A 55,333-nucleotide genomic window follows, 5' to 3' on the forward strand; every position below is an offset into this window, starting at 1 on the left:
GGCTGCACCCAGGGGCCCTTCACCCCTGCCCCTCCCAGGCCTCTCGGCGCCGTCCCGCCCGCCCCAGGCCGAGCCCGAGCGGGGCGGCGGCCGCGGCCTCGTCCCTCCGCTCCGCCAGGGGGCGGCGGCGGGCGGCGGGCGGGCGGAAGAGAGGCCGCGCTCCGCCGCTGCTGCCGCCGCCGCCGGCTGCTCGCCGCGCTCCGCCGCCGGCCGAGGGACGGGCGCCAGGGACGGGGCCGCTGCGGCGCAGCAGCACCGCGGGCCGGGGGGGGCGGGGGCCGGGCCGCGCCTCTGCCTGCAGCCGCCGGAGGAGCCGGAGCCGGAGCCGGGCGCTCGGGCCGCGCCAGGGGCAGAGGCAGGGGCAGGGGCAGGGGCAGGGGCAGGGGCAGGCCCCGCCGGACACGGACGCTTCGCCGAGGAGGCGCCAGGCCGCGGCCCAGGTACCGGGGCGGGGGGCGGCGGAGCGGGGCGGGGCGGGGCGAGGCGCGGCCGGCGCCGGCTGCCGCGGGGGGCTCGGTGGGGCCGCGGCCTCCCCCGCTGCCTGCGGGGCCCGGCCCGGCCCGGCCGCTCGGTGCTCCCAGCGCCGAGGCCTCTTCTGGGAACCCCCGCGCAGGGTCGTGGCCGTGCGGGACCCCCCCGCCGGCCGCTGACGCAGCGCGATCTCTATCTCCAGTGGCACAAAATGATAGTAATAATAAAAAAAAAGTGTTCCGTGCTTTCTGTCCCCTGCTGCTCTGTGACGTGCTGCTGGTCCTGAAACTAGGAAGCGTTCGGTGTTTCTGGTTTGTTTTCTTAAATATAACGTAAATTTTTTGGGGGAGCGGTCGCGCTAGGTGTGTGTGATGTGTTTCGAAGCTGTGTGCTGCCTGAGGAGAGCCTGGTGAGCCAAAGATTGAACGACGTGACCTGGGCGCCTTCGTTCCAGGGAGGCGAGTAACAGTGCTGGGAGAAGCAGTTTAAATGCAGATCAGAAATGACATTTGATTAGCATCGAGATACTGCGGAGCTTTTTTGTGCGTGCGGTTTTTTAACTCACCTATCGCAAGCTGCAAGGCCAGGCCCGGTGTTTTCCTTTCAGCGTGGCAGCGCATCGCCAGGAAACGCGTCTTCGTTTTGGCCCTAGGAGCTCCTGAAACCCTACAGTGACAGAGGAAGTGTCACATCCTGAGCTCGCACCTCTACATCTGCATACTTGTAAAGAGCAGATTTTGGCTCTGTCAGACACTGTGTGACTTTGGTTAATACCTACAACCTGATACCTCATGGCGTGGCACATGTATTGAGCTGGAGAGAAGAAAAAAGACCAAGAAATACCATGAGAATTACAGTAAGCATGGTGCCCGTTCTGGTGTCAGAAGTGACTTTTTTATTTGCCATGAGCAATGACGACAGCTTACCTGCTTCATAAGACTGGCCTGATGCACCGGGGCACATGTCTTGGTAGGATCCTGTCACTGACTCACAGCTGTAGGAAATTATATTTTATGACCAGCTTCGTGGCTGTCTTGTGACACGAGGGCCTCCTGAGTCAGCCAGGTAGCATGCACTCATCCTGATGGTAGTGCAGTGCAGGTGGAGGTGGCAAGGATTTTCTCCTCTCAGGCCAACCAGGTGCCTTTATGCAGGAGGAGGTTGTGTCTGGAGTTTGTGTGTGTGCAGAAACGTGCTTCTGGGTGTTTCTGAATGCTGAGAGTGATTATTTTTCAAGTTGGTTGCGTTCCCTCATGTTGAGTCCCAGCTCTGAAACTTTGATGCCTTCTGTAGGCTTTTAATGCACGGTTACAGAGTGTTGAAAAGCAGTGCTACAAAACACAATTCACGTTTACTGCGGATGTATGTATTTTTACAAATAAGGGAGACTAAGTAAAAGCACCAGTTAAGCAATACCTTGTGACAATATGTCTTGGAGAGATAATTCTGCTCGTTGGGTATTATCAAGCACAGGCAAATGTGTATTCCCAGGGGGGTGCGACAATATTAAGGTAACTCCACCTCTTCGAATTCCTTGATTGCCTTTACGAAACATTTATTCAGGAGGGAATGGCATCTGTTTTGCATTCTATCATGGAAGTTAGCGAGTTGCCTTCTTATTAATTAACCCATGGTAGTCAAATGAGACCTTACTATTGTGCTGCTTGCGCTGCACTTCCTAGTTTTTAAGGCGTTTTTATGAATGCTGGAATTACTGCCCAGCGTCCTCACTTCTGCATCAGTTCTGTGTTATTTGAATTTTTGCAGATTTTTTTTTTTTTAATGAGCTTCTTTGCGACCTGAATTTTTGTATTAAGTATTTCTCAAAGCTTTGATAGTACCTTTTATGTACTTAGAGGCTACAGACGTTAGGTAAAATGCTGTCTTGTTTTCTACCGCATGTGGAGTTTTGGAAGGGCACGCTAATGGTTGATGCTAGCTTGAAGCAGGGGGTAGGAAGGAGTCTGGATGACCTTCTGAATTCCCTTTTGGCCCCGCTTTTCTGTAATTCTGACGCTTTATGATACGGTTTAATTACAAGAGCAGCTATTAAAGTGTGATTACCTTTGTCTAATTGGAGGCATCTTGCAGCTTTCTATCAAAAATAAGATTTGAGTCATCTGCTCCTTCCAAATTAATAGTGCCACAACAGTGTGCAGCTCTTTTATGTGGATAATGTGCAAAGCAAAAATAGGAGTTGCAGTTCGAATAGCATATTTTCAAAGTTGTGTAATTGAAACCGTGTACATGTAAAAATTTCTGGTATGGAAATAGTCAGCTGTGTGCACTTTTACCACTTCTTTTTATCTGCAAATTGTAGCCAGGCATTAATTACATTGAACAAAAACCTCTCAGGTTGTTCAGTGATCTCCAGTCTCAGCATTCACTGTACCTGTAGGTTTTTGTAACTGTAGGTAAACCTCGAGCAAGATGAAAAATTCCTGCTGCTGTGAGCGCTTGAGGTTGCGCTGTTGCAGCAGGAGAGCTTTTGAAATGTCACATCGCTAATTTGTTCTCTAGTTTAGGGTGCTTATTAGGGCGAGTTGTTTGGCAGCTCCGCGTTCAGTCCCTTCTACCTGAGCCCCCCTGTCCCTGTGTGTCCGTTCGGGCAGCGTTGTGCTTCTCGCCCTGTGAGGTGCGGAGGTGTCGGCCGCAGGGACACAAGTGGCTTCTGCTGGGAGGTGAAACTTTAGGCTGAGATCCCTGCCTCTTCCCCCTCCCCCCCGGTTAAATTAGAAGATGATGATGTCTTGAATTATTTTAACGGACTTGATGTAGGCTTTTAAATGCATGCTTCAGTAGGACTTAAGGCTTAAACCGGTGTCATGTGAGTTTGGTCTTTCTTTAGCCTGAGCAGATTTACATGCTTTCGCTGTTCCACCTCACGGTGAAATGACACGTTCGCTTGTCCCCATTTTAAGTGCTCTTTGTGAAGGGTTGAATTCGGGTTTGAACCAAACTGGAAAGAGGCAAAAAACTGTGTTTCTACAGGAATAACTCTGGTTATTCCTCAGCAGCCCTCACGGCCTGCCTTTCTCAGATAACATTAATTTAGAGAGTAAATTTCTTAGGCTTAAATAAGCAACTGCAATTTGCTTTCTAACTCCTTTGTTTTGGGTATTCTAGCTAACGTTTCACAGTCAGAAGACACTATAAAAACTTCCTGACTGTGGATTTCAAATATGCTAAAAAGAAGCACGTCTGAAGTCCATCCACAAGGGCACAAAATGAGAGGGGACATTACTGAATGTTCTAACTAATCCTTCTCTTTATTACAAATCTACTCCTCCTGGTAAAATACCTAGCTGATTTTTAAAGATCCATTTCCTTTGCAGTTCTTCCCTTGCCTTCAAACGCTTAGAGAATTAATTACTGAAAAGTTAAATATGTCTTTGTAAAGAGAGCTCAAAAAAGGAGAGGTTGGAATTAGTACAGAGCTCCAGTAATACTGAAACTCAGTTTTCTAAGTTCAGAAATATCTTTTGATGAAGTTAGTTGCGAGTTACTGCTTGGACTTATTTTAAAATATTCAGGTATACTTTCAGTATCTCACCTAGAAAAATTAATTGCTTTTAACCTTACCCTGTTGTGTTTATTTTTCCTATCAGTTTATCTTGATACATTATTTCAGTAACAAGACGTAATTCGTTAACTGAAAGTTTGACCGAAACACTGCAAGATTGGGAACATGATGTTAATATAGCTAGGATATGACTTGGCTATATGTTAAATTGAATTAATGACAACTTTTCACAGAATTGAATATGTGCGATTGTAAAAGAATTACCTATATTCGGTTGTTGGAGCGTGTGAAATGTCTTACCTCCTGTGAGGGTAGCTGTAGTAAAACACAGGAGACTGCTGCTGCTTTCGCTATCGCTTTTCTCTTTGCTCCTCTGGCCAGTGGCTCGCCTAGAAAGCCTTATCGTGGTCGGGTACCTTTTTAACAGCTTTGTTCAGAAGTACTGAACTTCCTAGTGTATCTGCTGAGGGATTTGCTTTAAAAAAATCCGTAGGCATTGAAATAGCAGCAGCCTTCTGGGTGCTGCGGTGGGTCTGTGCTGCTCGTGCCTCAGAGCATCCTGCTGCAGGGGAGTCTGACCTCTTGCCCTGGGTAAGCAGCTTGGGGAGCTCTTGCTACAGTGGTAGAAATGAGGCAGAAGTCATTTATGTCATTGTATTTTATTTTGATTACTACACATAAAACATGCACATCACTGCTTTAGTAGGTCATACTTCTAATATATGTCAAAAGATCTTTTTTTGCCTGATGCTTTTTAACAGCTTTTTAAAATTAATTGGCGTAAAACATCACCTGTAGATCAGAACATCAACAGAAAAGCAGAAGAAAGGCTTGTTCGCAGAGAAATATGATTTTAGGAAAGAAAATCTGGGGGCTTTTCTTCTACCTTAGACCTTGGGGATACTGACGTGCAGTGAACATAACGTGGATGAGCGCTGGGAAGCCTCTCCCACACAGTTTATGAATGCATCGTTCCTCTAACCTGTAACACCTGCTAATCGAGTCCTACGTTTCTTCTGAGCAGAGATTGGCACTGATGGAGAAACTTCATGGGGAATTTAAAGAGAGATGGTAGTGGAGAGCTTAATGCACTTCTCGATAAAGGCTTTGTTCAACACATCACTAGAAATGCTGAGAAAGTAAAGTTAATCTCAAAAGTTGACTCTGAAATAACCAGAACATCAATTTCCTTCACTTACGCAGATGTGGTATAAAAAGTTTGTTTTCATTTTTTTTCCCAGCAGGACCAGTTGTTCAGGCAGTGCACAAGGGAATGCGCAGTGAATGGGCATCCTTTGCCCATTGTGACTTGTTCAGTCACGATGTAGTATTTGGTGTTTGCTTTATTGTGTCTTACTAGGACAGTTTTCTGAGGAAAGGAGGACTGAGGTCCCTCTTTTTTGCGGTTTCACAGATACTAATGAAAGCAAATTTCCTCCTGTTCTTCCCAGGGTGGTGATTCTCCCCCCTTTTCCAGGTGATGATGCTTAATCACGAGCAATTTTCTCCTGCGTTTGGGTGCCTGATGTTGAGTGTGTTATCTGGCCCTTGACAGCTGACGCTTTCCAAGCTTCATTTCCAGCAGCTTCCATTCACGGTGTGAGATTCGGTTCCCTAAATGTGGCTGTCTGTCTGGTGGTGTGTTAGGTGCTTTCAGGGGTGTGCCCAAGACAGGCAGGAGGCTTGCGAAGTTCTGGAGGGGCAGCTGGAAACCTCTTGGGCTGTTTTGATGCATTGGCTTTGGCCGTGGTATTAGCTGTTCTCTGTTTTGGGCTCCCAGGAGGGGGTGAATACTCGAGCACTGTTAGGCACTGGGGTAGTGTCAGTGTCTTGTCTAATGAGACAGCACTTGAGCTTGACTGAGGGACCTGTTTTTGCTGTCCTCTGCCTTGCTGTGCACTTATCAACTAAGAATCAAACTAGGAGAAGGTCTATGGAAAAACCTCTTTAGCAGCTAGTCTGTCAGTGCAATGAATGAAGGCTTCTCTTAGGAAAACACGATACAGGAAAACCGAGATAATAGAGGTAAATAGGGAAACTAAAATCTGTTAGTGTTGGGCTTGGGGACCTGGCTCCCTAAGCACTGGAGCTGCAGCCCCCGTTAAAACAGGGCCTGAGCAGCGCTGGGGCTGGTGGGCGAGGGGCAGCGGCCGCGCTCCTTCAGTGCCATCCTGGCAGCACCCTGTGGTACCTGGGCGAGTGCTGCTCTGGCCGTGGTGATTGAGATTTGTAATCTCTAAGAAAAGCAGCGTATTGACTCATCAGTATTGACTAATATGTTTCCGTTTTACATCCATAATTGAGGTTGAGCAATATTTAAACTCTGCTCGCTCTGTAACAGGGTGGAGCTGGAGTAAACAGTTTTCCTGTTGGAGCCGCGTCCATTCGCAGGGCACTAGGGCAGGGCTCTGGCCGAGCTGCGCCATCTGACCAGTGAGACTCTTACACCATGTGCTGCAGTCGACATCCCTGGAGCCAAGAAAGCCTCTTCGTTCCATGAACTTGAAACATTTTCCAAGAAAGGTCACAAAAACTTCACAGTGGTTGTACAGGATGCTACGGTTGGTAGGGTGACAGACCCATGGATGTGCCGAAGTGCTGGATTCTCTGAAAGGTGTTCTCAATTTTCTTTGTTCTTTGTACTTAGCTGAGGGATTGCGTGCTGTTTCGTTCTTCTTTCTACATGGTGGTTGTGCTTATTCCTTCCTGCCTGTGTGTATACATTTTTTATCTAGCTTAAAGGAAAATTAACTCTGTTTGCTGAGCTTTCACTGCTGGGAACCTTCACGTACATACGTGCATGTGTGTCTCTACATAAAAAACCCTAGAGCCACATAAGCATGGATTTATAATGTACCTCCAGCAGAAGATGGTTGATGCTTTTCCCTTGAGACTGACCGTGCAAGGCTTGTTGTGCTTCCCATAGGAACTGCACTGCATTGCTACCATCAAGTGGTAGGAGCAGACTGTGAAGAGCAGTTGTGTGCTCACCCTGGCACTGGCAGTCGCCCCTCGTGTATTTTTGCAGATAGGGAGTTTAATGGTATGAAATTGAGGAAGAAATGTCAAATCTGTGTCTCAGAATTAGCTGCTCTCGAGCACTTCAGTGAGCAAGGAGAAGGCTTGTTGGCCCCAAACACAGAATCTTCAGTCTGTAAATGCATTACTTGTAACTTTCAGAATGCCTTGCAAGCATTAAATGTCCTTGGTGAGGACAGAGGAAGTTTCTACAACTTGTCACTTCTGTTTATTATGGTACTCTTAACTTTGAGTGTTGGGGATTTGTGCCTCCAACATTTATATCAAAACTGAGAAAATCTGACTTTGCGCAAAGTCTGTAGATTAGATAACCAAAGCAAACTGCAGTTTGAGAACTTTGTGTTTCGTATTGAATGAGAAAATTAAAGATTATGTTTTAGGAGCTAAAAGGGAAATCGGGATAGCTTGACAAGCAACAAAATGCCCTGTCTTTCATTAAGTTTACTTAAAGTTTTTTGACTTAGTAGTAAAAATAAATAAAAGTAATAGGTATCTGAATTGTACGAAGTCCCCAGTTTTATTTCTGTCTCTCATGGGTAGTTGTTCTGATTCTGAAATTGTTACTGCACGCATCATATTCTTGTCATTTTCAGAAATTTTAAGCATACCATTACAGATTATCTTGTAGAATTTATAACCAATAGTCCATTTTGACTGCAGCCAGACATTAGGTTTTGGTCTTAAGCTAGTGTCCTAAAAGGAAGTCTTAGTTTTGGCATTTTCCTAGTACAGGAATTACTTTCATTGTTGAAAGCAGAACTAGAGTATAGAAAATGTTTTGGAGAGTGGTTTGTCTCAGCTTCATGATTACAAGCCTTTTAGCATAGAAAATATTTTTTGAGACAATTAAAGCTTTTGAATAACTTGACAGTTTACCAAGGTTGTGAGTTATGGTAGGTGCATTTCTTTTTTTTTTTATTTCTAGAGGTGCTGATTGTATTACCCGATTTCCTCGCATATACTTCTAGAGGTGATAATTTCTGCTGGTGTTCAAGTTTCTCTTGGTAGCTGTATACAGTAACCGCGTTAGAGGAAAGTTGGGAGCTCTTATTTTAGTATTGTGAAACAATTTGATAGTTCCTTTTTCCATTCCAGCTTTTCATAGCAGATCAGATAAAGGGAACTGTGTCCCTCAGAGACGCTTCATTTTTTCCAGTGCTAGTTGGCATAATATTAGTTGCTTCTTGTTTCAAGCCCCATTTCTTACCTGCTGTCTCTAGACTGGTAGCTCTCAAAGCATTTTTGTAGGAGAGATGCTGACTCCTGTACAGAAAGTACCAGCTGTTTGCAGCGCTGCTCTTAGTTATGTTTTGTGAACTAATGCCTGGTGAGTAATCGCAGTGGCTCATAATTGCGTTGGCATGGCAAGAGCTTGGACTCTTTTTTTGTGGGCAGTCTAGATCTTTCTCCCTGTTTCCTGTGCTACATAGCACTTAATAACATGGAGTGAGGGGTTAAAGTGAAATTTCCTTCCCTCTGCCCAAAATATTTGCTACGGAAGGACAATACAACGGCACGGTGTTAAAATTCTGGTGCTCACCTAATGTTTCCTGAAGGCTGGTGCTGTTGTTACGGCACATAGTTCTCCCAGCGCTAGCATGTATGGTCTTTGCCCTTAAATATATCTCTGTGCTCTGCCTTGCCCAAGAGGAACACACCTGTCTTGGCATTGTAGGCGTGATGTGGTTTAGGTAGCAGAAGTTGAATCCATTTGCGGCTTCACAGAGGTAGGCCAAATGTGTGAACTGGTGGTGGAAACAGCTGATTTGTGGGAACTGCATCAAGGAGACCTCCAGACAGCAGTTTAGGTGTATCATCGTCTTGAAATGACTTTGGTGGAGTTTCTGTATTGCTGGGGCTGGTTCTGTACTTGGGAGAAAGAAGAGAGTTATATTTAAAGTTCTTTCTTGTTTGATTTTTTTTTTTTTAAATCATGGCACATAGTTTAATCATCAATTCAATAATGAGTTCAAAACTTAGTCAAGAAGGGAGATGTTGTTAATGTATATTCTCTTTCCTGAACCCATGACAGTTTTATTCAGGTTAAATTTCAGCCAGCTGCTTTTCCTAAGTTCTTTTCTTGTAAGCACAAGGACATCTCGGTAGCAAGGAGGTGTACATCTGAATGCCACAGATGCGTTCAGGCCTATAACATGTCTTGATTTTTTTGCTGTTTCAAGTGATGCCATGTGAAAACTAATTCTTGATCTTGAGTATTTAGGGAAAAAGAGAGGTTTCTTCTGGCTAGCCTCAGATTTTGCTGATCTTAGCACTGTTCTCCCATCTGTCACATTGTCCTGTATACAGTGCTCTCAGGAAGAAGCAGGGGTTTTCATCTGAGGATAAGCTTGCTGGAAGATCCATACGAAAAACTATCTCCGCATCTGCCTTGGGCAAATTGGACACTGGATTTGTGGTGGCACCAGTGCTCGTTAGAAGTGTGAAGGAAAGAGCGCTCATTTATAATGTGCTTACACCAGGCAAGTCCTGTTATAACGGTCAGTGTTGTTTTTTTTAAACTCATATAAGCTGTATCTGTGCTACTAGGGTTTAGCAACACAGCAGTGTCAGTAAACTCTTTGTATTGTCATCAAAACCGTGTCTTGAGTGCCAGGGAAAAAAATAAAGGTTTGACAGAATGCAAGCTTGTCAGATGAATGGTGACCTTATGGAGCAGCTCAGATATTGCCTGTACATCAGCTCCCAGCACTAGATAAGAGATGATTGAAGGACAAAATCTACTGAGCAGCTTTTTCTCTTTACCGAATGAGGATGTAATGAACTAGAAGGAAAGGATTCACAAACACGGTGGGGTCGTGATTCTGACTTGTTTATTGATTACCCTCTCCCACTTCGTGACTCAGTGTGTAACTCCCATAGGTTATTTGTCAGGAACTCCCTTGCACAGAGGAGATACGTAATCATTGAATAAAGTGCCAAGTTCTTTCGGTTTTGTGTAGCAGGAGTCAGCTTGGATTCGTGAGAGTTGATCTCAGAATAATTTACTTGTTAATCTTCGTGTCGTGCCAACAAGATCTCTCAATCGAGTTAAAAATGGCAGAAACAAGGAGTCTCCTGTGGTTTCCGAGTCACCTCTCGGGGTTTGACCAATTGACTCGATATTTGTTTGTGGTGCAGCTTGTGGTGCGTGTTCTTACTGGGTTTCTGCCCTACTTATGTCAGGCTAACGCACAAAAGTAAGCCTAGAGACATTAAGCTGTGCTTGACTGCTTGTCATCTCAGCTAGTTTTTAGATGACTATTGGGATTGAGGAGAATTGTATGGTAGTCTAACAAAAATAGTCTTTAATTGTGAACTCCCAGATTCTTGCTTTTGGAAGGGAAGCCCTAACAGGCACGCCATGTCAAAGCAGGGAGGTGTAGCTCGTGTTCAGCCTCGGCCAGTGCCTGGTAGGAATCATTTAGGTAAAATAGACACTCCCCAAAATATCTTCCTAGTTCTTCACTGGGTGGTGTTAGGCTGATCCCGAGCTACGTCTGGATCGTTGTTTAATAGCCCATTAACTTAATGTCTGAAAGTTGTCGTTCCTTAAGTGATCTTGTTCCTGTGTAGGTTATATTTATTAATGATCCTGGTATTCTCCAGATAAATTACACGAAGAGCTGTGATGTGTTGAACTTGGGTGGACTCAGGTTGAGCATTAACCGTTTTCTAGCAGGCCACGAAACTTGGTCTCCAAAGGAAGTAAGGGAACTGTGGGCAAAATAGTGTTGATTTTCTTAACACTATTTCAAAAAGCAGTACTGTAACTACTTCTTACTGCACCTTACTGCTTGGGCAAATTTGTAATCTGTTCTGAAATTTATTTCCTGTCTTTGTTACTTGTACTTCTAATGAATGGTTTTACCGAGTATGATTTTTTTTTTTTTTGAGGGAATATTCTCTAAAGAAAATTGCACCACTCTGAGCAGCCACAGGATGGTTCTTGTAGCTCAGCTGTTTTCGGTTTCTCTTAAAAGGAAAACCTCCGAAAAGTGCACGTACATTTTACCTTCCTATCTTGTAATAATAATTATGTTTGGCGGCTTCTTTCCTTAAGTACTTAACTCATGTTTCAGGTAATCTGTTTTTCTTGTGTCCATTGCAACAGCTTTCTGTTTTAAGAATTAAACCCTGCTATTGTGGTGCTAGTGGGGTTTCTTGTGCTTTGGTTGTGCAGTTTTTGATATAAACTTCATACAATCCTATTAAGTGACTGGAACATGCACACTGTAGACCATATTGCAACATGTGAAGGCAGAGATTAAACTTGCAGTGTACTTTCTGCCTCCCTTTTTGCCAGTTCTTGCCTCCCAAAATTAACCCTTAAATGCATATAAAAAAAAAATTCTGATATGAAAGGCAAACCTCTAGGAAGGAACGAGAGCAATTCAGTGGAACAGAAATAGTTACAATGGAGACTAGCTTTACATTTTTGCTTCCAAGGGTGAGTAGAATGGCATGTACATAATTGCAGCGTTTTTTGTCATGTAACAAATATTCTGGGTTTTGTGATGATGTGGTAAAGGCATCTGAGCCATCAGGGGTTGACTGTAATGCCAGGTTATGAGAAATTTATCTGACCTTCAGCCTCACTAGAAGTGGGCATGACTGTCGTACAGCACTTCTGAAAGCTTGAAGTAAGTTCTTTCTTCTTGAACAGTTTGTTAGAGATACAAGTTACTTTCTGTGGTGGAATTATAAATATATACATATATTTAAGCTTACCGAGGAATGGGTGAGGCATTGTGAGGCTTGTCTGTATACCATATTGCAGTATAGCAGTAAGATTTGCGGGGAAATGAGTGGGTGGGGTGACTCTAAACAGCACACCAGGGAAAGAAGCTGAGTCATAAGATTTCCTTGAATATGGAGAAAGAACTAGGATTTCAGACACTAGGCATTAGTACTAACAAGCTTTTGTGCTTATGCTGGATCTCTGAAGCCCCTTAAGTACAGCAACCTTATGTAAAAACAATTTCTGCTCAGTTTCTGAAAAAGATCTGTAGCAGAGTGATAAAATGCAATGAATAAAGTAATGTACCAGTCTCAAAGTAGAGTGCAGTTTTAGGAGCTAGTAGAGACTAATGATAGCAGCTGCCCTCGTCTTCCCCAGCAGGATGCAGATGTCTACTAGAGAAGTAGGCTCTTGAAGAGGAAGAAGGATCAGTAAAGTAATTGAATGTCAAGAGAGAAGTCTGGTTAATGAAAAGGAATCAGCTGGCATTGGGTGCTAAAGAAACAAGCAGGGCTGTGAACTGCTGGGGACTTAATTTGTTAGAAATTTTCACAAAGGGAGAAGCTGTCTCATATAAACTATTTCCTTTTTAAGTAGACATTTATTTTCCAATTTTCTGTCTTTTCTGAATCTATTGAACTGATCTTTTCTGTTCTCTCAATTGTCCATTCTGTTACAGCAGAGAATTTTGTTTCGTTCAGCATTTTCATTTTTCTCTGAAATAAGTTACCATTCTTAAATAGAAGGTTTTTTCCCCCTATTTTCATCTTTAAATGGGTCAGACCACAAAGAATTCTGTAATGCAGAGTTGTGAAACCGCTGTTGAATCAGATTAAAGCTTTTTCATGCTGCAGACCTGATAGAATAAGTTGATAATGAATTTTAAAGAAGATGCTAGTGTTTAATGACATATTCCTCACAAAGTATTAAAACAGATCCAAATTGTTCTAATATTGGAATTGTTCAACAGATCCTGATGTTAGTACATGGCTAAAGCAATCAATGACGATATCGAGTATGTTACTTCATATATGTAAGACAGCTGATACAGTCCTTGTGTCCACATTAAAATGTGGACAAAATAAAATTATCTTGAAAGAAGTGCTGAAAAGAAGTGCAGAAGTACCTAAAGAATAGCAAAAATACCTTAGAGTCATACTGTACTCTTAATTTTTGCCAGCTGGTAGTGCCAGTAATTATTATTTACAATCATAGGCATTTTGTTAATGGCATGCTTATGCAAGTAAAGTCATGGTTATACTAAATAGCTTATTCTGAAGCTCTGAAATATTCTGAGGTGTGGCTTATCCTCTTTATCAGTCTCATTTCCTCCATGATATGAAGGTTTTGCATGTGTATTGTATTAATAAGTTATGCTATTTAGATGTGTTTGGGTATAAGACTCTCATGTACCAGTTTGTTTAGCTCATCAAAAAGGGAACTGAGAAATGATCTTGGTGCTGTGCCTAGGCTCTAGAAAATTGCATGATCTAGTGGAAAAACACATATCCAGAACCAGGGTACTGAAAGATGCAGTAGATGACAGCACGCGAGCAATGTGGAAGAATGTTTTAATGATGAATACAAGTACCCAGTTTAAGTTCACACTGAAGGAAATGATGGCTGCTGCCTTTGGTTAACTGCAGTTCTGCATTTAGGGGTGGTGAGGCCTTCCTGGAAGATGTGCTGTAACGAGCAATGAGTTGGCAGTGGGTTTTGGGTGCTCTGGGGAGGCAGCTGGGTGCCGTGCCGTGCCGCAGAGCTGAGCTGGGCAGCTGCCGTTCTTGGCAGTGACGGTACTGATGGAGAGGGCAGCCGGTGACTTCACCACGGCTAAACACCAAGAGGAGCAGTAAAATTCTGTCGTCTTCTGTAGGAGGGCTCAGTAGCTCATATGATGTCTGCTGCTGTCTTTGAAGTACTTGACGTTGTTTTTTTTTCCCAAAGAGTACAGTAGCTTGCATAAAAACTGGTTCTTGGATCAAAGGGGTAGCTGCCAGTCTTCCTTCCATTGCTGTGTGTGTCGTGAGTGAGGCAGTGCTTTTAAAAAATGCATGATTTCTTGAGCTATTTCTGTTTTTATTACTCCAACCAGCCTTCAGAGTGGTGAATTCTAGCTGGAATAACAGTAACACGAGATGAAACCTGATTTACGTTGTTATTGTTTTTAATATTGGCTTACTGATCCTCATGAATCCAAGAGGCATTCAGCAGAAGAATGGGTTCTTAAGATAAATCACTTCTCTTGGGACACACACTCTTGCTACACTAAATTGTTAGTATGAACATACCTCTCCTTAGTAAGATGCAGCAAGTTTTGTCAGGAAGAGATAAATTTTGGATCTTGGGTGCATGTTAACTGGATGTTGGGTGTATGCTTTCACTGGGCTTTATTTTAATGTGTGCAATTGTAACAGAAAGTGGCTGAAGGGTTTTTTTTTCCTCCCCCTCCTCCCTCATTAGGAGCTTAATAAAAGCAGTCACCATAAACTCCTCTCAAAGCAACAGGATCTAGCTGAAGGCTTAATATGGTGCAATTTATTTTAAGGGAAGCAAGAGAAATACCACATTAAACTGTGAGGCCTACAATAGAACAAGAAATTGAGATGATTGTACCTGGCTGTTTCATTAAACTGGGAATGAGACTTTTTTGTGCACCGTTCAAATACCATTTTGCATGGGCTGAAGAGCCAAGCAGACAAACTGCCTTTCAGGGTGCATTAAACACAGCACAGCCGGCTGGTCAGCAGAGGTGACTTTGCTGCTATATTTAGGATTGGTGCGGCCTCACTGTGAATCTCGTGGGCAGTTCTGGGCTCCACAACATCAAAAGGGTGTCGAGGCTCTTGAGAGCACCCAGAGGAGGGCAGCAGAGCTGGCAGGAGGGCGGGGGGACACGTCCTGTGAGGAGAGGCCGAGGGGCGGCCTCGCTGCTCCCTCAGCTCCCTGAGGAGGGGAGGCAGAGGCAGGCCCAGAGGATGGCCCAGAACTGCCCCGGGGAGGCTGGGCTGGACACTGGGGGAAATCCCTTCACCATGAGGGTGACCAGACACCGGGACAGGACAGGCTTCCCAGAGAGGTGCTTGGTGCCCCGGGCCTGTCGGTGTTGGAGAGGCACTGGGACGGTGCCGCACTGACAGGCGTCAGCTTCTGGGGAGCCCTGCGATGGTCAGGCAGGTGGCTGGAGGGCCCCTTCCAACCAAACTGTTCTAGTCTAAAAGCAGACTTTTATTCTTCTGAGCTGGAATAGTGTGAATATTTCGGTTCATTTGATGCTTTATTTATGCATTATACTTCCATGAGGGGGGAAAATATATAACTTCTTCATGATGTGACAATTCATGGTATGCGATAAGCGGAAGGGCTGAGTTTGCTTTTGTTTCCCAGCTTGTACTGCCAGTGTTCCTTCAGCTTCGTTACAGCTGTAGAAGCCTGCATCACTGAGACCTCAGTGCCTGTTACTCTGTCTGTGAGTAACTTTCCTCACGTCACTGCAGTCATCAGTATTACTCCGCTGTTTCTTGTACCGGGACATTGCTTGAAAACAGTCATGCAGGCACCTTACAATATGCTTTATTTAAAAGCAAAATCAAACCTTTCTGCTGTTAAGTAACCATGATTTATACCATAATGCTTATTTGTACCATTATATAGGCAGCACATTTCCTCACTGTTCAAAATAAAAGAAAGATTACAATGGAGAGAGAACATACTCCAGGCTACTGGTTCTATTTTTAGAGAATTAAAATATAAAAAAAGAGAGAAATTTGCGTATTTTGCTCTCATATCTGCTGTTGCAGCAATTTTAGGAACATGGTTGTTGGCACAGAGAAACAAACGCTTTTACGTGTTATCTGCTTAGTTATATGGAACATATTAAATTGGATTTTAATTGGTTATGTGGTCAATGCAGGCAATAAAAACATAAAAAGCCTTATATATAAAGCAAACTGTGTGGATACTGATGCGTAGTGTGGCTGGAAATCATATACTCCGTGAAACAGTGGGACTACTATTGTGTTATCACAAAAGCCCAAATGTCCCAGTGTGACTGAGCGTGTGTCAGGTGCTCTGTGTCAGTTGTACTTAAATCGCTGGATGTTTGGCTGCCTGCCGTATTTTTGTTTGACAGCCCGTTGGGATTTATAAAGTCATGTAAGATTTCTAAATTTGACCGTGACACCAGTACTTTGAGGACTCTAAGTATCGTTAGGTTTGACGTGCTTGAATATTGGTGAAATAAAATACATGCCTAAGAGATCCTGAGATTTTTGTAATATTGTCCAGGATTTCTTTTAACAAACAAATAAAAGTAGTGAGATTTCCCAGAAGGTAAGATGAAGCAAAGAAGCCCAGCAGAGCCCAGAGCCATCCATGTGCTCGTCTCGGTTTAACTCTTCAGGAGTCCTGTGGTTGCTTTTGAAAGCTACAATTAAAATTTTGCAATGAATTTGCAAGGAAACCAGATGCTAGTAATAAGAAACGATTATCATTTGACGTGATGTAAGCTATGTTCTTCAAATATTTACAGAAAATGTCATTTGGTGGTGTTTCCTTTTTTTCACTTTGCAGATGTGGCTCTTTGCAGTTCTTTCCGATCTCACACAGATGTTGTCATTGTCTATTGTTTGCCGAGCGCTTGTTGGTGTAGTTTGACTGGGCTAAAAAGGGAACCGTTTGTGTATGTTCTCATCGCTGCGTTAAGGGCGTCTCTGCGGGACGAAGGACTGTCCCTGCTCTTTCTGGCAGGATGTGGCACAGGTTCTTCGGTGCTACATTTTTGCTTCAGGGTTGGTAGGACCTTCAGTCCTAGGGCCTCAAATGATGTTCGTGACAGTGCCGCTGCATTCCCTCCAGCAGTGAAAGTGAAATAGCAGAAATGATATATTTATTCTGTTTTCTGTAATAAAACGTCTTGAAGCAAAATGCCACCTTCGGTAATCAAGCATGTGGATTGCCTTTGTACTGCGGCTGGCAGTTTGTTCCTGATTTTCTAAATTGCCTGTAAGAAATTCATATAGAAACTTACGCAACTTTTTTCACAAATCAGGTATAAATATATGTTAATGGATTGTTATTAATTAATTGTCTTCTAATAATGATTGTACTTGTAGATAAAGTTGTTTATGACTTGTGTATACATACATGTGTGTATGATTTATGCAAACCCATAATATTTAGTAAGTCAGTGCTAGACTATTGTTAATTCAAAGAAGCTGCTGAGGCTGCTTTAGTTGTTGAAGCACTGTCTGGAGGAAAGCCTAGTTCGGCAAGCCAAGATAGTGAGCAGAGCTTAAGAACAATTATTTGCTGCAATTCTTTGTATCTTATGTTATGCATGTGGTTGTTTAGGTTAGAAGTAACTTAGATGTGACCAAGAAATGAGTGTAGAGAAACGTTTCCTTGTCTGATACTTACTCTGTTTCTGTATTATAATAATACCGTAACTTTTTTTCTGTATTTTTATTCTCTCAAAAGAAATGTCTTAATTTCTACTCGATTTTATTCTGTTCTAACGTGTGATCCAGGGGGTTAGAACGTGCGGTTTTCTGAGCAAATCCTGCCATGTTATGTGGGCATAACCATCTTTCGGAATGGATGTACACGGTAGTTGTTAAGTCCTGTTATTATCAGATGTGATAGGCCTGAAAGAATCCAGCTTTGTTTTCAGGGCTCATCTTGTCTGGGCAGGGATGGAAATCAAAGGGATGGATAAAGGGAACATTTCAGATGTTTCTGGGATGCTAGAGTTATGTCATCTATGTTGTGGGGAAGTTGTGCTTCCCTCCTATCTCTTTACAGGAAAGAAAAATGTCGTAGTATGTGAAAATACCATAATTTCCATTAAAGGTTGTTTAAAATGGCATTGCATTTTCATAAAGTAGTAATAAGTAGTGCTTTTCTTAGGGTAGGTTTCTCTTCCATTCACATGTGACAAAGCTGAGGCATAAAATTCTTATGTCTGAGGATTGACCCGTGGTTGTTTCTTTATCCCTTAGGGAATCAGTCCTGTGTTTGTAACTTCAGTTTTACGACCTCTTCTTAGTGCGGATTAGTGCAGAGAGACTATTACATGTGGGCAGTTACACTGCAAAATAGAAACAACCAAGTTTTTGCGGCCTCTTAAAGAATGGGAATAGCTGATGGATGGGTCTTGTTGCTGCTTCATGCTGTTATTTCTTCCTTTTATCTGAAAGTAATCTGATGTAAAAACTGCCTAACTTATGCTTTTCATCAGGTGCGGTAGGTCAGCTGGAGACATGAAACAGTGAGGTGTTCATCTCTGTAGCTGGTTACCTGAAATATGTGTTTATGGACACTTTCCAGGCTAAAGATCTGGCTGCTTCTGATCATCTTTGTATTGTTGTCCTTGGAGCAGCCCAAATTATTAAAGAATCAAAATAACTCAAAAATAGCATAAAATCAATATTTTTTACTCTTGTGTAACATAATTGAATAAGACCAAGTTTATTGACGCTCAAGTGCTTGGTGTTAGATAACATATCCTAGTTGTGGTCGACTTGTTGCTAACATTACTGGTGTTGTGTGAGTGTAAAATTACCAGTTTTCAGGGTAATAGCCCTTCTTTGTAACGACACTGTAATCTGTGCTCTGTCAGCTTCTACTGTCCTGTGTCTAGCAGAAGTAGCGCTGTCACCATTTTTTAGGGAGGATTTCCTGTTCTATACCTAGATAAAAGTGCTAGATGTGTTTTATGGAATTCACTTGTAAGAATTTTTTATTGTTGTTAAAATGGGGGCATATGTAACAAAATAATAACAAAAGCTTTTGTATACTCATTTATGCCAGTAATACCTGTCTATTTTGTACACAGAAGTGAATGGTTATATGTATGTAAATATACAGAGGGATAAAGGTACTTGGTTTCAGGAGCCAAGTATTTCAGGGAAGAAACAATGCTCCCACAAGGCAAATTTAATTTCTTTGAAACAATGGGCCAGGTATTGGGTTTAATGTTTGCAAGTACCTTATTACTGGTGTCAAAGTTGGTTTCCCATGAAATGAGTCGGGGGCGGGGGGAGACTGTGTTTCAGTATGAAGTTACAGCAGTATTGGTACAAGAAAGGCAGGACATAGCAATTGCTATGACGTAGGCAATAAGCTGCTGTCTGCAGGCTCAGCTGTGTTACGCTTCTAGCTCCTGTGCAGAGCAGCAGGCTTTGCTGTCCACTTTGCATTTGTTATGGAGTGACTGTGGTAAAAGCATGTACCTGGACAGTCACTGCAGAGCAGCTGAGGCACGATGACTTGTGGCAAAGACCTAATATAAAATAAGTATTTTTCTTGACAACATTAATTGGGGTAATTTATCCATGTTAGTCTTCCCCATATGCGACATTCATACAGTATGTGCCTGTGGTTGCAATTAATGTTCTCTTTAATTTCTTCTTGAAACATAAGAGAGTGATCTTAATGTGAGTTCTTAGATGCAGTATTTTGTGTTTTAAAAGAATTAGAAACACAGGTAGCATTTAAGTTTGTGATGGCTGGAATGGTTATTTATTTTGTATTTATTTTATTTATAATGGTTATTCCACGTACGAATGCCTTTGCTGTACTCTATCTTCATGTGTTGTTATGCTTCTGGTTTTGACGTATTTGTTCTTTTCCTCTTTTCCAGGTGAAGCAGGAGCCCTAGAAGGAAGACCTTGTGGCTCGCAACCATGCCATTCCCTTTTGGCAAGTCGCACAAGTCTCCTGCAGACATAGTGAAGAACCTGAAGGAAAGTATGGCAGTTCTAGAAAAGCAAGATATCTCTGACAAAAAGGCAGAGAAGGTACGGTTGGGACTTCTCTTTTTTCCCATTCAGATACTGTTTAAAAACTGAAATGTGTAGCTGTTTACGCTGAGCCAATTAGGAATTATTTTTTATGCCACTCTGATAAAGGATAGGTTATTACGTACCTTCGAAATGGTGTGTTTCATGTTGTTCGGCTTTGCATTTTAATACCACTGGCAGATGATGTGATAATTAAAATAATTTGCTGATGGTCACAGAGCAGAGCGGGTCTGTTACTGAAACCAAGGAGCTTTGCATCTCCGTAGCTATCAGAGCATGTACTCTCACCCTCTCTTGCCTTTTCATCAGTCCACAGGAAGATGGTATGGTGTAAAGTTCCTGTGCTGCTGCAGTCCCATTTGGATGGGATGGTTTGCTTGTTCAGAATCTGTACCTGTCTTTCAGGATCTGTGCCTTGCAACAGTCATTTACTTCTCAACTGGTAGTCTTGATAGCTTCACTAAAAATTACCCTCAGATTCAGACTGTGTGCAGCAGCAACCTACCTATTGACTTGTCTGACAGGGTCATTTACTGTTTAGATGAAGTTTTTCCCGATAAACTCAGCAGCAGAGCATAGATGTTAACACTTGCAAAAAAACACCCTCAAACCAAACCAAAACAAGAAAATGAAACACTCCCTGTCTCCCAAGGCCCCCTGGTTTTGAAGCAGGCTATGATACCCTCTTCAGATCTTCTCCCAGGATTATTTAACTGTTTTGTGCCAGTCTTGGCATCCTTAAAGAGTCAAGCGTAGGAATTAGTCACAATCTTTTCTGTGCTCACCAGTCTTCTAAGCACAGTGTGGCCAGCCTCACTACATCCAGTTTCAGCCAGGTTTGGCACTTCTGTTTTAAAGTGTAGCAGAATCTGGGTCTTAACTGAATCACTGGCTTTACCTTGATGCTCTCTGGGACCAGCATTCTCTACTGCAGTGTCAGGATGTGTTATGTTCCAGGTCTCTTGCAGTGTGCCATACTATTTTTTTCCTCAATGCTTTTTCTGTCTTGCCTAGGACTAGGGCTGTGTGGTCCTGTGCAGAGTGCATGCTCTTGTCTCATTGCGATTTTTATCCTGGTTCATGACAGAGTGTTAGCATAAAAGCTGGGAGGATTTTCATTTGCTGCTTCTTTTCCTTCTTTCTCCCTTAACTGACTCCATAGGTGCATTCTGAAGAGTCTGAGATGAGACTTGGCACTGCTTCCTTCATATCAACCTCATTGTTAATTCCTGGAGACGTGGCTTAGTGTTGAAATCTGTGCTCTTTTGTCATCTTTTTCTTTTTGCATAGACCTCTAATAGGGAACAGGCCAGCTTCATTCCATTGTGCATAGCTGTGTGCGGCATCGCATTCCTTGTTCTTGATGCTGTAACTACAGATTATTACGTACAATTTGCTTCTTGCTGGCCTTTAATCCCACACCTCCATCTTCTTTAAAGACCTCATTTATGGGTCTGCTTTGACAAGAAGTAATGTACCAAGCCTGCAGAGTTGCATCCTGTGTCATATAGGAGACAATACATTCTGCTTGAAGGAGAAAAGGCCGGTCGTGTTCACTTGGTTAAATGTGAGGCGGGTTAAATACTGACATTCACGATACTGAGCTGGGTGGTGCTGGTCTCTGTCATCCTCATTGTTCACAAAGAGGACCAGCAGGTGAATCTGAACTTTCACAACTCCTGTCCCCATGTGTCCATGCACAGGTTCTTCAGGAAATAATTGGTTCATTGGCAAGCCAAGACCTCTGTGAAGGTGACTGTGGTTGAAGCAGTTTCTCTCAGGTTCAGTTTGGTTAAAAAGAAAGAGATCTTCAATATCCTACAGGCCAGTCGTCATTTCTTTGAAGGTCCAGCTGTGATTAAATACGATGAATTCATGCCCTTTTCCTGTCCAGTCTATTAGTTTGTTCCAGGGTGTGCTTTTGTAGCCTGTCAGATAACAACAGAATTGTCAAACCCAAGTAGCGTGGTTTGTATTCAGTGTTGATTACTTTTTGTATTAAGGAGACACCCTTTTGGGTGTTACTTCTTTTGTGTATGTTATTTGTCCTACTCTATTTCTTAAAGCAAAGTACACAGTTACATATTTTCTTTACTATTGAACATATGGTATTTGAAATGTGTAAATTAAGCTTAAAAAAACTTCAGCACATGTTGAAGTGAACTAAATATTTCAAATATTAATCATTGTTTTAAGTATTTCTTCTACAAAATTAAATTCGTTGTAAATGGCCTTTTGTTTTATACAGTATGTCTGGCTGAGGTTCCAAAGACAAACCAGTACTTTTCTACTGCAGTATGGCAGTGCTTTGTTTTCATATGTGTAGTTCAGAGTAGGTCTTACCAAGCAGTAGCAGCACAATGCTGTTAGGAAGGTATTTAGTCTTCCACTGTGCTTCTCATCAGTTTCCAAGCATGCTTGGAAATACAGAATTTGAAAAAGAGTTACATGAATGATTTTCTTTAAAAGTTAAAGTAGTAATTAATTATTGTTGCATGGATTCTTTGCTCAGATTCTTTGCAGCAAAAGATGTGAAACAACAGTAGTGGTCATGGTGCATTTTGTTCAGTTATGAAAAATTCTTCTCTGTAATACTGCACAATTTATTCTATGAACAAAAACCTGAAGCTTGAGAAGTGAATTCTAGTTGCATGTTACTTTTTTTTTTTTTTTTTTTTTTTTAACTGTGCAAATATGGGAGAAAATGTAAACAGGTAATTCTCCAGGTCATTTTGAAACATTGCTTAGGCTTGCAGTACATACTTAGGAAATGAGATCTGAAGTGCCTGTAGAAGCTGGACTGTGTCTCCCCGCCGCCAGTCTGCCTTCAGTACCACGACTCTGGGTGTGCTGAATGCAGCCTGTTGCTTAGGGTAGAGGCAATAGCTTACTCTCGTATTATTTTTGAAGAGTAATTTCGGAAACTTGAAATGAGAAGTGCTTTATAACTGAAAAAGTGTTCATTACATACACTGTTAGTTTTCCTTTCAGTGATTTTTTTTTTTTCTTTCAGAAAGAGGAGGAGGAAAGGAAAGTCCCTTCAGATAAATGGGACCTACCTCTGAGCTAGCACATTAGTTAGTATTTCATTCTCATCTCTTCCTCCTCTTTGACTTACCTCAGCATTTATTTTTATACTACCAGTTCATTTAGTTTGTAGCAGAAATTTACTGTCGTGAAGGTAAATATTTACTCATGTAATAGACTTGTTCTTCCCTACCCTCTGACCTTGGGTTAACCTGCTCATAACAGCTCCGGTTTGGGCTTCCTGATAATTGGCTCAGACACGTTGTTAACCTGTGCAGGTTCCCTATTGCCAAAAAAAAAAAAAAAAAGAAATACACCATAGATCTTAGGCAAACTGGATGTCTCCCCCTCCCTTTAAACAGTTCAATACTGTGGACTGCATGCTACATGGCATGGGAAAATGCAATATGCTATCTGATTTGATTCAGGTTTCAGTGCAATATTATGACATGGTCCCACAGACATACATCAGATTTCATTCAGTGAGTTAACAGGGAAATTTACAAAGCAGTGAAATTCTAAGTTTGTTATGCACATGTATGCAATTAATTCATAGTTGAGAGGAAGCTAAAGGTTAAGTGCTCTGCCCTGCCTACCGCGTGGGGCTGTTACCCAGAGGATAAAGTTGGGGACAAAGGTTTTTGTTTGCTTTTTTTTTTTTTTTTTTAGAAGGCTTCTCTTCTAATTGAACTTAGCTCTTTAATGTTATCTTCATGACAGATGTCTGCTGAAATCTGGTACAATCATTTTTAAACCTAATGCCTTTAAATTAGTGGCATTGATGTAGATAATCATATTTTACAGAAACTTTACATTTTTGTAGGAGTTTTAAAATCCAATCAATTTCAGTAGAACTATTAAAATTGTGTTAGTTGCCTATGGTAAATATAACTATAGACTAGACAAAATGGTAAATACAGGCTGAAAACTATAGATGGTTTCCATTTTTTATGAATGTTTTCATTAATGGTGCAATTTATGCAATTGCATTGTTGGCATGGACGGCTCCTAGCCGCAGGTCTAGAGCCTGCTGTGCTCTCCTGCTCTCTAAGTAAAGGCAATTGTTATTTGATAAAACTCGAGCACTAAAGATGTACAAATCTAAGTGAAGTATTTGGTATTTTGTGAGTATCTGTGAAATACCCTAAAGAATAGAATAAACCATACTGATTTGTAGATATAAAGACATGCAACAGATTCTGCTGTGACAATCACGTATGTGACTTCATGATGTCTTGTTTTGATATAATACCTTTCTATCACAGGAAAAAAAAAAACGAATTTAGTAATCTTTTTGCTTTCCTTACTTGAAGCTTTACTTTTAGAGTTTGACTTATCCTCAGACATTATTGATTATCTGGCACTATTGAATTTTAAATGTGACTTGTCACAGAACTTCTTTCGAAAACTGAAAAATTGTTCTTTCTCAGTATCGAGAATCTATATAATACACATGCATCCTGTATATATAAAATATACTCTGCTTGTATATTAAAAATATAATATATGCCGTGTCTGATTAGATCTCTGTATCTTAGGAAATCTTACAAGTAACACTAGTTAGCCTTTCCTTTTCTGTCTTGAATTTTTAACCGTTTTTTACTCTTGACTTGATATTTAATGTAGCATTATATTTTCAGGTGTAGCTATCTAAATTCCATTCTGCATCTTAAATGGTAAAAATAGCTCTGCATGTTGTGTATCTGTAATACATTAGAGAGCTCATGGAATAGAGGAGAATAGAGAGAGATTCTAGAAAAAGCTTGTAAGAGTTTTTCTAGTCCTTTTGATGTTGAGTTTTAGAGTAGAAGAGGAGAGAATATAGAAATATCATCTACGGATACATTATGCACCGAAAGACACGGGTTATTAATAAAATACTTTCAGAAAAACTCGTATTTGCATATTTGTGTGTATCCAAAAATTATAGTTTGGCCTAAGATGAGATGATACAAGCAAGTCTGCTTCGCGTTTTCATGATGAAAATGATGAGATATTGGCACAGGTTGCCCGGAGTGGTCATGGAGTGACCAGCCATGGAGCTGAACATGAGCCCGACCAACTTGATAGGACTTCGGCGTTGGTCGTGCCTCAAGCAGGAGGTTGGACAGTGGCGGCCTCCTGAGGTGCCTTCCAACCCAAGCTGTTCCGTAATTTTGTGTCTCTTACCATTAATTACCACTAAAGCAGCGTGTCATTGCAAGATCAAGTGAAGCACCTGCAGATGGTCTTGGCAGTTATGACGACTATGAGAAAACAAATTCAAGTCCTGGTGTCTCTTCTTGCAGCTACTGAGTTGTATGCTCATGTTAGGGCAGAAAGCTTCTTTTGGAAAAGCATTCACTGTGTATTTTTTCCTGTTGGTTTGTAAGTATTTCGGTTGCTAACAGTGTCTCGGACTGATGCTGAAGGAGAACTTCTACATATGATCATTAAAGTTTGGGGAGGGTGCTCTGTTTTCTGGATTCTCGGTATGAAAAATTCTTCAGTGGCATTCTTACCTGCAGGTGTGTCCTCCATGTTGCCACTGTCTTGCTTAAAATAGATAACTCCTCAAACCTCAGCATTCCTTCCTCCTTCGTCTTGCTTTCTAAATTAGTGTGCAGGGACAAACTACAGAAGAATCCTTTAACATTTCTTCCTCTTTTATTGGTGTGCTTCAAGAACATCTCTCTGTAGCTCCAGATTTGACAGGCATTCCTGTTCTTTTCTTAGTAAAAGTGTATTTCTTCTGAATTTTAAAGAAAGAGAGCAGTTGTATGCCATAATACCATTGTAATATGGTGAGCTGGCTTTCTCATTTTACATCTTTAGAAGATGTCTAAGCAGTTGCGTTGAACACCTGCTTCTTGCTGTCTTACTGACAGTGTGCAGAAAATCCCTTGGAATTTTATTAAAGGAAGAGACAACTGGGAATGGGAACTGGAATTAGTGAGAAAATGGAGGCAGTGGGGAGTGGAAAGTTGTGGAGGAGCTAAAACTGATATGAAGTCTCCGTAAAGGTCATAGAATCCATACTTGCATACCTAGCAAAGCTGGAATGGCTTCGTCTTTAATAGTGCATGGGTCATGCAGATCTTAAACCTCTCTAGATATAGTCCACAAATGGAATCTTTCTGCATATCCCTTGTAAGACAGGCAATATCCAGAAAGGTGTCATTCTTGCTCTTTATTAATTTTCCATGTGCTACCAAATAAATACTGTACATACCTTGTGGGCAGGTTCACCTAATGACTAAAAGTCAGTGCACTTAAAAACTGTTCATACTTTTTAAGCATGTGAAAAACTAATGTAATATAGCTAAACCAGATATTGAGGGTGATCATTTTCAGTGTTTTATCCCCAAGCTATGAAAACACACAATTAAAGTAGTTCTTCTCTCTCCCCTCCAAGATAACTGTGCTTTAAGATTTAGAAATGGGTGTTGAGAAGTGTTCTTGTTGATTTTGTTTATTTTACTTATGAGAATTCTGCTTCCACTTCTAAACATTGCTCTAGGCCTACACAGCAACTTAGGAATTCCTCGCACTGGCTTTCCAGAATGAGTAGTCAGACCTGACTGCCTTCTGTAAGATTGACTTCAGAGAGGAAGTTTTACATTTCTGTTGTCCCCTCTATTGATGTTTTCTTTTGAAGGACCCACTTTTTGTAGCTCTGACATTTATTTATTTATTTTTTTTTTTCATTTTTATTTTTTGTACTGAGATAACCCGGAGCTTAGGTGAGGTTCTCTTCAAGGTTTTCCTTTGGAAAGGAAAAAAAACATCCGTAGTGACTGCAATGGGAGTCTGCTATTTGCCAGAAAACGAAGTGCAAAATCTGTAGGAGTACGTTTGGTCTGTCTGGGCGCTTCACTAGACAGGCACATATCTCTGTCATGTTTTCCAGTGTGATCCTGTGATCTTTGTTTTACTGTATGGAAATTTTGTCCGGTTCTTTTCATACCGTCACTATTCTTTAGGGGATTTTTGAATGGGAAGTTCAGAGGCACTAAAAAAGAAGATATTTTACTTTTGACAACTTGTCAACTAAATTGCTTGTGTCTTGCCTCTGCTCCTTCTCTCTTTTTTTTTTTTTTTTAATAACATGTAACAGTCTTGTTTGCAGAAAGATCATCTATTGTTTTCTTAACAGGCTGTCATTTCCTGATTTTTTTTCCTCCTTAATGGAAGTTTGCAGTTGATAAGAATAATAGTGTGTACCGTTACAAAGAAAAATGACATTGTCTGTGCTCTAACTATTTTTTTTCCCCTTTTCTTTAGGCCACTGAGGAGGTTTCAAAAAACCTTGTTGCCATGAAAGAAATCTTGTATGGCACAAATGAAAAGGAACCACAGACAGAAGCTGTGGCACAGCTTGCTCAGGAGCTGTACAACAGTGGTCTCCTTAGTACCCTCGTAGCTGACTTGCAGCTAATTGATTTTGAGGTAAGAAGAGAAGTTTAATGTTTCATGTATTGTATATTTTAAAATAAATACATCTGAATTGCTATCTCTTTAACTGGTTAGAACATCTTTCGATCTACAGCTTCTATTTTCTGGCTGGGGCCAAATCATTAGAAAAAGAACTCAGTATTCCAAACTATCTAGAAAATTCAGCAAATACTGAATACAAAATCACTGAATTTAGGCACCTAAGCTGCAGAAAATTGAAGTAGATAAACCTCTAATCCTTATGATACAGTTCTGTTAAAATTATAGAATAATCCTTAATTGTTATGTAGAGAAAAGGATTAATCTCTTAGTACTAATATTACAGTGAACACAAGCGATAGTACTATAAGCCACCTCAGTATTCTCATCTTATTAAATAAAATGACTTTCAAATTAAATAAATAAATAAAAATATAAATATAATAAAAAAATATTAAATAACTCATAACGTTTAAGAAGAATTTAAAGTATGTATGGTAAAGCTGTTCCTCTTACTAAGTCTTCAGTGTTTCTCTCTCTTTAGAAATGATGTAACCTTTTCTGTTTCCCTCTTTTTCTGTTTATATATTTATAAGCAGAATATATTATATATAACGTATGTTATATATTCTACTTATAGATATATATATATATAAACAAATAGAAGATTTTATTGACTACTTCGAAATAGCAATGCTTACTTTTATTCAAATATATCTCTATTCAAACCTCGGCCGTATGTCACCACATCACACAGAATAATCTAGCTTCCCACTGCCATGGTGAAAAATCACCCTATTTAGTTCTAAGAAGTCGCAGTACAATTGGATTTTCCTGTTTTCCCTGAGGTCCCACAAGAAGCGTGTGGTTGTGTAGGAAAGGAGCCAAAACCCATGTATCTCACCCCACAGCCTTGACCATAAAGGCCATACCACTTAAGGTTGCTTAAGGATGGTATTGTTCATAACCAAGTTGTTCATGATGGGAACAGACTTTGCAAAAGTCCTATTGTAGTATGATGTTCCAAAAATAATAGCTTTCCTCCCTGTTCTTTCTTCTCTCGCCCCCCACTCCTTGCATAAGTCCCTCTGATATGTGTTTAATTGTAACATGGTGGTATTTATTTTCCTACCCACACAAATGTTTACACCAAACATAAAGCATTCAGATTATTAAATAAGCATGGAGACCTGGGAAAGTTGAGAGTGAATGCTGAAATATGATGGCCTTTAATTGGCGAAGAAAGGAAATGATGAAACGTCATCTGGATTTTGCTGACCTCTAGATTCTTATCAGTTTGGTATTTACTCGGCTCGGTTATTAGAGAAGGAAACCTTCATTATCTTTTGGTAATGGAGAATGATAACAATTTGTACAGGCTTGGTCTCATTAAAGAGAACTATTCATTTTATTCTAAAGGGACTGGAAAGGACTGCAAGTAGTTTCCTGCTTTTAGATTTTCTGCTGTTTTGTAACACAGGGATATAACCATTCCCCCTTGAGAGAGAAAAAGTCATTCACCTTGGTTTCCAGGCTGGACCATGTCTGCTTTTTAAGGATGGGATCTGGCAGGCTGTCCAGCTATTGTTTTACCTAGAATTAATGTCAACACACCTGTGCTCCAAACTTGCACTAGATTCAGATTTTGGCTATTATGTCCCAGATCTCTATGATTTGGGGCTTACTACATTTGAAATGATTTTTCTGTCACTGAGAGAGGTACAAACTTGATTTCCTGTTGGTTTTTAAACTTGAATGTTGAGTTCAGCATTTATTCTTTCTGGCGCCTCCCCTAAAGCTTGAGGCCATTCAGCAATGAAGTAAATGTCACCTTTTTTTGTCAAGAACTTTGCTCTTCTTGAAGAAGATTTCTGTGGTGGATGCTGAGGTTACAGACAGGGACTGTCTACCCAGACACTTCAACTTTCGCAACAAACTTAATGTTTTAATCTTGTGCATAGGAAACTGCCTATCTGAAACTTGCTGGGTGGAAAGACCTGGTAAAAATTATATCTGTAGCTAACAAAACCATCTATTTACCAGTGTTAGTAACTCCGCTCTTATCTTCCTGCTGACTTACGTGTTTGTAAGAGAGATGGCATCCCTTCTGGAACTGTATTTTCTGTTCTTGCTCTTCTTTAAATGAAGGGAAAAACAAAAACAAAAACCACACTAAAAAAAAAAAAAAAGAACACACACACACACAAAAAAAAACAAAACAAAACAAAAAACAGAAAAGCCTTTTGCGTGAGGGGGCCTGGATCCTGCTGGGAAGACAATGCTAGCACAGTTTCACTCTCACCTCTCGTGGTCGTGACTATTGGCACAAGGTTCGGTGCCTGTTTGCTCTTGTTAGCCCATGAGGTCACTTCGCAGTGCTTTCAACAATAACTTGACTTGGTATTACTGCGTGCCACTAGCAGTTCACTTCTGTGGAGAATAAGAAAATGTTGTTCTGGCTGGGGAATCCAAAGCAAAATGTGAGATCTAGAGCAAAATTGGCAATGTTAGTGAATGAGAGTCGATGACTATATTATGTGGAGTTGGAGTAAAGCAGTTTCTGGAAACACTGCTCTACTCATTTCAGAACAAAGAGTTCTGGTGTTGCTTTAGGCTGGCGTTCAGTGAAATTGTAATAGAGAAAACAAGCATTTACAAACAAACTCTTATGTCCTGAAAACAACAGTGCCTCAAACCGTCCGTGGTAATTCACAAACATGCCATTTGTAAAACTACAATCCTCCTACATTTTTACAAACATTCAATTTTTTTTTTCCTTATGCAATCTTCTTTATGGTGATTGGAAAAATGAAGGAGTTATGAAAAATTGCTGCTGTTTTTTAAATACTTGCTAATTAAATGCAGTCTGAATTTTACTCCAAAGCTTGCAAATGTTACCCTGGAAATTTATAGTACCAGGTAGAGTTCATCAAGAAAAATGATCTACGTGTGGTCTGTGTTTAACATTCAGGAAGCCTTCACGTGGAATTGCTTAAAAGGCCTTTCTTAGCAAACCCAATCTTAGTACAAGTTTGCCTGGTGGTTTTTGACTTACATCTGATAACACATAGTCGTGAAGTTGTATTTATGGCAGTCTGAAATGGAAAGCTAATTGCAGAACTTTGGCTTTTAAATGATGCATGTGAATGATGGTGAGAAGTGCTTATATTTATAACCAGCTTTTAGTCCATACCAATTTGGCATCTTTAGCTGTGGTCTGAAATGTCATAGAATAAATAAATAAGAGGTGTATATCTATTCAGAAGAGAACGTTCCCAGCCACTTTCATGCTGCCTGGTTTTTTCATTGTGCATTTTTCTGTGTATAGTCTGTGCTGAATTCAAGCATCTTGTTCTTTTTTATACTACTTTGTCTGTTGAAAAATGTGAGACTTGCATTTTAGGTCAGTGGGTGAGTTCTCTTTGTAGTTTTATTTATTTTACTTCCTTAAGTTCCAACTTTAAGTTGAATGTTAACACTGCAGTCAGAAGTGCTCTACAGACAACTAATGGTGGAATTAAACGTCCCTAGAGAAAGGGAGAGGATAATGGAGTATTGAAGAAACACACTTTCGTGCAGAAGCACAGTTGAAAACTGGTACGTTATTGGCAAAAACACAAGAATAAAGCAAGTCCAGGAGACTGAAGCTTCACAGAGGTGTCAGATAAAATACAAACTGGCTTTATTTCTTAACATAAATAACCTGTGATCTGGCTGAAACATCTGGCTGATACTGTTTAGAATGTTTTGGCGTATTTGAAATGGGTATAAAGAAACAGACTATGGATGTGATCTGATTAAGATCAGAGTACGGAGGCTGACTGAACTCAGAACTCACTGTGGTATGAATGTATGAGATTATGGTAATGTTTAATTCTTACTTGAACAGTGAACTTGAATATTATGTGTTTAACTACTTATGTTTTTGACAGGGCAAAAAAGATGTTGCTCAAATTTTCAACAACATCCTCAGAAGGCAAATTGGTACAAGAACTCCCACAGTTGAATACATCTGCACTCAACAGAATATATTGTTCATGCTGTTAAAAGGGTATGTATGCTGTGAGGCATAAATACACTTTTTAATGAAGTAAGAAGTTTGTAAATTCAAATTCATGGAGAAGTGCTGAGTTTTGGAACACTTTTTCTTCTTTTGCAGTATAATTGTTTTCCCCCACCCCACTTTCCTAAGGGCCTGTAAATCCCCTAAGTAAAAGAATATTTGAGTAATAAACACCAGAAATAAACTTTTGCATGAAATACAACTGAAAATTGAGAACTGATTGTAACCTAAAATATTATTACTAGGGTACTGCAGACATTTTCCTTTTGGTATACTGTTTGATCCAATTGAAATTATTTCCTTCTGAACTTACTCATTTATTGAGTAGTAAAGGCTGCTTTTTTTTTTTTTTTTTTTTCCCTTTAACCACTGTCCTTTCCAGTTTGCTGTCATACCCCATGGTCTTAGTTTGTCTTAGACATTTTATTCATAGTGATTCATATTCCTGTAGTCACATAAATGCACCAGCTCAAACTCAGCCTAACAGAATGACTCAGAGCACATGCATGTTAGCCTCCTCTTTCTTCCTCCATTCTTGTATTAGGGTTGGAGCTGTGTGATCTTTAAAGTCCCTTCCAACCTAAGCCATTGTATGATTATTTCTGGTTCTTGGTGTTGGAGAATCATGTCATACCGAACACATGGTTGCACGTGTAGAGCTGTGGATCTCAAACATGAAAGTAGAATATGTTGTTAGCATTTTCTTGTGAAAATAAGATTTAAAAAAAATGAGAATGTGCTACATGTAAGAAGAATTGTTCATGTTTCTATTACTAGGAAAGTTCTATTACTAGGAAAGTTCTGAAAGTTGCAACTCCAATATGTAATTCTAGGATAGAAAAGTTCATCAATATTAATAAGCTATTCTTGAAGTTGTAGCCATTTCAAGTATTAATTATATAATTTATATTAAAGCTTCTGGGTAAGCTTACTTCAGTAAGCTTCCATGGACCACAGTTGGTTAGTACTCAATCCACTTACTGGGTTGGCTAGAAGATGAAGCAAAGGGACGTACTTTTCAGTGAGATATTTGCCTATGTTACGTTGAGATATGAGATAATCAAATATGTTTTTAACATCTGAACAGGAAGTGTTACTTTGTTCTTCCTTCCTCCTCCTCCTAGTTCATAACAGTAAATAGAGATGCTCACTGAGTTCAGAGTGAAACCTGCCAAATACATGGTGTATTGGGCTAGTTTATTTTCACATTGTAAGATGTACAGTCTGCCAGAGGTGCTTTGATTTCCTTTTTCCTGTGTTGCAGCCATGATTCCGAGAAGGAAGATTTAAATGTTACAAGGGCAAAACGATTATTAATTGTGGCATAATATGAAAGAGGATATTGATTCAGTACTTCTGAAAACAGTTTACAAAAAGACGAATTTGAGATGCAGAGCGATGGAACTACTTTCTCAGCATGCTCTTCTTAATGTGTGACTGAATGAGGATTGCAACACAGTTGTCCTAATTCTTGGTCTGTGTTGTCACTCTTCAGAGAGCATTATTCTGACAGGGATCGTTGAAAGATATTCATAAGTCAGGATGTTTGAAAAGGGCATTTAATTAGCTTTAATGACTTAAGTGTTACATCTGGAATCCGACTGAGTCAATTTATGCTAATTTAAACTATGTGGTAAATTACAAAAAGTCCAGTAGATTCCAAGTCTTCGTGACAAGTTAAATAGAGAGTATTGCAGCACTTAATGTGAAAATTTATTCATAAGCAAATGTTTTTGTATGATAATTTAGTAAGTGCTTAGTACTCACAATGATGCTTTGCTCTGGAGTTAAGCTGGTGAATTTAAATTGGCTTCAGATGCATTAGGTCCAAGACCTTTTTAGATGGAAGGTGTGTAAGGGACTTTGCTTCAGAAGCAAGTAGGAAACAACAGACACAACTTGTCTGTGGATTGGGATAGCCTGTGTTGCAACATGCTGAGATTAGTTTTGGGGTCAGAAAGACATACCCTTATTCATCCTGTTTCCTACTATTAGTGTGCTTGGGAACTCAAGGAGGTAGTAGAAAGTACAGAGGTGGATTTCTGTCAAATAGGTCTCAGAGACACTGTTGTGAGATTTTAGCAGCTGCTGTTGGCATATGCTAAAATCAGCCGAGAGAACACACCAGTATTTGAGCAGGAAAGCCTGCCAAGAAAGTGTAGCGACAATTTCTAAATGAAGCTGTCCCTGACGGCTTCATCACTTTCATCAAATCAGTGATGGTCATGTTGCAGAAGGTCTCTGGTAGGAAGTTGCAGATACTGTACTTGAGGCAATAAAGACTCGAGCACAGAGAGTGTAATCCTTAAAATTAGAGGATGCTGCTGCCAACATGTCAAGCTGGAAGCCCGTGATGTATAGAGCAGACGGTGATGCTGAAAATGGTTTAATGAAAGAGTGGCCATGAATTAATGTCCAGTGTTATTAACCATTTAGCTTCAAAACTCATATTAAGGGTAGTTTTATGTAAATTATTGTCAGCTGTAAGCAAATAGCTTTCAAGACAAATCACTTATTGCTTTTCCAGATGTCTGCAATTGTACCAATATGTAAAAAGAAAACTGATTTTGAGTACAAAGAAAATAGTTTTATTTAATCTTGTTTCTCACTTTATGAATGAATATTGGCAATGATTTGGCAATAAATTGGCAGTGATTTCAGTGATATTTCAGACAAGTATTAGAAGGTGAAATTTAATACAGAAGTGAGTACCTCATTCTTTGAATTCTTGTTTATATAATAGAACAGAAAACTGTAATTAGTGCAGAATTGCAATGGTAACTTCTGAAAGTATTTATAAAGAATCTGTGGCTTTTGTTTTTAAACAGGTACGAATCTCCAGAAATTGCTCTAAATTGTGGGATAATGCTTAGAGAATGCATCAGACATGAACCACTTGCTAAAATAATCTTGTGGTCAGAACAATTCTATGATTTCTTCAGATATGTGGAAATGTCAACATTTGACATTGCTTCAGATGCATTTGCCACATTCAAGGTAAATTACGCCCCATATTTAAGTTATTTCTATAGTTTTCCACTGTGTGAACCCAGATGTTGTGTGTTATACTCTTAAGCAAAAAGGTTTAAAGAGAGGAGAAAAATATTAGTGAAAATGGGTAAGCTGAACATTGTTCTTCCTTATTTCTCACAATGCAAGATGTTTAAACATGCATATTCTGTTCCCAATAACAATTCTAGAAAGCAAGATTTAAACTACCATGTTAATACACGTACACTTTCATGCCAGGGAATTTTAAATCTGTCTCTCCAGCTATTCAAGTGATTGAACTCATTTTCATTGCATTATGTTTGTTTATTGAGTACATTTGATACTACTTCTGGAGGTATTTTTTGTTGTCCTAACCAAAAAAACCCAACCCACAAAAACAAACAAACAAACAAACAAAAAAAACAAAAAAAAAGTTACAGGACTACAAACATAATAGTTATCAGTGTTAAGTAGTGGTCTCAACCTCAACTGTGTATAGTTCTGTGCAGAGAACCCTTGATCTGTAACTGCCATTCTTCAATGATAGTTCCACAGAACTGCGTGAATTAACAGGTAGCAGACTTTTCCTAATTGATCTGAAGGTCCTTTGCAATTCCTATGTACAAGTAACTACTTCCGTATCTTAAGTTTCTTCTTTGTTTAAAAATATAGCAACATTGTCTGTTGGATGCCTTATGTGCACTCCCAGTTTATTCAGAATGTGAATGTACCATATGTACCATATAATGTATCATACAAGTTTTTATGGAAAATACTGTTTTTACTCTTTTACAGGATTTGCTTACAAGACACAAGTTGCTAAGTGCAGAATTTTTGGAACAACATTATGATAGGGTGAGCAAATACATTTCATTATTCAGAATTTTCTAGTACTGCGTATCTTTGAATAAAACAGTATTTTCTCACCTTGTTTAGATTCCTTTTTGGAAATTTATATACAATATTAAGCCAAATGAACCTAAAGTAATTTCTTTCAAAGCAGTACAATTAACATTAAGATCTTACAGTTGAATGTAAAAAGTGTAAAAGCAGTAGGCTAAGGCAAAAATCTAATTCTGTGAAAATGTGTTTTTTCCACTAGAGGGAACTCTTTCCTAGTCTTTATCGTGTGTCTGTGTTAATGCACATCAGGCCAAGAATACAAGATATCTGGGGCCTTCTGAAATTAATGAATAGTGTTCAGTGACAAGAACTACTATAGTTCAAAAAATAACAAGAAATGCTTTCAGTACATTGCAGTCTAGAGATTAAGGCCTACTGAAAGTGTAAATACATATATTTTTAAAGCATATACAAATTTTAAGCAGCACTGACTTACAGGAAACTATTGAGATTTCAGATTTTGTTTACATTTTTGTTCATGGATTTCCATCTCAATTTTTTAATAGTAATTTGGAAGAAGAGCACTTGTGTCTCTTGGAAAGGTTTTAACCATTCTCTTTATTCTGTGTTCAGTTCTTCAGTGAATACGAGAAGTTACTGCATTCAGAAAATTACGTGACAAAGAGACAGTCACTTAAGGTAAAGCATTTTTTTCTTAGATGCAAAATTAGAGAATGTCTTCAATTTCAAGGTGGGTTGACTAATTTAAATTACTTAAGTTACTGCCTCAGATAATATGTGTCTTTTTACCTATGTTTTAATTCTTGGGATCACTTAATTTCTTTTAGTCCAGTCCTGCCATTATTTGGCATCCGGTGCACACCAAGTCATTTCCCTCCCTATGCAGAAATGGCTATCTGCAAGAGTTGGTTTATTTATCATTTAATTTCCTTCAACAAATATCAACATATTGTTTAATAAAGAGACTCACGTAATGTGACTATAGCAATTCAAGTTAATCAGAAATATTGAACATAAATACAAACGTAAGTTAACTTGTAGCAAGGGTGGTACTCATGAGGAATCTTACTACTCCTGCGACAGTGCTCCCCACAGTAAGAGGTTCTGTGTAATTTTGAGAGCGTAGGAGGTAGTGGAAATAAGTGTATAAAATCCACTGAAGTTTCTGCTTTTTTTGTTTTTGTTTTTGTATCCCTTCTGGACCAAGTAGGTAGCAAAAGAAGTGCAGATACTTCTCATTTGAAATACTAACTCCCTTTCCTTACCAAATTCTTGCAGATGATATATAAGTTTTGTGTAAATAGAAAAAACAATGAAGTTGTGAGTGGAAAAAAAAGAGTGAAAAAGTCTTTTTACTTTCAATCCCAGTTCATAACAAAAGGGGAATAAAAGGATACTTTTCAGTTGCATGTTGAAAAAAAGGACGTTAGGATGTTTTAGTGTGACTTTTTCTACTTTTACAGACTGATGTCAATTATCCAGCATGTTTAAAAGCAGTTATAAATTGTCTCTCATCACTTATCTCACCTTGTTTTCCACTTCTAGCTTCTTGGTGAATTATTACTGGATAGACACAACTTCACAATTATGACGAAATACATCAGTAAACCTGAAAATCTCAAACTAATGATGAACCTTCTACGAGACAAGAGTCGTAACATTCAGTTTGAGGCCTTTCACGTGTTTAAGGTAAATTTAAAAACAAACACATGCACAAAAAAAAACAAAACACCAAAACAAAACCAAACAGGAATTGTTGAGTAAACTACTGAGTCTAAATGAAGCTTATCTGAATGTCTGCTAAGTGGTTAAATGAGAAAGAACTACTGTTTGCTATTATCATCCATCTTTACAAATTATCGTTGTATCCAGTGATGAGTGACATTCGTCGGGGGGACCAGTGCTTTAATGTCTTTGTCAGTGGCATGGACTAAGTGCACCCGCAGCAAATTTGCTGAGGACATCAAACTGTGTGGTGGGGCTGACACGCTGGAGGGAAGGGATGCCACCCAGAGGGACCTGGGCAGGCCTGAGGCCTGTGCGAACCTCATGGGGGTCAACAAGGCCCCGAGTCAGGGCAACCCCAAGCACCAACACATGCTGGGCAGAGAATGGGCGGAGAGCAGCCCTGGGAGAAGGCCCTGGGGGTGCTGGTGGATGAGAAGCTCGACACGAGCCAGCAACGTGTGCTTGTGGCCCAGAAAGCCACCCGTGCCCTGGGCTGCACCACCAGCAGCGCAGCCAGCAGGGTGGGGAGGGGATTGCCCCCTGCTCTGCTCTTGTGGGGCCCCACCTGCGGGGCTGCATTCAGCTCTGGAGCCCCCAGCATAACGAGGACATGGACCCGTTGGAGCGGGCCCAGAGGAGGCCACAAGGATGATCAGAGGGCTGGGGCACCTCTCCTATGAGCCAGGCTGAGGGAGTTGGGGTTGTTGAGCCTGGAGGAGAGAAGGCTCCAGGGAGATTTTACAGCGGCCTTCCAGTGCCTAAAGGGGGCTGCAGGAGAGCTGTGGAGGGACTCTGTCAGGGAGTGCAGTGGTGTAGGACAAGAGGGAATGGTGTTAAACTGAAATAGGCTAGGTTTAGATTAGATGTTGGGAGGAAATTCTTTACTCAGAGGGCGGTGAGGCCCTGGCCCAGGCTGCCCAGAGCAGCTGTGGCTGCCCCATCCCTGGCAGTGCCCAAGGCCAGGCTGGATGGGGCTGGGGGCAGCCTGGACTGGTGGGAGGGGGCCCTGTCCAGGGCAGGGGGGTTGGAGCCAGGGACTCTTTGAGATCCCTTCCAACCCAAATCATTCTATGATTCTATGGTCTTTAAAAAATTGTTTGGAAAGCACTTAAGAACTTTCATATGATTGGTCAGGGTGATCTCTTGGAAAATTTTGAAATTAAGAAAGATGGAGTACAGTAGGACAAGGAGGAATCCATGATTTTATGTGAAAGCATGAAGCATATTGGAGCTCAGAAGTGTTTTCATCATGCTGCATGATGCTATGAAGGATAGCAGTGTTTTAACCAAGCCAGCAACATTTCAAAGCCTAAATGTAGTCTGCATATTAAAACAGATACATTTTGACTTTGCAGCAGACAAGCAAATAACTAAGAGCTTGGAGTTACAGCTTGAGGTATAAAAGTTTTCAGTGAACTTTAATATACCCGTCTGATATCATATACAATAGAGGATGATGTATTTGCTACAGAATTTAACTGTGTGGTTTTTCAGTGGATTCTGCAGAGGGTATTGTGACTAATCAACTTGTACAAACTGGATTTACCTCAGTACTGTAATGTTTGATTTCTGTTCTAATTAAAATAAAAAATGGTGGGTAGTTTTATTTTAAAATTTTGATTTATTCCATTATGTTTTCTGTATACATTTTGGGATATTGAGTAGGTTTGTTGTTTTTTTTTTTTTTTTTAACTTCTGTTTCCTATTACACTAAATGCCATTTGTTTTCTTGCAGGTGTTTGTAGCCAATCCTAACAAGACACAGCCTATATTAGACATCCTTCTAAAGAACCAGACCAAACTTATTGAGTTCCTCAGCAAGTTTCAGAATGACAGGACCGAGGATGAACAATTTAATGATGAGAAGACCTATTTAGTTAAACAGATCAGGGATTTGAAGAGACCAGCACAGCAAGAAGCTTAATCTCCAGTAAACCCCTATAATATTAAACCCAAGTTCAGCATTTGCTGTTAGATATTCAGCATCAGGCACTCTTATCGATTCATGAGGAACATTACTGCTAATCTGCTGTTCAGTGAACGGTTTTTGTTTTTCTTTTTTAGTCCAAGTTGAAAAACATAGCTGCTGCTTTCTTGCACAATGTGGACTTTCTTGATATTTGTGTCATTTCAGAATTCAAAGACACTGCTTGTTTTAGGAGTCCTGAAAAGAAAGATTCTAGGTTCATGAACGCAAACATATAGATACTAGTTTGGTTTAGGAAAGAAGGTATTAATGTAGTTAAGTAACAGGTTGCATGCTTGCAAATCTGAATAAATCTGTATGTTTGCACTTACCTTGTTTGAGATATGAGCACAATGTGACCTGTGCATTCCTGGCACCCTAGTATAAGATTATATGCCTTGATTTAAAAAAAAAAAAAAGTGCAGTGCTTTATTTGTAATCAAAGGGGAAATGTATCTAAGATGTGAGCTTATTGGGATAAACAGTTGTCTTGCAAATAAACTGATATTGAAACTTAGCAACTTTTAAAAGAGTGAAATCTCAAGGTTCATAAGGAAAATGTATATATGCCTTTCACTGCTTTATAGATTTTTTGACATGATTTGATTTTTCTGAGAATTGACTTGTAAACTTGGAAATATGTTCTAAGGGTTTTTGTTAATTTTACTTTTAAAGGTATTTCAGACAGTAGACCTAGCAGTGACATTTTGCATTTCATTTCAACAGTGCTTGCTGGTTTCTTTTGTATATAACTCCTAGGCTGCTCATTTCTTTAAAATATGATTTAATTTGTACAGCAGAGGAATGTTATTGTATTAGTCTGTAACTATTACCTAATATTGAGTTTTGCAAAATGAATGCTCATATGTAATTGAATACTTCAGATCACATGGAAATGCTGATTTAACGATCTTAAGTACTGCAGCATTAAAAGAAAAAAACACAACAAATTCTTTGTATTCACTTATCTAATGGGGTGCCATCAATTAGAGTAGGCTGAAATAGAGAACTGGAACCCTCGATACTAGATTCTTACTGGATACTATTGGCCTTATTCAATTAAACTAGTGTTGTGCTCACCCGCTCTGCAAATGGCAAAGATTATGCTAAATTAATATTGATTCCTCTTACTTCTGGGGAGCCTGCAGTGTATCATTTCTTTCTTACAGTAGGTAACTCAGTACGGTAGTTATGAAAGTGAATGATTTAATCCCCTCTGACTTCAATAAACATAATTACATAGATATCCTAGGGTAACAAAAGACTTAATTTTGTTGATTTTGTTTTTTAATGCTGCAAACTATCAGTATTTATAAAAACAAAAAAACAATTTTGATTTTGCACCATGTTTTTGTTACTGTGACCATACAAAAGGAATCTACTAAATATAGCTAAACAATGTTATTAAAGTTGTATTTATCCATCATATAGTAACGTTAAGATCACAACCAACCAAACATATGGATTGGAGTCTGAAAGTTCAAATTCTGCATGGCTGAATCTGATTGAGAATGCTATAGAAAATGTTTGTTGCTTCCTGTCCTTTTCCTAATTAAAATATTTTGCAGTCAGCAAAATGAAACTCCTAAGTGACATTTAAGCTGATTTGAAAGCCTTCACAAGGGAAGTCAGCTCCAGAAAACGAAGTGTTTTCACTCAGTAGTTGAAAATTTCTCTTAACATTAGAATTGGCCTTTGCAAATTCCTTAATGCGTCCTTTGCAAACAGACTCATTTTGCCTACTGGAAAGCAAATAGCTTGCTCTTCGTGGAGATCACTTACAGAGGCAGGCAAAATTGGCCATGAGATGATGATATAGTTCAGTACCAACAGTCTCTGTTTTTTTTTGGTTTATCACAGCTGAGTGGAAGAAAACATCATTTGCCAAGTTACTCACCATAACATATAAGGCTTCCTCTCTAGAAAAATGTAGAAGTGCTAAAAGATTTGTGTCTGTAAAGGAGTGAGAACATTTGGACTGGGTTATAGGTTACTCTATATTAGGTCTTGGAAATAATGGCTATGGTAACTTTTTTTAATATGTGAAAACATTTGAATGTTGGCTTTCGAAAAGAAGTTGTATTTAAATTAAAGCTCATTTGACGTGCTCTTCGTATTAAAACAAAACAAAACAAAACAAGCTATTGTTCTGGAAGTGGTTTCTTATCTGCTTGAAGGCTTAAGGATATTACTACAAGTTATTTAAATGTGAGCGGTTTTTGGTTTTGTGTGTTTCTTTCTTTTTTCTTTTTTTTTTCTTTTTTTTTTTTTTTAAATAAGAGATGTATACAATTGTAATTCTACTTCCATGGTAGCATTTCATTTCCCCTGAGGAAAATGCATTTCTTATCCAAAAAAATCTGGCTGGCCCCATAATTTAAATTGAAATAAAATTTTGAAGAAAAACGTGTGTGCTTTTACTGTGTTTGTGAAGATCGTAAGTTTCTCGTGGATATGAATCTTTTTCCCTTTGTTGCCTTAGAAGGGTTCAGCTTTCTCGCTTTTGAATAGGAAATAATTCGAAGTCATGAACGACTCTGGGTTGAAAAAACATTTCTAAGGAACTAAGGTGAAGTGCTATATTAGAGTTACAATCAGTTTTAATTAATTGTAGGTAGCCTTTCTTGCTTATATGTACTATTATCTTCTGATTTTATTCCTCTTGGCATGACCAAGGGCAGGGAGAGGAGATGCTATGTCAAGCATCACATCCAGAGACAGGATTAGTGGAAGTGAATCCCTGATAATTTTAGCCCCTTGCCTTCTCTCCACATTTATAGAGCAAAAGTCTGTGGGACCGCTAACTCTTTCCATAGGAAATATTATGGTTTCTTTATCTCTGAAGCTGTCTGCCTCTGTTATTCACAGGTAACCCCCTAAGTAGCGATGTCAAGAGGATCACTGTGTTATATTGAAAAAAGCAACATTCAGGGGGGTTTGTTGTAGATTCTTCAGAGTTTTGTTTAGCAAAATTACTGAAAAACGTGGTTTCCTGCTGGGAACGTACTAATGCTGCAGACAAAAATACTGAGTCTATTACAGCCTGCACTAGCAGCTACGCTTCTTGGAGCCTTTATACATAGTTTTAGCATGTTTTTTTTTTTCTTCTGAGACTAAGACCACATATTACAAGGGAAGGACTAATTTATACCTGTAGTCAACTTGTGCACTTTAATGAAAAGAGGTGCTCCAGTAGGTAATGAAAAATAGTGCTCAGGCTGGATACCTGAATGGGTGTTTGGCTGAAACAAATGAGGGAGAAAAGCATGGGAAAGCAAAGAGATACTGTATTGACCTGTAAAATTTATTTTCACAGCAGACCTGATCATAGGGATGTGAGCTGACATCTCAGAGCCAGAGTACCAGCTGCCCTTGGAGCACGTGGGACCAGGTCACACACAAAGCTGCGTGCAGTAAGTTTGCCTCTCTGGCCTGCCAAGTTGGTCCTAGGCCACAACTTCATCTGTTTTTCCTTTTGCTGCTATTCTTTCCCCAGCCTTTGCCCTCTCTCTATTCTGGACTTTTGCTAGCTACTCGGCTGAATAATTTTTCTGTCCCCTACATGTCTGCTTGTTTGAGTTGCTGCCATCTCAGTGGGTGCAGTGGCTTGATTTTCTGTTGTCCTTCTGATTGGTTCTCGTGACACCCTTCAAAGGTTTTAGCAATTGCAAAAGTTACTTGTTAAAATTGTTATAAGTTTCTTTTAGTTTTTCAGCGTATTGTAATTACAGTTGATTATTAGTCTTGTATGTGAGAAAAATTAACCCTATTACTTCACATGTAATCTCTTTAAATCAGCGTTGAGCTTATTCTGTGAGAGCTGTTGCCAGCATTGAAAGCTGTACTTACAAGCATACCTGATTGGATCCGATTGAAATTTGGAGGCAGGAATCAAAATGGGAATTAGGTTAGAAAGGAGAGGAGAGAGGGACAGCAGTATATTGCATTTTTTGAACGAAATTGGTTATTTTTGGAAGAGAGACCTGTTCTGCTTCCCATTTAAAGCTATCTGCTGATACAATGAAAAGAACACCCTGTGTTATACAGCCAACGTATAATTAGACTTTTGGCAAGTGTGTTTCATTCACAACAAAATACTGTCTAAAAAAGACAAGTTATTTATTTATTAATTTATTTTTAGAAGGCTCATACTGCAGATTCTGCAAAAATAAGGATTTTTATAAGGTAATAAGGTACTGCAAAAATAAGGATTTTTTTTTTCTTGCTCAGAAGTGCACTGCCCAGAACTGGTCTTTTGTCACTTAGCATAAATGGATTGCTTATGCTATAGACTTCCACCATCTACTGCAGGAGAATTTTCCAACTATGTAGGCTTGAGGCTGAGTGTGACTCAGTACACAGTATTTCATCTGCTGTGGGAAAGCATCGCGCATCTGGATGTGATGCTAGCCTAACTGCCTTACATGCTGCTAATAATGTTAAAACTAAAGGATTGATCTAGAGGGCTTGTGCAGAAGGAGGGAAGATAAAAAAAAATATGCGCTAATGTGAAGGTACATTCTGTTTTTTTTGGAGTGGTATCTGGAAAAAATGAGAGACATATTTATGGTACTTTTATATCCATGTGAACAGCTTTGTATGTACCATTTCAGATAAATGCCCGTGAGTGGAGTTGCCTACTGTCTGGCCCAAAATTAAGTCAACAGTACGCCTTTTTCCATTTTTTCCACAGCAGGTGCCTGGTGCTAAGCTGTTGTGGAGGTTCCCCTTACAGTTTCTTGTTTATTCCTATTGTGGCAGTCTTTGGGAGTGCCTCATGTCCTACCACAATGACATTCAGGGAGACATAAATGCAAGTTTTGACTGAAAACCTTCTACTCTTAAAACAAATGTTGAACAGGGCTTAATACTGCTTAGTCTTATTTGGAGACTTAAAGGAGAGGACTAATCTTCCTTTAAATTTGGACAAGAAACAGAAAAGTAAGAGTTCATGACTGTAATTCAGGGCATCTAGGTAAGGAATGCAATACCTGGAAGTGCAGTGTTTACGTAGTTGAGGTGTGAATAAACCATGATTTTAGTCTCAGCTCTTTAACAGATTGTAAAGCTGAGTGGAATTAAAAGAAAGCCCATCACTAAGAGAAACTGGAATATGTTGCAGGCTTTTAGGCACCTAGAGAGGCTGAGAAATACACTCTGGAGAGAGCAAAAGTTGCAAAAGCTTCACGTGGATATAAAACTTGGTTTGCAGCAGCTGAATGCCCTGTTTTTTATTCATTTATTGTACATCTCTGGAATTACAGACTGCTGGGTTGTGCCAGCTAATGTCCAGACAATTACGCAAAAGCCACACTTAAGGATTTACAATAATACATTTTTACAAAAAAAAAAAAAAAGTTACAACATTTTTTAAAGAAGTAGGAGAAAAATCTCTTAAAGAAAAACAATTTATTGGCTGAGCTAGGTTTTTACAGTGTTTGTTCAGGCTGTAGAACAATCTGGAAACGCAGTGGGCTGAACTGCAATCACAAGTGTGCATCGCTGCATCTCCTTAGTGTTTGAGGGGCCCTCGTGATATGCAGAAATACTGATCAGCACTGAGTCTTGGTTGGACATCACATCAGAGCAGTGCTTTAGAAAAGCATAGTTAGAGCCATCATCAGTGTGACACAACAGTTAGAAACCTGCAGGGAAACATGGGATAAGTTTGTTTTAAAAAGGATTTTGTGACTAGCTTGTAGATATCTATTGTGTATTTGTATGTAAGTATGTATAAACTCAAGTTTATAATGCCCACCTTCTCTTGGTTATCCACTTGCTTTGAGCAGAACCTGCCGGTGGAAGGGGAGAGGAATGAATGGTGGTGAAGAGGAATTTACTAAAATACCAAGGAAAAGCATGTTTCCTTTCTCACAGCTACTTTTCAGTCTGACTGTTTCCCCCTTTATGTCTTTGGAACAATGGAATAAACTGAAAACTGGCATGGGGTAGTTTACATTTCTGTACAGAAACTCATAAAAGAGCATTATGCTCTGAGTGAGTTAATTTCTTTTAGTTGGATGTTTCTTCTGAGATGTTTTTTCTTTTAGTATAAATTAAATTTCCCTTGACTACACATTGCACTTTTGGTAATTAGTGACGTGTGACATCTGTGCACAGGTGTTTTTGTAGTTTGTAATCTGCTTTGGTACAAGATTTGAATGTGAAAAAGCAAAGTAGGCTGAATTCGTGAGAACGGTGAGTTACTGAGAGTACTCAAAATACCAGTCCAAAAAAATGAAGTCCTTTCTTTTTTTTAACCAATAAAGATTTGTAAAACCTAGGTATTGCTAGTAAGTGCATTGATATTGATGTTGACTGCTCTTCAGAATGAACAGTAAAGCACAGTATAGTTTTGAAAAAATAAAAATAAATTTGTGGGATAGGTAACACCCAAGGTGAAATATTCCTGTGTAACTGTTGGGTTTAGCTGATTTCTCCAGCTCTGTGGGCTCTGCTGCCAGCTCCATCCTGCTCAGTAGAGCAGCGGCACTGCTGCCAGTACAGCTGCCCCTTGCTGTGGAGTCAGCTCTCTGCAGTCTCTTGGTTGAGCTTCATCCCACACGCTGCTTCTTCCACAGCAGGCACAACCCTCTAGGAGAATGGGAACATGGAGCAAGACAGGGCAATGACAAAAAGGTCAGAAAAGATCCATTTTTGCAGCAGAGCTGCCAGCATTTTCCTGACACAGCAGTGTGAACAGCAGGTTTCTTCCCCATCTGACTCAGATAACTATGTTAATTGAACCATGTTAGCTGAACTGCTTCTGGTCTGGGGATATGGTAGTTTGTAAATCTTAATCTCTTCCAGTGCTTCCAGTTTATATGTATTTCTATAAAGGATTATTTTCAGCAGCACTGTTTCCCATTAGTTAATCTCTCTCCTACGGAGTCTGATTCTTCACTTTAAAAATCCAAGTCCTTGTGACAAATCACTTCTTTCAACTGCTGCCCATCCCTTCTGATTTCTGCTGTTTGTCTTAGTCCTCTTCCGAAGGGCTCTTTTGGATATTTTGGGAAATGTTCTCTGATTGCTGAGTCTCATAACAAGTGCAGTTATTTATGTCTAATCATTTTTCCCAGTTCTAAAGTTTATCACCCAATATCATTGCTGCAGGCACTGTGTGGTTTCCTGTGGGCACCTATCAGTTTATCACTGGAAAATAACAAATGGGCAAAGGGAGAACGGGTAATGACTGCAGCACGTATGGGGCTCACAGCACCGCATCAGGTACATGAGAATTTTGACAGTGATTTGGAGAAGGATGGGAGCAGCAGTAGCTTGGTTTCACCAGGGTGAGCTTCACTGATGGTTGAGGTGCAACAGCTTTGGCCTAAGGGCTGGCTGACGGGGTAATGTTAGGAAGCCAGGAGCTATCAATGCCTACGCACAGCTATGCAGGGCACTGAATAAATACCTGGCCGTTGCTGTCGGGTTGATAAAGCAGCTGGTGTTTCACCTCTGCTTTGGAAATGCTTCCTGTTTTTTTAAAGCCAGAGGTGGACGCATTGCTTTGTGTTTGGGTTTCTGGTGTCAGTGATGGGCTCTGTCAGTTAGAGAGCTTTTGCAATCTTTTCTCGTTTCTCTGCAGTAGGGAGGTGGCTGGTGCAGTCTCCTTCCTCCTGATCTAGGGCTAGCCAACAGGGTGTTGCTACAGGTGAACCTTGCTCTTCACGTAGGTTGTATTCATATCATCCTGTGACTAGGCAACAGCCTGCACTGAATCTTCCAAACACTGCAGAGGAGATGAGATCTTAGATTTTCTGTTCTCTCAGTCCAATAGACTTAAAGTGACTGCTTTTGCTGCAGCCGTTTGATTTGCTGTGCCACGACCAGAAGTGACAGGTTTGAGGACTAATCTCTGCCCCCAGCGCCCAGGTTCAGACTGACCCTTGCAATTGACATGCACGGCAAGTATCTCAGCCAGACCCAGTTCCCCTCCACTGCTTTGTGTCTTATTCATTAGCATGCTCAGGATAAGAAAAGGCAATTAGAAATCAAAGACTGTTTAAATTGGTACACCAAAGGGACAAATGAGCTTGAAACATTGCCCAGACAACTGACTTTCATGGCCTGATCTGAAGGCTGTTCCGAGGGCTGGCCTGGAGCCTCCTCTGAAGAGCACCGGGTGGTGATGATACCTGTGGCACTGTTGCCTGTGAAACTGCTTTTTGTGCCAACGTTCTCCACACCTCTTCAACCTCACCCTCGGCCACAGTTTTGTGCAGTTTGAAGGCTGCTGGAAATAATGCTGTCAGAGGTAAGCTGCTAAAGTGACATCCGTCAGCCTTTGGCTGTTGAACCTCTGGAGTTGTGTGGTTTGCTTCTGAAAGGTCTGCGGTGTCTCCAGGTTTATGTTCACTGTACAGGGAGGCTTTGTTTTCTTTGTGTGTGGTGGGGAGAAAGTCCACAGATCAAGGGTCTAAAGGCCTTTGACTGCCAGGAGATGGTTTAAATTTTGATTGCCTTTATCTTACAGTGTGGCTTTTACCTGTAGGAGGCAGAAGATTAAGTGAGGAGGCATCTCTACCCAGATAGAGGACTGGTAATTCTGACCTGGTATTCTTCATACCTTGAAGAAAATTCTGTCAGTTTCTGTTGGTTTTTGCCTCGACAGGATTAGACGGCGTGGAAGCAGATCTGGGCCAGATACTGCTTGTTCATGGTCACATCGGTTTCAGGGCTTGAAATGTCTTGGTCTTGTCCAGGAAGCCTCTTGTGGCTGCGGTGGGCTATGTAGGTCAGCGGTATCCAGCTAGACATGCATGTGCTAGAGAAATGAAAGTCTGCCCTACAGCAGCAGTCAGAGGACTCTGAAATGTCCACCCTGGTCAGCAAGTTCAACAGACAGCAGTTGTCAGCAAAAGGCAGTGCAACAAACCTGCTGCCAGGAAGGCTGCAACTGCTTTTATTTCTTGTGATCAGGGCCCCGATTTGGGGTGCTTTGATGGAGACAAAAATGGAAGTAATGAAACTTGGCTGATTTCAGCTTTTTTAAAGCTCCAAGAATTAGTCATCCTAGGCAAAAAGACATCAGTCAAATGTGACTCAGATCATCCTCCTCTCTCCCTGCGGGGAGTGTAAAAGAGTTGGGCTAACTTTGGTTTGTTGTCCAAGCAGGGCATCATTCCCACTTTGCAGATGTCTTCGAGTCCCGTGGTGTTCCCTGTGCTTATGGCTGGGAACGTCTGTGAGCTGGTGGTGTTCCTCAGAGTGGGTTCCTTTCGTTTGTAATGCAGAAGAGGACTAGCAAAATCCAAGCCTGGGAACATTCACAGCTGTAGGAGAAGTTTTTGCTGCAGGAGCAGAGGACTGGAGGCTTTCCAGTGGGTTTGTATCCTACTCTTCTTGCCATGGCACGGGGAGCAGCACGGAGGTGGCCGCTGGCTCTGCCCATGGCCCAGTTCACTGCTGCTTCTGGATGGGGAGCCCGTGAGTGGATGCAGGCACCCAGTGAAGGAGAAGGAGAGAGCTCTGACTGTTCCTAGCATGGAAGTGGAGCTGCTGAGCAGCAGCCAGCAGGTATGTTACCCCAGGGTGGGGGCAGAGGTGGGAGCTGAGACAGGGAGGGGTCGGCAGAAAGGAGACTGCTGTCCTGCAGGGGGGTGGGACTGAAGGGGATGGGAGGAGGATGAGGACACTCAGCAGGGAGGAAGGGACGTGGAGGTGGGAATGCTACCTCAGAAGGCATCTGGGGATGACTAGGAAGTGCCCCCCTGCTGCTAGAAAGCTTGGGGCTGGGCCGTGAGAAACCTGTCATCCCAGCCCTGGCCTGGTCTGGGGCTGGGCTCTCTGGGCTGTCTCTGTCTGAAAGTACCCAGAGTTGATGTGATTCCTCTCGGACACTGAGCAGTTTGGTTAGCCTAAGTCAATTCAACAAGAAGCACTGTGTGTCAGTCCTCTGTATGAACCAACCTTTTTTTTTTTTTTTTTAATGACTTCTTTGGCAGAAAAAAAAAAAGTCCTAATGGAAAATTGCCTCTTTCCCCAAAACAGAATTCTCTTTCATCTCTTCCCTATGGAAAATTCCCAGCCAGCTCCAATCCTAAAGCATGATGCCAGAAAATATCTAGCAGGCTTTAGCAGAGGGTGACTTTAGGGTATAATGTACCATTTAATCCTAACTAGGGCACCATAGCTACATGAGTTTGAGAACATGAGCCAGCACTCAGCATCCCTAACTCAACATGCATTAGGCAATCCATCAAAAACATACACGTGGAACGGGGAAAACAGTTACAATCATTTTTCAGTTTTGAAAGCTTAGTTCTACCCTGAGAAAGAAACTGGCAAAATGTTGTCAGATGTGCCATTTCTGCTTCCTCTTACTGAATTCCAAATGTGATGCGTTTGCTTTATAAATAAAAAAGATGCATTTTCTTAGCAGATAGTTTCACCAACAACCAATCTGAAAGAGAAAAAAGGTTCTTCCTTTTATAAAAAGAATGGTGGAGAGAGAATTATTTGGCATGTTTACAGGTACAACAGACTTGAATGTTGAAGTTGGTTCTATTGATGCTCGAGAAATAATAGCCTCCAGTTCTCCCACAGTTCTGCTGCTGCTCTTCTACTCAGAAAAGAGACCAGCTGACTGAGAAAGTACTGTTGCCTTCAGCAGCAAAAAGGATTTGGGCTTCAAGCCTGCCTCAAAAGGTAACTTAAAGCCTATTCATGGAAACGTTGCCTGATTTAGCAGACATCCTGGGAAAAATTCAGGCTTCTGGACAGGAAACAGCATGGATTGGCAGTGGTAAACAGTATCACATTGGGAAGGGAAGGAGAGAGAGGTAGGTGAAGTGCTTCAAGATGTGGTAGAACTTTAGTGACCTTCCATGATTTGTTGATGGGTCTTTTTGTCTAGACTATGCAGATTTGCCTTTTAGAACTTAGCTCACAGGCTTTAATCAGGTATCTCAAACTTGTGTCCTGACACTGGAGAACTTTCCTAGTTTCAATGTGAAGTGCTGGCTTGCTTGCCTGCCTTTGACAGGAGCTGAGCAAGGAGCAGCTGTGGTTCAGACATGGGTGCCTGATATCATGGTCTGGCGCTTGGTCTTCAGCAGCAGCCTGACACTGCTACATCAGCACAGCTTATGGGCAGAACTTCAGTTTTGAAACTTAGTATGGGGATGGAAGTTAGCTTATAGCGTTTCTTGGAGCCTGAGAACAGGCCAAGCCTTACAGAGGCACTGTCTCATTGCTGCTTACTGAAATCCCAATAGCACGGGAGTTCTCACTGGATGCACAAAATGGTTGCTTCTTTTCCTTAAGAGTGACTTCTTCCAGACATGCCTAGAGAGATTGTCTACAACCAAAATGCAAAAGATACTCAGTCACAGACCCATCAATGCAAATTACTGTCAAAAGTATGAAAAGGCATTTTATTTATCACCAATTTCACTACAGGTACCAAGGACAGGTTTCCTCTGCCCAAAAATAGCTGTGAATTTTTGGAGGCCATTAACATGGAACCATAGAATATCGTGAGTTAGAAGGGGCCTACAGGGACCGAGTCCAAAAACCACCCGGCGACCAAAACCACCCAGAATCCAAACCCTATGTCCAAGAGTGTTGTCCAAACACTTCTTGAATGCCAGCAGGCTCAGTGCCATGCCCACTTGCCCACTGCCCTGGGGATCCTGTCCCAGTGCCCGACCACCCTCTTGGGTGCAGACCCTTTCCCTAACCCCCAGCCTGACCCTCCCCTGTCCCAGCTCCATGCCGTTCCCTCAGGTCCTGTCGCTGTCCCCAGAGAGCAGAGCTCAGCGCCTGCCCCTCCACTCCCCTCGGGAGGGAGCTGCAGGCCGCCACCATTAGCTCACCCTTAGCAATGTAGTGATACTTTTTTTTTTTTTTCCAATTTGAAAACTTCTGTTGCAGCCAGACTAGTTTTGGTTTAGTTTGGTTTTTGAATCCTCGGATTTGTTGACTTCCATTTGCAGCCTTGAGAATCCGATGCAAGATGGACCAATAACCAAACGTCCTTGACAGTGTGCTTGACCCTGTCTTGTGCATATCTTTGCTCTTTGCCTCAGAGCCTTGCTTCTAGGCAAGACTTGAAAATTTAATGTAAAAAGTAAGTAGGAACAACAGATTGTTTTTAGATTAAGAAAGAACTACTAAAAAAAACAAAAAAAAAAAAAAACAAAAAACACACAACAAAACAAAACAAAGAAGCCAACCATAAAACCATAAAAACAACCTTTCGTGTCCTCTATGCATTATGAAAAGGGGAAAAAAAAGTCCAAAGGTTCTGTGCCCCCTTTCTTTGTTGGTCTCCTTTGATGATTCTTTCAAGCGGTTGTATCTTGTTGGTTTCTTTTAGGTCTTCTCTGGTGTGGGACTTCCCTGCAAAGAAAGTTTCTCTTGTTTTTCATTATGTAAAATATGAAGCTTTACATTGCTGCCTGTCACATGCCATTATAAGCTTCTCTTGCAGTTTGAAACAAAAGGCACATTCTTGCTGGCTTTCCTTGTTGTTGCATCTCATTTTTGAGAGTGATAAAGATGGAAGTCAAAATGAATGGCAGCATTTAGGATCCATTTTGTTTCTCAGGGCTACAGAGTAAGAAGCACTCAGCACTTCACCATTCCTGTGGAAAAGACCAACCAAATGCTTAATGAAGGAAGTCTTGTTTCTGAACAGTTTAACCACATTTCCAGTCTCATATTGGTAAGATTTCCACTGCTGTTTGCAGTTCTGAAATGTTTGGTTAGTGCGTTATCTTTTCTGAATATATAAATACAAAGATGCACTTAAAAAGTTAGAAAGTAATAGGAAGTTAAGTCATGCAGAGTGATACGCAAGCCCCAAATGTACCTTGTTTATCTCGTACCTCTGCACTGAGTGCAGTATTGCATAGTCACAAGTGCCGTGTACTTTCTCTAGCAAGGTGATGCATTTTAATTAAATTCACTGTTTAAAATTCAGTTATTCATTAAAGGTACCCAGTTATCCAGAAAGACATACTGACCTTGGGTGAAGGCCTTCTGGCTCAGGAGGACTGATAGGGCTATAGGTTGAAAAGACAACGTTTCGTAATTAATAAAGAAAAAAAAAAAAAAGTTTCTTGGCCAGCTAACCATGTGGATGTATACAGTTTACCGCCATCATTTTATCTGAAAATGGCAAAAAGACACTGTTCTCTGATACCAGCAAACCAGCCAGGGCATGTGTGTCGTGCTGCTTCTCTTCTATGGGCTTTGGACTTTGCTGCTGCTGGCCAGGCCAGGGCTGAGTCTCAGTCCCTCTCCTTTGACCACAGTGGGGGCCTGTGGGTCTTTTTGGTTTGCGGTTCACCTCTGAAGGGCCTTTTTGTGGTGGAGACCTGCAGATATAAAAGCTTCACAAACTTCAATCTGCTTTTATCCTCAACAAAGCATGTGCAGTTCTCATCAAACAATAAAACATTGATTCATTCGTGCCCTTATTTTTTGTTTTCCACTGCTCAAGTGTTCTCTGTGCTGAGGTTGAATCTTTTGGGGCCCAGCAGCTGTTTGCCAGCAGATGTCTTCTTTGCTGAAACAGAGAGTCCCTGTTTTCTCCTAGTGCCTTTTGTCCTTGTCTAGCCTCAGTGTAAAGTAACTTTTGCTGTAGAAATAGGCTTCTCGTTTCTCTCATCTGCCCAAGGTTCCCTTGTCTTTGAATTTTGTCTTTTTTCTTCTCAGACCTAGGACTAATTTGGCCTTGTTTTCCTCTTGCAGTGATATCCCATTGTCAGCCACTGAGATAGGCAAGAAAAGTGGCTTTATCAGGAAGAGAGTTATTCTTTCATTCTCCCAAATTATGATTGACTTGGCCTCTGATGGTCTTTGCTCAACTTATGCATAGGTAAGCAGGTAAAAGACACTGTGGTCTTAACATAAGAAACATGGGGCAATAGGCAGTGAAAGATGGTCAAAAGAAAAGGAAGCAAACAGATTTCAGACAAATAAATTGGATTGAAGAGTTTTCCTGAACTACTGAAGTGTCAGTGACGCTGTAAGAGCTTACTCTACCTGTGAAAATTTAAGCTGCAGTACAAAATCCATGTGTGCGTTGGTAAGGGTAAAGGTTTGAAAAAGTAATTTTTTTTTGTTTTTGTCAAGACAGCATAATCTCTTACTATCTAGGAAAGCATGATCAAAGAAACACTGTCTTTGGGGGTTTCAAGTACGTGAGCTGGGCGAGTGAAGTGAGTGATGGTTAAAGGTCAGAGCACGCTGTTGATAAGAGGTATTGAAAGCGTGAAAGAACCACAGAGGACCAATTTCAGTTCCTGTATCATTACAGCAGGTGATGTATGAAGTTGATAGAATAGCTGAACAAAGCAAACCACAATGAAGACAGGATATTTAAAGCAAAATGCAGAAATAAATGAGTCATGCCCTTTTATTAAAGTGGAGGGAAATGCATATCTACCTCAGTTAATTTCTTAGTGAGATATAAAGGCAGCCTTTAACAAAATGAAAAAATCCCAGTTCCACTCCATTCCCTTTAACCCAATCAACCAAAATCCCCTTACACTGTGGAAGTTACTGATAATGTAGTATTACCAAAAAATCAGTATTTGTTTGTCAGGAGACTCAGGTTTAACCTTTCTTTGAATCAAAGCGATATGGTGCTTGGTTGGAAACAAACACATCTGTTCTCACAAATATATCGAACATCCAGAGTTAAACAGCAGGAGCAAAACCATGCAGTGTCTGTCGCTGAGAGCAAGTTCTCAGCCAGATGCAGTGCTGTCTGAAGACACCCAACCTCTCGCCAAGGCGTGGCACAGGAGGGCTGATGCTTAATGCATTTTCCAAGAGATTACTGCTGATCTATACTCCAGGCCCTCTCAAATTGCCTCTTTGCTCATGAGAATCTTTGCCTTTTATGCAAGAATTTGCTTTTATGTAAGTTCTGTTGCTGCTTCCTACTCTATTAGTAAATTAGGTTGCACATGTTGGATGCCTACACTGCCCAGCTCTCACACAGGTGATGCCCTCTGAAACAGTCCAAAACAACACAGGCTGATGCTGTCAGGAGAGCTCAGTCCTCATGGAGGTTGTCCGTGTGGTCTGTTACTATTTTGTCTGTTGGTAGGAAGATAAAGGTCTTGCAAGAAATGGAAGTCTAATAATGTGCTCTCTGTGTGTGGAGGGGTAGGTTCATGTTGACATCATTAGTGCCTGGTCACCTAGGAGATGGATCTTGCTGCCATAGTAACCCGAAGGCTGCATTACTCATCAAATATGAATTTTAACAAACAGGAGTGTTTTGAGGTGTTTGTATCTTCTGTCTCTTGTAACTGTCTGCTGCCCTCGAAAAATGTTTCCAGGAACTATAAAATAAGACTCTTAAGTAAAGGTTTTTGTTGCAAACATGCCCTGAAAAAGACCTGAAATGTATATGCCGACCCACCAAACTTACACTAGAGATTTTTGAAGAAAGGTGATGCTATTGCTTATTGCTGGCCTTTTGAGGCCAACACCTCTTGCTTTTCCCCTGCTAGGGAAGCTGACATTTTAGTTTGTATCAGGGGAGTGTGAGCCAACTCAATGTACATCTTTAGGCATCCCCATGGATCCATCATATACTTGTGCCAACGTCATACCCACAGCCATGTGCCAGGGGCATGTCAGGAATGTGGATGTTCTGTGGTTGGCTTGGGGTAGGTCGTGGGACACTAACTTCTTTTGTGACTTAAAAGTGATTTAAATACAAGAGGTGCTTCCTGCTTGCAGCCTAGTACATTCATTCAGGGATGCAGTACTAGGTGCTGCTGGGGGCCAGGCTTTCTTGCACTCAGAACCACCAGGTTCGTTTGAGATCTGAGAGAGGTGATAAATAACAAGCCGCAAAACACAGATTGGCATATCAGCTCAGAAGAGTACCATTTTTTTCTTTTAAGTGACTTGTATATACAAATTGCCTATTACCAGTAGTCGCACAGTGTATGTCCTCCACTACCCACAGTGTCTCATGTATTTAATTTGGACAGTAAAGATAGTAGAAGATGTTTAGATTCATATAGAGGTACTTAACATAAGAGATCAGAATGGGATGGGACAAGGGGAGTATGTTCTGTTGACTCTGGGGGGACAAGCTGACATGGCTGACAGACCAGATTTTCTGTTCTTTGTGAGATTTTATAGGGATTTAGCATAAATCTGAAAGAATACCAATGAAATCAGAACCCTGTGTGATTAAAAACTCTTCTGCCAACTTCCTGTCCCACTTACCCAGAGCACTCTAGGCTAACTGCGAAGACAGCAGGGCCTGTGTGTGCATCAGAGACAGCAAGACAAATCCCCGTGTAAATGGGGAGCTGTGGGATAGGGCAGCCCAGTTATCATCAGCAGATCTGTGCAAATACTGCTTGCCAGGAGGCTAACTGTAGAGTCATGCTTGAATTGATCAGAAGTGTGCTCTGATGTCCTCTGCAGTAAGGAATTTTCAACAACTCCTGGCACAGTCAACTGATGTGGTTGTGCGGCTGTTGATGCACCTCTTTTAGATGTTTTGAGAAATCCTGAGAAAAATGTATGTTAGTGGTGCTTCAGCTGTAACGTTAAACCCAAACATATTTCCTCTGGACGTTAATGAGACCCTTTAAATTTTCTCCTGACCAGCCTCCTCACTGGCAGAACAGGGAGTAGCTGTGGCCGCACAATCTGCTAGCCAGTACTTTCCTAGATTTAAGACTAAATTCACAAACCTCGTGAATAGGTGAAATTGTGG

The 55,333-nt window shown here is 40.7% G+C and overlaps 1 protein-coding gene across 5 annotated transcripts; it reads left to right on the forward strand.

Annotated features, from left to right (window-relative positions):
* Window positions 1-268: 268 nt before the first annotated feature.
* On the forward strand, window positions 269-39,143 carry CAB39 (calcium binding protein 39). Of its 5 annotated transcripts, none has more exons than XM_084529793.1 (9): window positions 269-440; window positions 19,414-19,570; window positions 26,864-27,028; window positions 30,946-31,064; window positions 33,905-34,073; window positions 34,863-34,922; window positions 35,544-35,609; window positions 36,477-36,620; window positions 38,395-39,143. In XM_084529793.1, the coding sequence occupies exons 2-9, from the start codon at window positions 19,457-19,459 to the stop codon at window positions 38,581-38,583; spliced, it is 1,026 nt and encodes a 341-aa protein (XP_084385919.1). In that variant the 5' UTR covers window positions 269-440; window positions 19,414-19,456; the 3' UTR covers window positions 38,584-39,143. The 5 variants fall into 5 exon arrangements, with proteins under 5 accessions (XP_084385919.1, XP_084385920.1, XP_084385922.1 ...); XM_084529794.1 differs by lacking the exon at window positions 269-440 and adding an exon at window positions 710-782; XM_084529796.1 differs by lacking the exon at window positions 269-440 and adding an exon at window positions 1,181-1,327.
* Window positions 39,144-55,333: the final 16,190 nt, after the last annotated feature.

This window comes from Aythya ferina (assembly GCF_964211825.1).
Source record: "Aythya ferina genome assembly, chromosome: 9".
NCBI lineage: Eukaryota > Metazoa > Chordata > Aves > Anseriformes > Anatidae > Aythya > Aythya ferina.

Excerpts from the sequence above, each read along its gene's own strand:
- CAB39 (XM_084529793.1), top strand. The coding sequence starts at position 19,457 with ATGCCATTCCCTTTTGGCAAGTCGCACAAGTCTCCTGCAGACATAGTG. Across the intron at positions 35,610-36,476 it reads CAAAGAGACAGTCACTTAAG|CTTCTTGGTGAATTATTACT; the intron begins GTAAAGCATTTT and ends TTCCACTTCTAG. Across the intron at positions 36,621-38,394 it reads AGGCCTTTCACGTGTTTAAG|GTGTTTGTAGCCAATCCTAA; the intron begins GTAAATTTAAAA and ends GTTTTCTTGCAG.